Here is a 72,089-nt window from a genome sequence, read left to right as displayed (position 1 = left end):
CTGCTCCTTTCGCTTTCTCTTAGAAACTCTTACTTGTTTTAGAAAAATCATTTATTTTGAAAATTTTCCTCATTTCCTCAGTTTGAGTCCAGGCATACCCGAAGGTACATCCGAATCCCTCAAACCAAGGCTCTAATACCAACTTGTAACATCATAAATTTCAAAACAATTTTTCTTTTGAAAAATTATAATTCTCAGTACGTTTTTCACAAAACATCATTTATTAAAATCACAAAACATAGCTCCATGTTTAATAAAATGGAAATCCAGGATCCTCTTAACTCTTTCTCTGGTGTGTACAATCAAGCCGGTGCCGTCCCGCGATCCATATAAGAAAACCTGAAACACATAACACATAACACGGTAAGAACGAAGCTTAGTGAGTTCCCCAAAATACCACATTCAACACATATTAGCTACTCGAGGCTATAACTATATTTGACCCTCTGGTCAATGTGTCTCAGCGGGACCCTCCAGTCCCATAACTTTGTGGACCCTCTGGTCCTAACTCTGTGGACCTTCCAGTCCTAACTCTGTAAACTCTGAAACATACATAGCATAAATCACATAGAAATAATGCAATGTATCACATAATATAAACAACATACAAAATACTCTGTCTCATAACTCTAATTACCACTCTAGGTAAAGTATAGTGAGAAGACTCACCTCGGATGAAGAACGGCTCCTAAAAACATTGTTGCCACGCACCGGCCTCTAACTCTGTGCCAAACCCACAATTATCTCAATTAGGAACTAAGTCCAACCTCTCTCACTATTTGGATCTAAAGATAGACCACCTACCAGCCCATTAATGCCCTGAACCCATTGGGCCCACCAAGGCCCAATAATAAATGGACCTTCACATGGCCCAAAATCCCAAACAAAAAGGCAAGCCCAATGCATGGGCCCAAAGCACATACATATGATTCTCTGATCCAAGGCTCCAATACATGAAGCTTGAACCCCAGGCCCAACACGTCACTTAGCCCAAAAGCCACAGAGGGGTTACGCGGGGGGTACCTCCTTTAGTACGCTCAGCGTACTCAAGCATGCAAAAATCTGATCAGGGACCTCAGCCTAGAACACGGGGCGTACTAGGATTACGCTGGGCATACTTTCAGTTTTTCTTAAATCAATATCTGAGTCGTAACCCGTTAAGACCTTAACTCAACTCTTGGATCTGGACTTCCTAACATCTCGTACTCCATAAAGTTATCGACTTTAAGCCTTTGCATGGCTGAAGAAGTCACAAGCACACAAAACACTTATTCTCTTTACCCATTAAGCTCTTATCTCATGCATAACTTCGCTACAACACCCAAGATCCTATTTTTATGACATTACACCACTAATAAGCTCAAAAGGGGAGGGTCTTAGTATCTGGAGTTCAAGATCTCACAAGTCTCCACCTTTTTAGGACAAAACCCTAAAATACCCCATTAACATACTTAAAAAAAATAGAGGTAAAGTTTGAAGCTTTATACCTCAAAAAGAAGCTCCCATCTCATATATGCTCAGATCTAGAAGCTTGGACTCCAACTCCTTCTTCTTCAAGGCTTCCACTTCTCCTCAAGAGCACACAAAACTCTCAAAAGCTCTTAAATACACATACAAGCTCCAAGAATGAAGGACTAAGGTTTTAGAGAGTTTGCTCTCTAAGAAAGGTGGCCAGGAATGAGGCCATCTCATTCTTTAAATAGGATCACTTAAAATATTAGGGTTTTCCTTATGTGCCTAGTACGCCTATAGTACCATTTGCTACGCCTAGCGTACTAGGTGGCTCTTTCTTAAGGAACATGCACATTTGTACGCTAAGCGTACGCATATGTATGCCCAGCGTACTTCACTGCCACACTTTTCCACTTAGGGACTCATCTAGCCAAATCTTCAACTTCCATAGCTTCTTTGATATAACTCCAATTCCAAAGATCCTCATACCTACGGAAAGGTGATGAGATGCCTTACGATTCCAGAAACTCGCCACAACCCGAGACTTCCTCATGCCTGGCTGGTGGCCCACAAACCCTAATCATGGACCATCCGAATCAGGATGTTACAGTGTTAAAATTCAATTTTGCTTGGGGGCAAGAAAAAGTCAAGTGTGAGGTATTTTGATATGAGCATATTTACAGGTGGAAAACTAACTCTATTGGAACGTCTAAGAGGTAAGGACTCGTCAATCGAATCAACAAGAGTTTCCTCCTCTGGTTGAGTGCCAGTGTTAGAGGTTCCTTCATCGCTTGATTCTTGAAGCACTTCAAGATCAGTTTTCCTCCCATTGTCCTCTTGGCATATGAGTTCTCTCTCTTGGAAAACCGTTCTCCTCGTAATAAATACAACATTGTCACTCGGTCTATAGAAGAGATATCCAAAGGACTTTTGTGAGTAGTCGATGAAAATACATCGCTCACTACGATATTCGAGCTTTTCGTGAGTCTCTAGTCTGACAAAAGCCTCGCAACCCCACAACTTGATATGTACCAACGAGGGAAACTACCCTGTCCATATCTCGTGAGGTGTTTTGGCAACCTTCTTTGTTGGGACTAGATTAAGTATATAGGCGGCAGTCTCTAAGGCATACCTCCAGAATGAGATAGGTAATGAACCTCAAATCATCATGGAACGAACCATGTCCAAAAAGGTTCGATTGCGCCTCTCAGCCACACCATTCAACTGTGGTGTCCTAGGTGGCGTCATTTGCGAAACAATTCCACATTCCTTAAGATAGTCATGGAACTTGATATTAAGATACTCACCACCTCGATCGGATCATAGCATCTTAATCTTCCTGCCCAGCTGATTCCCCATTTCTTTCTTAAACTCTTTGAACTTTTCAAAGGTTTTTGACTTGTGCTTGATTAAGCAGATATACCCATATCTGCTATAATCAATGGTAAAAGTCACATAAAAGCTGTTTCAATCCCTTATGGTGGATCTAAAGGGTCCACATACATCCGTATGTATGAGATCCAATAAACCCTCACCCTTTTCACAAGTACCGGTGAAGGGTGACTTGGTCGTCTTTCCACGCAAACAAGATTCACATGTGTCATCGGACCTAAGGTCAAATGACTCCAAGACTCCATCCTTTTGGAGTTGGGCTATGTGTTTCTTATTGACATTTCCAAGACGACAATGCCACAAGCATGCTTTGTCCAAACCATTAGACGAATCGATATGTAATACATTATTTCCTTATTTGTCTACAATCATCACAATTTCATATATACTATTACAAGGCAATGCTTCAAAATAGAAAGTACCATTCAAGAAAGCATTAATAGAACCAATTTCATTGTTAAACGAAAATCTAAAACCTTTTTTATACAAACCATGAAAGAAATAATGTTTCATGTTATTTCTGACGAGTAGAAACAATTATTCAACTCTAAACCTAACCCACTACTAAGCACTAAAGAATAAACTCCAGTCTTGGTGACAGGCGATGCTTCCCTATTCCCCATGATCAAGTTCATCTTCCTGCGATCCACATCCCTACTTCTTCTTAGACCCTACAAATCAGAACTAATGTGAAAACCACATCCTGTATCAAGGACCCAAGAAATAGCATGTGATGAGTTGTTAGATTGAATAGTGTAAATACCTACGAAGGTGGGCTTTATCTTCCCATCCTTCATATCTTGCAGATACTTCGGGCAGCTTCATTCCAATGCCCTTTGTCGTGACAGTAGAAGCACTCTGCATCCTTCAGATGGGAAGAGGGAGCAGCGGAACCACCTTTGATCCCACTAGAAGAGGATCCATCATAGGAATTTCCCTTGTTGATCTTAGAAGGAACCTTCCTCTTCATCCCTTTCCCTTGTCCAATTTCCAAGATAGGGGAAGCAACAGTAGGAGTTGATGCAAGAGACTTTCCTTTTAAACTACTTTCACCAGTTCTGAGTAGGCCTTGGAGATTGCTTAAAATGACTTCCTCCTTGTTCATGTGATAAGTCATTCTCAACTGATCATAACAAGTAGGGATGAAAGTGGGTCCAAACCCGGACCGGATGGACCCGGACCCGGAAAACCCGGAACCGGTTAACGGGATTTTGTAGAAACGGAAACCGGACCGGTATATAGGAACCGGTTCCGGTTCGGTTCTGGGTATGGTTCCGAGTAAAGTGGGTCTAGAACCGAAAAACCCAGAAACATCAAAGTGGGTAGATTGGAACCGAATAAAGTGGGTTTAGAACCGGAAAACCCAGGAAAACCGGAATTTTTTGGTAATTACTTACTAATTAGTGGGTTGAACTTTGAAAATTTTCGTATTGATATCCTGAATTTGGGGGACTATAACTCATTGAATGTGAAACCAAAATTAACAAAATTATAGTCTAAAATCATGTACAAACTCTAAAATACACTCTGGAAAAAAACCACATGTCAATCCGAATTTAAATGAATGAGATATGCATGTGTTAACATTTTCGCATAATACAAAGTACCAAAACAAATAGCTGAAAAATTGAAAAAAATTCAGTTTTGATATCTCGACTTCAAAGGACTATAAATCATTGAATGTTAAACCAAAAATGTCAAACTTATAGTCTAAACTCATGTAAAAACTGTAAACTACAAGTTGGAAAAAGCCACATGTCAATCCGAATTCAAACGAATTAGATATGCATGTTTTAAAACATTCACCGACTACAAAAAAACTGAAAAACTAAAAGCTTCCAAGTTTGATATCTCCACTTTGGGGGACTGTAAGTCAATGAATATAAAACTAAAAATGGAAAATTTATAGTCTAAAGTCATGTACAAACTCTAAACTACATGTTGGAAAAACACCACATGTCAATCGGAGTTGAAACGAATGAGATATGCATCTTTTAAATGTTTCACAAAAACCGGTTCCGGTCCTAAAAGTGGTTCCGGTTCCAAACACCGGTTCCGGTTTTTAGACCTGGTTTACCCGGACCCGATGGACCCAAACCCGGATTACCCGGAACCCAGATAAAGCCAATTTTTAAACCCAGAACCGGAACCGGTTCTATATATTCCGGTTCTAACGGTTCTGTTTCCGGTCCGGGTTTCCAGTTCTAAATCTCATCCCTAATAACAAGAAGTCAAAGAGTGTAGGATGATGTTAATAGCCAACTCCTCATCGAATTTGACATTCAACTTCAGCAAACGGTCCACAAATCTCTACATCTTTTGCGGTGGGCGGTGATGGACTCTCCATACTTCATCTTTGTTGTTATCATGGCAGCAATGATCTCGTACCTTTTATGTCGAGCACTTTGATGGTACTTTTCCATCAAGTCTTGGTGCATCTCAAAAGGATAGTAGTCCTCATAGGACTTTTGGAGTTCAGCAGTCATGGTAGCAAGCATGATACACGACACCTTTGTTGTGTCCTTCTCATGAGCCCTATATTCTTCGATTTCCTCAGGAGTAGCAGTGTTTTCGTTGATCTCCTTCAAATCTTTGTCGAGGACATACTCCTTGTCTTCGTAGCAGGTGACCATGCGAATGTTGCGAATTCAATCGTTAAAATTGGATCCATCAAAGATCACCCTCCCACACAATTTCATGAGTGAGAAGGAGCCAGAAGCATTGGAGCTAGCAGCGTTGTTTGAAGTCAACATCTGAAAAGGAAAAGAGGACAAAGTTTAGTTTAGATAAGAATACTTAATATAACACCCAAATGAAATATTAAGGCTAAGACCCAACATAATATTTCACAACTCGAAAGAGTGATGCCGTAATCCAATCGCAAAACATTTGAAAGTAGGTAAATGACGATTTACCAATTTCCACCATGAAAAACGAAAAAGAATATTAGGTTTTGGATGAATTGAAATTCCTAGATTCTTTTGAGATTCATTGAACTTTTCAATGGGCTACCGAGGATCAGAAACAAGGTGTGAAGAACCATGTAAATGTACTTGGCACTCTCGATGTCATTTATCACCTAATCAATGTGTCGGTTAACCACACACGCTCCATTGATCTAAGATAAACATCGAGCTACCCTTCGCCAGCCTTGCTAGTCCCAAATTAGTGTGTCGGTTAACCACACATGATCCACTAACGACTTGGAAAGGCGCAAAGTGTAATTTCATGGAATAGCATCATTTTCACATTTTCCTAAAGTAACTAAGATTAGGAATTTATGAAAGCATTTAGTTACTTTATAAGTCATTAAACTTATTAATGATGAATTAGTTTGTCCTATCCTACCCGTTCGGCTAACGACCCTCCACTAGTCAAGAGTGCGGTGGGTTAGAGCAGATACCCAATAACGGTCATTCTATGGGCCGCTTCCTTAAACACTCCTTATAGACCAGCTTTATGAATGATGCCTACTAACGGTAAGACTGACTTGTCTTATACATATATATAATTATTAATCTTTTAATATTATAATAGCATAAGGGTTGAATTTTAAACTTTTTAAAACTCTAGGGTTTAGAATTTAAATATTTCAAAATTAATACTTTTTAATCAAAATTTAAATTCCAAAACTTGAGGGCAATTTTTGAAACTTTTCAAAATATCTTTTAGATCAAATTAGAAAAACAGTTAAATAATCATATAATTAATCTTTATCTAAAAATTTGACCTAATCCACTTTCTTTCGCAAAGATAATTCAAATCAAATAATTAATTTTATCACATAAACTAGTGATTATCTTATAATTTGATAATTATCCTTTTATTAGATGAAGATAATCATTACCATAATATAAAAAACGAATTTTATCGGTCAAAATAGTTTATGGTAATTATATAGATCTAATTTAGGCTAAAAATCCGAAAATTCTGCCAACAGACCCGCGAACTCGTCGAGTCAGACTTGGACTCGTCGAGTTCATATATGGACTCGTCGAGCCCTACTGCCAGAATACAGATTTTCGACTTTTTCAACTTTGAACAATTAATCTATGCATCATATAATATAGAAAAACGACCTAGGCTCTGATACCACTGATAGGTTTTGAGCATAACATCATTCCTATGGTGCACATGCAACCCTAAAGCTTTGGATCTAGGTTTTCTCATGTAATACATGCAATAATAATCATCCAAATCTATAACCCCAAACTAGCATATTATTTTCGAAATTAACACCTAATACAAGGTTAGATGATTACCTTTCTTTGTAGTTTGCTTAATCTTCAATCTTTGAGAACTTAGCACCTCAAATGTGATGCCTCAAATAGATTACAAACACCAAGAGCAAGTTGGAGGAATATAAGAGAGAGGCTAGGGATACCAAAATTGGCTGGTACTCTTCTAGGGTTCAAGTGGCCGAAAATAGGAGTCCCAAGGGTTCCTTATATAGTTGAGCTGCTAGGGTTTCAGTCAAAACCCTAATCTGATTGCTTAGGCCTTAAGCAGTCCACAAGATCCTTCCAGAAGACCCATATGGACGATTCTATGTGGGCTTCCATATAAATTTCGTTCACCTCCTTCTTTTAGGAGTCCATAGCCTATCTTGCAATTATCTTATAATTATAATATTAGTCCTCTTAGTTTAATTAATCTATTTTGATCACTAAATTAATTCTAGATTAATTTTTGACCAATATTAATTAAATAATATGATTTCTCAATTAATATATTATTCTTATAATATATTAATAAATCACAATTAACCTCTTTCTCCATAATTCATCTAGTCAAATTGTTATGGTGAAGGCAACCCAAAAGGATCATGCTACTATCGGGTCAAGTACATACCAATTATAGTTATGGGCTTAGACACCTAATCCAACATCTTGTTAGGCTATTTCTTGGACAAAATTGTTATGGGCCTTCGTGGGCCAATTGAGAACAGGTTTATGGACCAAGGAAATTATTGGCTTTAGGATAAGGCCCATTGGAAAGGCTTGGGCCCAATTTGGAAAATTAGGTCATAAGTGAGCCATAATTGGGCTTTGATGATTGTGAGATATTGGACCATTGGAATGCCAAGTGTTTGGACTATAATAAATGGTTGGGCCTAAAGGTAAGACCATGTAAAGGTTTGGGTCCAATTTGGAAAATTGGGTCATATGTTGGGCCTTGGTTGATTATTTGGCTTTTGGGCCTTCAAAGTGTGAGTTTGGGCCTTGGTTTTGAATCAAGCTAGATTGGGGGTAAAGTAGTCTTTTTACCTCAAGCATGGACTTATGGTTATGTATTGAAACCCAATTATTAATTGGGTGTTGTTTTGATGTTGACAGTTCGGGAATCTGTCAACCAACAACTGGAGTTTTATCTGCAAGACTTCAGCAGTGCGAGGTGAGTCTCCTCACCATACCAATGGGTCGAAGGCACCACGGACGGCCCTTTATGTGTTATGTGGAAAACTAGTTGAATATGTTTTATGTGGTATGTGATATTCTAGTTGTCTTTGTGATACTTACATGGAAGACCTCGGGGGGTTCCTGAGGCACTAGGGTGTAAGACCTTGGAGGGTTTCCATGGCATCCTTAGTAAAGACCTCGGGGGGGGGGGGGGGGGGGGGGGGTCCCGACGGACTAGGGTGTAAGACCTTGGAAGGTTTCCATGGCATCCTTAGTAAAGACCTCGGGGGTTCCCGAGACACTAGGGTGTAAGACCATGGAGGGTTTCCCTTGCATCCTTAGTTAAGACCATGTGGGGGTTCCCATGGCACCCGGAGTAAGACCCTAGAGGGTTTCCAGGCCATCCTTATATGTTTGTATATCTGATTTATATGGCAGTGGGCTAAGACGATGCGGGGTTCCCATGACACCTAGAGTAAGACCCTGGAGGGTTTCCAGGGCATCCTTATATGTTTGCATGTATTGCTTATGTGATTGATGTGGCTTATGTAACTTATATGGCTGATATGGTTTATGTGATTATGTAGATTGTGTGTGGTATGCTCTGGGGAACTCACTAAGCTTCGTGCTTAGAGTTTTGTTTATGGTTTCAGGTATTAGCGGTTTGGAAAGGAAGGGCCCGACATGATCGCAGCGCACACACTCGTGTTTTCGCTTTATGTGATTTTTGGATGTAACTCTTAAAAACGCTTTTATTAAACAATTTTTTTTGAATGGTTGGATTAAGTAACATTTTTATTTGACTATAATGAAAAATGAAATTTTTACCCACGATTTTTGGGTCATTACAATAAATTTTGCCATATCTGATCGTCTCTTGCAATCATTGCTGAGATCTACAAGAACCCGCTTTGATACCACTTGTTAGGACAAAAAACAAGATGACAAGTGCGGAATCTGAAAAACTATCATGAATCAATCACCATAAAGTTGCAAGTAATTTGGCAAAGTTTTTGTATATCATTGATTTCGAAATTAGACATACGAAAAAACTTTTTAAGGAAAAAGGTTACCTAACAAGCTTGGCTAATGACTATATATATAGGAAAATAAAACATGAGCCAAAAAACTAAAAACCCTAAAAAGACTAAAAAGTCTTCAATAATTAATAGAAATGCCAAATCAGTTTCAATATCTCAAACACTCAACATTTGGATCTGAATTAGATTTGACTTTTGAGGCCATGCATGGAATCTTCGCCTTTTTGCCCTATTTTGGCCTAATAAGAGTTAAAGACATACTGTTGGGTAGCGTTTTGTTATGTATTGCGTCTATTGGGCTCGCTTATTAGTCCAGTTTTGTAACTCCGGTTTGGGCCTGTCCAACCGAGAGCTTGATAGGGTTTAGTATAAATATATATGCTTGCATGCATACTAAAACAAAACGATAGAAAAACGATTATTACAATAGATCAGAGCATTATTTCTTTATCGTTCTTGTAACCCTAAATCCTCTACAGCGGAAGTTCTTTATCGAGCTCTACTGAGGATTGTTGATCTAATCATTCGACACACTTTGATCCATACTTGTGTTATTTGCAGTTTTCGTATTCATCATTTTACCTGTTATAAAGATCTAAACGATCTTCAAGTTAGATTTATAACTTATCAATTGGTATCAGAGCAGGAGGCTGTGTAATTCATACACTTCTTTTCTGTGCAAAAGGTTGCGATTAGGGTTATTCCGCATTTACTGATATTTATTGAGCCGTCATCCCATAATTGACGTAACTCGGTATTTATTTGTTTTGCCCTAATTTAATTCATTACAAGTCTGATCTTTTAAACAGGTTATTCGATCAAGCATGGATGAGTCACAATCAAATCCAATTAATATCTCGAACAGCATCGGATCAATGACGAAGATTTCCATCCTTTACACCCAGGATTATGAAGTCTGGGCTCATCACTTTGAAGACTATGTTATAGGATCTGAGGACAATGGATACCTCATCTGGGAAGGAATAGTATCTGGACCATTCGCTCATTCAGCAACTTCAAGAATTATTAAGACTCAGAAGGAATATAATGATCTTTTGAAAAATGTTAAAGATATTGCTCAAGACGAAAAAGATAAATTTCAGTGCAATATTAAAGCATTGAGATTAATCAGATTCGCTCTTCAATCTGACACTTTCAGGCTGGTGAGTTCATGCACAACTGCTAAAGAAATATGGGATAGGTTGCGAGAGTTATATTCAACGGACGAAGATCTTGAGCATTCCATTCAAACCTTACTCCTATCCGAGTTTGGTGAATTTAAGCAGGGTTCAGAAGAAACTGTAACTCAAACGTTCGATCGCTTCAATCATCTTCTTAGCAAGATGATTAAACATGACATTGAAAGGAAGTTGATTGAAGAAAAGGTCACGTTTTTAAACGGCCTTAGATCTGAGTGGAGAGCTGTAGTGTCCACAGTTAAAGCACATGAGCAATTTAAATCTTATTCTCTGGCAAAACTGGTAGGCATTCTGAAGTCTCAAGAAAAGATCGTGTTACAGGAGAAAAATGTGGTTTCAAGCTTGGGTTCATTAGCCCTTCTGTCCAAAAGCAAAGCTGTGACGGAAGATGAAGACCTCAACCTAGAGGATTATGACCTTACCTCTGAAGACTATGCAATGATGGTGTCAAACCCAAAAAGGTTCATCAAGAAAAGATTCCCCACCAACAAGAATCGAAATTGGCAGGGAAGTTATAGTTCTGAAAAGGTCAGGGAAGAACCAAAGGCGGAAGAACCAAAGAAGGAACCGAAAGTTGAAGGAGATTCGGGAGTGAGCTGCTATTATTGTGGAGGAAAGAACCACTATGCAAAAGATTGTGTCCTCAAGAAGATGGCAGAAAAGGATGATGAAAAAGATGAAGAAGCTTTGTTGCTGAAAAAGCTGGATGAGATCAAGAAGAAGAAATCTACTGCTAACCCTTCTATGAATGCTTTAATTATGCAGGGTTCGGTAGCGGATGATGAGTTCGGTGGCATGGAGGTCTGGTCAACCGACTCTGAAGATGATGAAGTAAGGAAGCCTTCTCATGGAAAGGCTTATGTGGCAAAAGAAGAGAGCAGTGGTGGAAAATGCCTGATGGTGTCCGATGTATCTCAGATGAGGGGATACAACACAGATGGTGGGAATGAAGACGCAAAGGAGCGAGAGGACTTGTACTTCACAGCAAAACCGCTCAGCGTACAGTTCAACGAACTTGATGAATTAATCAAGAAGGTACAATCCGTTTTTATTGCATTCAAAGTCCCACAAAGCTCATATGAAAAAGAATTAAAAAATGTTAATTCAAGAATCTCTCATCTAGACAGCAGTTTAACTCAAACACGAGTCACCAATTCTAACCTAACTGACCAAATAAGCAGGGTATCTTCAAAGAGTGAGGAACGAAGGATGTGGATCGAACTGAAGGAGTCGGAGTTAATCAAAAACAAAGATGAAAACATTTATTTGCAAAGAGACAATTTAAAGCTTTTAAAAACAGAGAAATTTTTTTGTTTGATTGCTAAACGTCTTTATACTAATATCACCCAGCTTCATTTGGATTGTGAAATAGGACAAAAGATTCATCGCATGATTTTACCCTTCCTTGAGTTTAAGGAGGATGAAATTGATGCTGAAGCATATAATTGTGAAAGTGTTATTTCGTCTGAAGATGTTAATCCGACATATATGTATGGACTAGACAAAATCGAATCTTTCATAAAGTCCAAGGACCATAAGGACATGCTTCAAAACCTTTTGGATGAAAATGATAAACTGAAACTGAGGACCGAAACCTTACAAAAATTTGACTCATTGAATGCCAACTTGAGTTCAGAAAATAAAATTGATGTTGAAAATGCATCTGAGCTTAATGAGGAGGACAATATGAGTGAAATTTATGTAGAGGACACAGTTGATTGTTCAGAATTTGTCAAGAGCGAACCCAAAAACCACAAGAATCTCATTTCAGAAAATTCAGTGGAGTTTGCTCGTTTGTCCCAACAAAAGTCCCCGATTCTTGCAGAAAAGGCAGTAGTATACCAAAAGGTAAGAACCACTTCAAATCAGGTGTATAAGGTCACAGAAAAAGCAAAGGCAGATATGTGCCAGAACCTTTGAATAAGCCGGATAGCTTCGATGTGCCAAGTACTAGTGGTACAAAAGATGTTCCTCAAGAAAAAGGAATTCCTGCAAAAGAAGTCACTCCTTTAAGCGAAACATCATCAGTTCAGAGTGAACCAGCTAAAGGAAAACAGAAGCCAAAAGCCAATATCCATCATCAACCGAAGCAGATGAGAAATCAAAAACAGCAAAGGAATCAGAGATACAAGAAGAATCTCTCTGAAAGAAAACAGTTTTGGCAATCTCAAAATGCCTATTTCTCATATCATGACAGGAACTTAAAGTCAGATAAAAGTCCTGTTAAATCACAAGAGAGCAATAACAACCGAAAGAAGAGGTTCGGTTCAGAGAATAACATCAACCGAAAGCAGATGTTCGGTTCAGAGAGTAACATCAACCGAAAGCAGAGGTTCGGTTCAGAGAATAACATCAACCAAAAGCAAAGGTTCGATTCAGAGAACAACATCAACCGAAAGCAAAGGTTCGGTTCAGAGAACAAAAGAGATCAAAATTCTAGGTTCGGTCCCACTAATGATCAAAAGCAAAAGGGTCACCTAGAATCTCAAGTCAAGAAATCATCTCAGTCTAAGTTCTCTCATTCTAACTCTTCTAATTCTTCAAATTCTTCTAATTCTTCTCAACCCCATTCTAAATTCCATTCTGTTCACTCTCAAAAACCTCAATCATCAACTGAACTAAAAGGAAAACTGAAGGTTTCATCAGTTAAACCAGAGTCCAAACCAAAAGCAATGAATCCCAATAAAATTAAGGTTTTCACCATCAAAAAGAAAGATGAAACAACACTAATAAAAAGAACATATCTTGTTGACATCTCTCTTACTATTCTTGTTCCTGTGAAAGGCTCACGAGGACCCAAGAAACTTTGGGTTCCTAAATCCGCTTAATTTTTGCAGGTTATCAGTGATGAGCAGTTTGACGAAGAATGGTACATTGACAGTGGCTGCTCGCGTCACATGACAGGAAGGAAGGAAGAGCTAAGGGAATATAGATCTCTTTCAAACGGTGGAAATGTCAAGTTCGGAAACAACTCCTTTGGCACCATAAAAGGCTATGGAATGATTACAAATGGTGATTTCACGATTAGGAAGGTTGCATACGTGGAAGGACTACAACATAACCTCATCAGTGTATCTCAGCTTGTTGGAGGTACCGGTCTCAAGGTTTCATTTGACGATGAGGGTTCTGAAATAATTGAGAAGAAGACGAAAAGAGTTATTCTCAAATCAGAGTGTAAAGGTGAAATGTTTCCCCTAAACCTCAAACCTATCAAAGGAAACCCAGCTATCTGCCTGTTGTCCAAAGCACAATCTGACGAAAGCTGGTTGTGGCACCGAAGGCTCTCTCATCTCAACTTTAAGGATATCAACAAACTTGTCACTGGAGGTCATGTTCGAGGTCTTCCATTGTTCAAGTACGATAGAGAACATTTGTGTGCTGCATGTGAAATGGGGAAGCAGAGTCATCAAAGTCATCCATCTATAATAAACACTAAAGTTGTTGAACCACTAGAGATACTTCATATTGATTTGTGTGGTCCATCATCTATCGAAAGTATCGGTGGTAGCAAGTACATTCTTGTTATTGTTGATGACTTTTCGCGTTTTACATGGGTGTTCTTTCTGAAGCTTAAATCTGAAGCAACTTACAAGCTAAAGGTGTTCATCAAGCAGGTTGAAGTATAGCTGAAGAAAGTCGTTCGCAACATCAGGAGCGATAATGGACTGGAGTTCAAAAATAAAGAATTCAAATAATCCTGGCAGAAAAAGGAATTAGTCACAACTTCTCAGCTCCCTACACACCTCAACAAAATGGAATTGTCGAAAGACGAAACCGATCTTTGTGTGAAGCGGCCCGAACCATGCTAAGTTTCGCTTCCTTACCTTTATATTTTTGGGCTGATGCTATTTCTGCTGCTTGTATTACACAGAACAGGTCATATCTCACTAAGCGATTCACTCTCACTCCTTATGAGATCATCAACAACAGGAAGCCAAATGTCAAATTCTTCCATGTGTTCGGTTCATGGTGTTTCATCTTCAATTCTAAAGAACACCGCAACAAGTTTGATATCAAAGCCGACGAAGGGATATTTCTGGGCTATTCTCTTACTTCTAAAGCATACAGGGTATTAAACAAGCGCTCGAGGAAAATAAAAGAAACTTATTATGTGACTTTTGACGATAGCTATGTCAAAAAGCTAAAGGCCAACGAAGACACAGCAGGAGAAATCTTTCCTCAAACTGGCCAAGTCACAGCCTCAATCGCAAACCTATTTGAGAAGTTCGTTGAGTTATTTGATGAACCAGAAAAGGCCACTCTCTCAGAAGCCAGCGCAGCTGACAACAGGGTAGATCATTTGAAGCAACTTGTCGAAGATGCTGCAAAGAGAATGAATGAAGGAGGATCAAGTTCTGACGACCCTCCACAACACAATGCTTCAGTTGAGGGGGAGGATCCATCTTCGTCATCACAGCCGAGCTCACATATTGAGGGGGAGATAAGTTCTCAAGCTGCTCCCGAACGCACTTCACCAACCGAAAGTGCCACACCAACCGAAAATGCTTCATCACCCGAAGGTGCATCTACACCCGAAAGCTCAGCACCACCGGAAACCTCTGTAGCTCAAGATACTCAAGAAATACCTGAAAGCTTATCTGTCGAGGGGGAGAATGTAGATATGTCTTACGACTATGAAAGTCAATCCGAACTAGAAGAAATGGTAAACGCTGAATTGGATCCAACCTTTGATCCAAACTACCCTCCTCTCATCAAATGGACCATAGATCATCCTGTCTCCCAGGTTGTTGGTAATGTATCTGAAAAAGTTCTGACCCGATCACAACTCAAGGTAAAACAGACTTCCTTGTTTTCAAAAGTAGAATTATGTATGTTTAACTCCTTCGTCTCAAAAGTTGAACCAAAGACAGTTAACAATGCTCTTGATTACTCCGATTGGGTTCAAGCTATGCAAGACGAACTGAATGAGTTCGAAAGGAACAAAGTTTGGCGACTCATTCCAACTCCTCCAGATGCCTTAGTTGTTGGTCTCAAATGGGTCTTCAGGAACAAAATGGACAAGGAAGGGAACGTGATACGAAACAAAGCACGTCTGGTAGTGAAAGGATACTGTCAGGAGGAAGGAATTGACTATGAAGAGACTTTCGCTCCTGTAGCTAGGCTGGAATCCGTTAGAATATTTCTCGCCTATGCTGCACACAAAAACTTTGAAGTCTACCAAATGGACGTCAAGTGTGCATTTCTCAATGGAGAACTTGAAGAAACAGTGTATGTGGAGCAACCTCCTGGATTCGTAAATGAAAGGTATCCTAATCATTGTTATATTTTGGACAAAGCCGTGTATGGACTGAAACAAGCTCCGAGAGCCTGGTATGAAACGCTAACAAAGTTTTTAAAGATGTCCAAATTCAAACAAGGTTCGGTTGACCCAACCTTCTTTCGTAAGAAGGAAGGTAACCACCTTATGATTGTTCAAATTTACGTCGATGATATCATCTTTGGCTCTACGAATCCCAGCTTAATGGCTGAATTCAGAAAGCTGATGGAGACTAAATTTGAAATGAGCTCAATGGGTCCAATTAACTTTTTCCTTGGTTTAAATATTAGACAGGGACCCGAAGGCATCTTTATTAATCAGGAAGCTTACACAAAGACTCTCCTTGCAAAATTTGGCATGATGGGAGATTCAAAAGTCAAAGTTCCCATGGCGTTCGACACCAAGCTCACTCCATCCTTAGATAAGCCAGCAGTAGATATTACGCTATATCGCCAGATGATCGGTTCACTGATGTATCTTACTGCTAGCAGGCCTGATATCATGTTCTCTGTTTGTTATTGTGCTAGATTTCAGGCGAATCCACGTGAACCTCATATGCTTGTAGTCAAGAACATTCTTCGTTATCTCAAGCGAACTACCTCTTTAGGTCTATGGTATCCATCCAACTCGGGCTTCTTCGTTCAGGCCTACTCAGATGCAGACCTTGGAGGTTGTGGACTAGACAGGAAAAGCACCACTGGCGGCTGCCAATTCCTTGACGGGAAGTTGGTTAGCTGGCAATCAAACAAACAAACGTGTGTGTCTTTGTCTACAGCTGAAGCAGAATACATTGCAGCTGCATCCTGTACATCTCAAGTGATTTGGATCCAAAGTCAACTCCGAGACTATGGACTCAATATGAAAAAGATCCCACTATATTGTGACTCTGAAAGTGCAATTAGGATCTGTCATAACCCAGTGCAACACTCAAAGACTAAGCACATAGCACTGAGGTATCACTTCGTTAAAGATCATGTGGAAGATGGAAACGTTGAAATTCATTTCGTTAGAACCACTGATCAACTGGCTGACGTCTTCACCAAAGCCCTTCCTGAAGCATCATTTAACAAAATTCTACAAGGGCTAGGCATGATGGAATCAGATTCAGTACCACAAATCACCTCTCAAACTCAAAAGTAAGAAGCGAAATAGACCGAACGTTCGGGTTCGGTTTTTGTACTCATGTACCGAAATGAACCGAACGCTTGGGTTCGGTTGGATAATCTGCATTTCGCTCATCAATCAAAGGTGGTTTTCTTGGTTGTAAATTTCATGTATAATTGTTGCTATTACATTTCTTTTATTGTTAAAAGTACTCTCTCTTTGAAAATCCATTTTCTTTGGTAACCGAAATAAACCGAACGTTCGGGTTCCGTTTCTCAATTTTTCTCACCCGAAATAAACCGAACGCTCGGGTTCGGTTTTCCAAATTTTTTCCCATCCGAAATAGACCGAACGCTCGGGTTCGGTTTTTCAAATTCTCACAACCGAAATAGACCGAACGCTCGGGTTCGGTTCCAATGTTTTTTTTACCTTGTTATTTTCTTTCTCAGTCTTATTTTTTTATTTTATTTTTATTTTTATTTTTATTTTTTTACTATTACTTTTCAAAAATTCCAAAAATATTTTTCTTAATATATAATTTCAAAAACTCCAAAAATATTTTGTTCTTTCTTTCTTTTTGACGTTAATTTTATTTGTGTGTCTGTTTATGGGGAAATTGTTGAATTAGTTAAGTGTCCCTAGAAGCATGCTGCTGTATGTGTCCAAAGCCTCATTTGATTCTGAATAATAGCCTTAATGACTCCATATACACAAACCTTGTCTTCCCAATTAGGCTATCACATTTATTCTAATCTAGAGCTACCTAACTCTCTTCTCACAAGAGATAAGAGTTTTCTGCTTAGTCCTATCTTTCAATGCAGAGGTACTTTGCTTTCTTACACCATCTACATTACACTTCTCCATTCCTCTCAGTTCACATATGTAACCCTTGAGACTCTCAGCATTACCATTGAGGTTTATGGTTACCCAATAACTGCGTTCATGATCTTAGTTTCGTGCCACTACGAGCTGAGTGAAACCCAAAATTCAGTACCCAATCTGAATTGACGGTGAACAATTATATTTCTCTAGTTTTCACTAATGAATTGGCGGACATATCTTCATGAAGTCTCAAATTTTTCTTTTGTGTGATTCCTATGAAATTGTTAAAAAACCATAACATTTCTTCCCTTGGGATCCAGTTTTTAATTTTTGTTGAGATTTTATATTTCCCAGCTAATTTAAAATGATTACCAACCTACTTGTTCAACAGACTACACCGGTCTCACAAGTACTTTGTTCACTTTCTATCTTATTTCAAGATTAAGACTGTTGAATCAAAGCAAAAGCCACCCTAAAAAGCTTAATTAAAAGAAGCCTTTCAACACTTCTTAATAAGTGTTTGATCGTTATTCAACGGGAAACCACATTAACACTTTAAGGTCTCTCTTGACTTTGAAGGAAGAGATTCGTGCCCGGGATCATTTGTTTCGTGTCTTTATTGACATCACAATTTTTCCTAAAAAGGATGGCTTTATTTCTTTTCTTTTACACCCTTAGCACGAAAATCTTTGATTTTCCAAAATTCTGGTTCTAATAATTACAGGCTTTTTCATTGGATTGGTGGTTAATTATAAGTTGTGGTCAATTTTTCATCCATGTGGGAGCATTGTTCAAAAGATACCGTTACACTTTAAAGGGATAAGATGAAGAGTTGCTGACTCAGGCGGGAGTCCAATCGATTTGATTTCAAACGGCGTAAAAGGGAACGCGTGCGGATTTGAAACGTCTAATCTCCAAATGACGTCGCAGACGCGTGTGTAAATTTGAAACGGTTCTTCTCCAAATGGCGCAGAAGAGGCCCGTGTGAATCTGAAATGCTTCATATCTAAACGGCGCTTGATGGGAGGCGTGTTCTTAGGGGTCTGACATTCTCTCTCATGCGTGATCATCGGCAACCCCAACTGTCACGCATCAGTCAACTCCGAAAAACCCTTCCATTCTCAATCGAAGATTTGGGAAGATCTTTCTCTCTCCTTACACCCCAGTATAAAAGGCAACATCCTCTACCATTTACCTCTTTACTGCAAGTAACATTCCTAGAGCGCAAGAATTCCCTGAACCTTAACTGTTCATCATCTTCTTCACTTTCTTCAAGCAATGGTAGATTCATCCTCTGTTCACGCCACTTCTCACATACTGCCTATTCGCCCACAACAATGCCTCATCATCGATCTAACCCCTCATGCTTATGATTCCTATATGTTCCCCATTGTCGAGTGTTTGAAGTTTTCGCCGATTGCTCCTGCACTTTCAAGATCTGAATCCGTACCAATGGAGTTCTTGTCGCAGATCTTTGCGACTGCTCACTATGACAAGGTTGTTGACAGAATATTCTTTGATATTCTTCAGCACAAGGCCTCGATCTCAAAGCAAAGATTTTGCTCGTTGTTAGGGTTTGAACCTGATTCCTCGAGGGTTAACCCAGAAACAGTTCCAATGGGGCATTTATTCAACATGTTCTACAACATGGGTTATACGGAGGTGCTTTCTTCCATCGTGAAGTTTAAGAAGTCATGCTTGCCGCCACAGTGGAACGGGATGTTCAGTGTGCTATTCAAAGGGTTATCTGAAAGAAGCTCTGGATCTGACGGGGCCAGTCGCCTTTTCTTGTCAATAATGTATGGTGTCTACAATGGCATCAACATGGATTATGGGTTTGTTCTGTGGCAACAACTCATCCAGAGTCTCTCCTCTACATCCAGGCATTCTGAAATTTCATACGCCAGGTTCTGGACTTTGGTTACGAAATGGGTGATGGACAAGTACAACGTCCCCATTGTCGTCGGTGCTCCGATGTCTTCGATTGGTACATTTCATACCACGAAGATCATCGTCTCAGATGCTTCCAAATTTCCCTTCAATGGTTCCATTACGGAATCTATGTATGCTGACGTTCCAGCTGACAGCCGGATTATCAGGACCTACAAAGAATTCAAGCGTTCTGGTCCGAGGGATCTCACACCGGAGATGTTGAAGTCGATTCATGAAGCCGACAAGCCTGCTCCAAGAGGCAAGAAGGCTGACAAAGGGAAACAGGTGGCAAAAGGGGCTAAAGGCCCTTCTCCTAAGAAGAGGAAACCCACAAAAGCTGCTCAGTCTCCGCAGCATAAGAGGCAAAAAACACAACCCAGGAGAAAGTTGATTATCGCTTCCTCCTCCAGCGAGTCAGAGGGTGAGAGTTCGGATTCTGACGACTCTCCACGAGGCAACACACCACCCAGATCTCCTACCCCTGAGATTCAAATCCCTCCTTCTCCAATTCCCTCTCCTCCTAAAACTATTCCTACTTCCATTCCCACCATAAACCCCTTTACCCACATTCCAAACACTTCAATCCCAATGCCACCACCAATATTCACCGACGCAACCACAACATCCACTGCAGATGTTAGAGCCAACGTATCTGATACGGGGGTTCATACTGATGCAACCGAACCTCCACTATCACCCAAAACCATAAACACAACCGAAACCCAAAAAGCACCCGAACCTACTCCTACACCTACACCCGAAACAACCCAACCCGAACCTACCCATACCACTGTACCACCAGCTTCACCACCACCACCATCTCCCGGTCACGCCTCTGACGGAGACAACACTTTCCTTGGCAGGGAAAACATGACGTTTGATTCGGTCTACTACAGTCCGTTTCAAGTGCAGAGCGATGATGATGATGACGCTCCGGTCACAAAGAAACATCTTAAGGAGCTCCATGACAAGGTCGACTTGCTCATTGCCTCTTCTTCCACGTCTCAATCATCACTCTCTGAAGCTGCTATTCAGAAGATTGTTGATGCTTTCTCAAGGACTCAGCAAGATTCTATCGCTTCTGCAACCTCCGCCATCGATGCCTCAACGAAAGCCTGTCAGGCTGCGACTGAAAAAGTCGATAATCTATTTTCTGATGCCTCTGCCCTGTTAAAGTCTTTCCAGGAGAGTGTTAATGCCACCAAGACTACGTTGGAACCAATTGTTCAACAGTTGGCCACGTCTGTCTCTACTGAGTTGAAGTCTTTTGCTTCACTTCGTCAATCGCTCACAGACGACAACTCAGCCTTCCGTGCTACTATTGACGAGCGTCTCTCAAAGCTCCAAGAAGATTTGGCTGCTGAGAACTCGTTGATGGATGTTTTGGCAAAGAAGACCACTGCCCTGAAGGTCAAGAGTGCTCAACTCTCCTATTCTCAACAGCAGATTGACACTCTTCGGTCCGAACGGGAGGTCATTAAGACGTGTGTTTTGGATGTCCACTCAACCATCTAAAACATCCTCGAAGCCCATGATCCTATCCTTAACCATTCTGTGAGGCGTACCCTTGCAGAGAAGCTCGCTCCTGCCCTAGACCTGTTGAGCAAAATTGAAGGGCTACCCGATTTCGTGTCCATTCCGAAACAAGGGGGAGAAAAGGAGTCTGTATCTCAACCACCTCATTCCTCAAAGGCAACTCACACAACCGAACCTCCTCCTGTAGGCCAAGCCTCCTCCGGTTTGGGTGTGAAAGATAAAGGCAAGAAGCTTACTGAGGAAGAAGAGGAAGAAGACAAAGAAATCATTGCCGACTTGTTGAAGCGTAAAAGTCGACGCAATGAGGCTGATGATAGTGCTCGTGTGGCAAAAGAAGCTGAAGAAGCTGAACGAAAACAGAAGGAAGCCCACAACCTTCTCGAGAGTAGGAAAACTCTTTTTCCTGCTTAGACTCTTGAGAGGATGATAAAGGAAGCAATCGACACTCCGAGCATCTTGTGGCTGGAACCAGTTATTTCTTTTGACTGTTCCAATACTGTCGACTCTCAGTTCGACATGCCACTGACCCGAAAGGTGTTCATCTTTCACGCCTTCTCCAACGTTGCAGAGTTCCCTCATCCTCATCCACAGGTTGATCGGTACTTGATTGATTTCTATCTGAAGGCTGCTCAACCTCAATATCAAACTTGGAGCGCTTAGAAGATCATCAACGTTCGGGTCTTGAAACCTTACACTGAAGGGAAGTTCATTAACGTTCGGTTCAAGGTGCTTAGGGGATCTTCCAAAACCGAACATGCCATTTCTTTAGTAGATCTTCCGAACCTTAATCCCCATGATTGGATTATCCTGCACAACATCCTTCTAACCAACGAAGCTGAATATGGTCCGATCATTGGATGCTGGTGTGCTACATCATGGAAGTTGCACTGATGGATCGGGAGATAGCAAGCGTCTTCAAGAAGAAACCAACAATATCTCCTGTTGGCTCGGCCAGTGAAGGACATAAATGTCTTTTTGCCTTAGCTGATAAACATCTGTACACCACTGCTTGCCTAGAGCATGTGTTGGGGATCATCCACAGATGCAAGGAAAATACAGCGGATGATATCAAGTACTTTGACGACATGATACAATGGTACATTCGGTTTAGACAGACGATCCTTGCGCTTATCTCACGTCTATTTGAAACTATAAAGAAGAAAGTTCCCGCTGCTGGCCCAAGCAAGAAGAAGAAGTAGTCTCGCTCCAATTTGACACAAAAGGGGAGATTGTTGGGTAGCGTTTTGTTATGTATTGCGTCTATTGGGCTTGCTTATTAGTCCAGTTTGGTAACTCCGGTTTGGGCCTGTCCAACCGAGAGCTTGATAGGGTTTAGTATAAATATATATGCTTGCATGCATATTAAAACAAAACGATAGAAAAACGATTATTACGATAGATCAGAGCATTATTTCTTTATCGTTCTTGTAACCCTAAATCCTCTACAGCGGAAGTTCTTTATCGAGCTCTGCTGAGGATTGTTGATCTAATCATTCGACACACTTTGATCCATACTTGTGTTATTTGCAGTTTTCATATTCATCATTTTACATGTTATAAAGATCTAAACGATCTTCAAGTTAGATTTATAACTTATCACATACATTGGACATGCATGTCTAAAAAGCACCAATTTTTATGATGTGGTTGGTGTTGGAGACTCTTTTGGAACTTTTGGACAAGTAAACTTATGGGTTGAGTGATTATTACTTAATCCATGTAGTGTTTTGGACCTTAAAGTTGAGATCTATACACTTTAGAGGGTTCTATTGGATAAAGTTGGAAACTCTATCCATCTAGACCCTATTATGGACTAGATCTGAGTTGGAGACCCTTTATAATTGAAGAAAATGGTAGAATGTGTTAAGCTGCTAAAAACCATGTTACCATGGTGTGGCAAGGCGACCACGGCATGGTGGCAGGACTGGTCGCAACTATTTTGTCGTGTTCAACGTCACGGCGTGGTAAAGGACTGCCACGACGTGGTGGTCAAGCTGAATTGGCTCTTGTTGATTTTTTTGACCGTTTGACCTAGGTTGACCCATGGGTGTATTTTAGGCGTTTTGGATTATGTTGAGAATTGGTCTTTTGATGGTTAGGTGTCGGTTAGAGCGGAGATTTGGAGCCAGGACCTCATCAGCTTTTGTCCAGTTATGAGGTGAGTTTTCCTTCACTGTGCTTACAGGTCGAAGGCACTAAGGTTGGCCCATTGGATTAAATATCTTGTTATGTGAGAGTATGTTATTATGATCTGTATCCTGGTAGATAGTGTTGGATTAGTGTCTAAGTCCATAACTATTTTGGTATGTACTTGACCCGATGGTGCATGGTCCTTTTGGGTTGCCTTCACCAAAGCAACTTGATTGGAGAAATAAATAAAGAGAGAGAGGTTATTATGATTTATTAATATGTTATAAGAATAATATATTAAAGGAGAAATCATATTTGTTTAATTAATATTGGTCAATAATTAATTAAGAGTTAATTTTGTGATCAAGTGTAATTAATTAAACTAGAGGGGCTGAATTGTAATTATGTGGTAGTTACAAAATAAGGTAAGGATTATCTTATATATATGGTGAACGAATTTGAGGTGTAAATCCCTTAGAATTCGAGTATGATAAGGATTCAAGGATTATCTTATTGGTTGCTTGGTGGATAAGCAACTAGATAAGGATAATGACTGAAACCCTATCTCTACGCCTATATAAACACCCCTAGGGTCATGAATTCGTGAATCCCTTCCCAAGAAGTCTTAGAGACGAATTCTAACCTCCCTCCTCTCTCTTTATACCTTCTCCACTTGCTTATGGTGTTTGTAAGCCATTAGAGGAGTGACACTTGTGACTCTCAGCTTTCCAAGGTCAATTCAAGGAGGAATTGGATTGTTATTGCTATATAACAATCAAGGTATGTTCTTAAACCTATTTACATGTGAATTCTGATTTCCATATGCTAGAATTAGGGTTTGTAGTCTTGGATTCAAAGTATGTACAATAGAGGAACCTAGATCCGAGCTTTAGGGTTTGTATGAGCACATAGGATGTCTTATGACTAAAACCCATCAGTGGTATCAGAGCCTTGATTGGTTTCTATTGTATTGATGCTTGATATGTCTAAAAAATTCGTATTTTGGTGTTTTGGAGGCTGGACTCGCCGAGTCCATAGCTGAACTCGCCGAGTCCAAGGTGACTCGACGAGTCCAAGGTGACTCGACGAGTCAGCTCGTCAGATGGAGGGTACTTCGGGATTTCTTGCTGTTTTTGCTTATGGATAGTTACCTTATCATGTTAGATCAATATTAATCCGATTATATGATATATTTGACTATATTTTTGATCTAATTGAAGATATTTATCAATTAATAAGATAATTGTTTCCTTATAAGATAATTGATTAATTATTTTGAGTAATTTGATAAATTGTTTTGCAAGAAATCATTAAATAAATCAAATATGGATAATTATGTGATTAAATGTTAATTTGAATTATTTGTTATTTGATCCTTGTAGTTATGCAAAGTTTCATACTTTGCCCTTTAGGTTTTATAGTTTAAATTTGAACCCAAAAGTTTTGATGTTTTGAAATTTAAATAGTTAAAACCCTAATGTTTTGAAAAAGGTTTCAAAACTTGACCTCAAGTTTTGGAGTTTAAATTTTGATTAAATAGTTTGATTTTGATGTATATTTAAATTCTAAACCCTCATGTTTTGAAATGTTTCAAAACTTGCCCTCAAGTTTTGGAATTTAAAAGTTGATTAAAAGTTAATTAGGAATGTTAAATTCTAAAACCCTAGTTTTGAAAAGTTCAAATACACCCTTATGGTTTTATTAATTAATTAAGGTGTATAATTAAAAGAGATTTAATAAATCCATAAAGGTTTAGGTTAACAAATTAATTGAATTAAAAGTGTAATTGTTAATGTTAACCACATAGTATTTTAAAAGTTATAAAATACACCCTATACTATATATAACATTAAAAGTCTAACATTATATATATATATATATATATATATATATATATATATATATATATATATATATATATATATATATATATATATGTACAACTAAAAGTCAGTCTTACCGTTAGTAGGCCTCATTCACGAAGTTGGTCTATAAGGGGTGTTTAAGGAAATTGCCTATAAAATGGCGATTGAATGGGTATCCACTCTTACCCACCGCACTCTTGACTAGTGGAGGGTTGTTAGCCGAACGGGTAGGATAGGAAGAAACCTTCCATTATAAGTATAATGAAGTATAAAAGTAACTAAATGTTTTCATAAAATTCCCAATCTTAGTTACTTAGGAAAAAGTGAATTGATGCAATTCCATGAAATTACACTTTGTGCCCTCGCGAAGACGTTAGTGGAGCGTGTGTGGTTAATCGGCACACTAAATGGGTCTAAGCAAAGGTAGCAAAGGGTGACTCAATGTTTGTCATAGTTCGGTGGAGCGTGTGTGGTTTACCGGCACATCGAATAGGTGACTGTAACATGTGAGGGCACCATGTAGTTTGCATGGTTATTCACACCTGCTTTGTGATCCTCGGCATCCCAGTCACAAACAAGAGGGGCATATCGAGATTTAAACATGCCATTGAAATGTTCAATGAATCTCAAAGGATCTAGGAGTTTTCATAGATTTAAAACATAAATTTCTTTTTCGTTTTTCATGGTGGAAATTAGTGAATCGTCATTCACTTACCTTCAAATATTCTGCAACTAGATTACGGCATCCCTTTTCTAGGTTGTAGCATATTGTGTTGGGTCCTAGCCTTGGAATTTCATTTGGGTGATCTACCAAGGACTCAATCTATCAACTAACTTGAATTCATTTTTTCTCCCGTTTTGTAGATGTCAAAGTTCGACAACTATGGTCTTCTCAAATCCTGTGGAACAAGCATTCCACATGAAGATGATATTCCACGATTCGGTTGAGGAACAAGAGATCATGCTTCACTTCCTCCTCCTCCTCCAATTATTCTCCCTAACCCACAAGTTCAAAGGCTTGAAAAGTTCAAGATCACTCAAGCCCTTTTGGCAAGTAAACATAAAGAAGGAAAGTCCGTGTGTGCACACGTCCTAGGGATGAAGTCACACATTGATAAGTTAAGAATGTTGGGATCCGTTGTCTGTGAGAAAATGGCTGTTCATTGGGTTCTTCAGTCACTTCCCAACTCATATAATGAGTTCGTAAGAGAGTACTATATGATGAACTACGACGTGACCCTTATAGATCTCACCTATATGCTTATTGCTGCTGAATCTGCAATGATTTGGCGCAATAGAAAAGCAAAGTTGATTGGTGAATCTGCCTTCAAGACCTCTATGGATATAGACAATGACAACGAAAGACATGCTATGATCGAAAAGTTTGATCATAAGAGAAAGGTAATGTCTAAAGTAGTTACATGTCATGCTCCAAAAGAGTTAATTTGCTTTTATTGCCAAGAGAAGGGGCATTGGAGACGAAGCTGCCCCATTTACCTAAGAGATCTAAGAGATGGGAGAGTCGAAACGTATGGCTCTAATATAGGTAAAATCCATTTACTAACTCTTTTAAGCTTCTATTCTAGATTCTTAATACATAATGTAATAAGATTACAATTGATGTTTTGTAGGATCGAAGAAAAGAAAGGGAGCTTAAGGGAAGAAGTGAGCAGAATCTAACCGTGAAGGAATGGATTTCGATCGCGTTTCTCGAAGATTAGATTCTCGAGCTACTACTTAGAGTTAGAATTAGATTGCTAAGAAAGATGTATTAGCATAAGTTTTTCAATGAATTGCAAATTTTTCCGTAATAAAATAAATTTTGATTTTAAATTTTATTTATCCTTGCAATGGCGTGTATGAAAAATTGATGTTAAAATGTTTCTATTATTAGCAATAATGGATTTGGTTCTTATTGTGTTATTTATGGAAAGTTGAGGATTTACCAAATAGGGAGAGTTTCTCATCGCCCAAAGTTTCAATTGGACAGAAATTTGGAATCACGCAACTTGGTTGCACGATGAATGAGAAATTTCATATTTGGAAATTAGACAAATTCATTGACAAAGTGTCAAGTGAAGGACTAAGAGATCGAGCACACAATGTTGCGTGTTGATCAAGTCAACCTTAAGAGTAACAATGATATTCGTCATGATTTACTAAAGGTTTAGTAAATATGATTATACTTACAAGATTAAGTGTAATTTTGAATTGATTAAAGGGTTTAGATCAATAGCAGAACGAATAACAAGAATCAAGTAGGCAGAGAGATACAAGTTTCTCCATTCTAAGAAGAAGGGAGAGTACCTTTTATGCTTTATGATAGGTCTTAATGATTAAGAACCATATCTTAATTGATCCTCTAAGTGAGTCATGGTACAATTGTATGTCCAAGAAGAGGAATCAAAGATTGAAGAAATGGTCAAATCAAGAAGTCAATCATACTTCGTTCCAAAACAAGTCTTAGAGTTAAGATTGTGACAATGAGTGAAAAGTATTAAGAAGGTTTAAAACATTCATTAAATGTGGTAAGTTGTGATGTCTTAGATAAGACAAAGACCAACTAGGACCAATTTAAGAAGAGTTTTGATAAAAGCTACACTAACTCTTGAATATTTGTTTGTCAAGAAATGTTTTGACAAGAGAATCTTATATGTCAAAGAGTCAGTGGGAGTCTTAATGGTCTTGAAAGGTTTCAAGAACAATTCAAATAAACCTTATCAATCATCACTAGCACACGAGTTGAGGTTTACAACCTATCGTGTTGACATTATTTTGATTCTGTGCCAATCCAATCGAGTTAATTATGCATGTGAGTTCTATGAGTTCTCATTTTGAACGCATAAAAGGCAAAGCACCTTAATCAATGAAAGGTACATTGATAAGAAAAGGTGAGCCTCTTAACTACTTGGAAGACATGGTGGGCAGCTGTGCTACCATAAGGCAAGAAATCAAGATTAAGAAAGCTCGGTCCATATGAGTTTGAATTTGTCATAAACTTTGGTTTTAACAAATTCACATGGATAGGAACACATACACCGCTCAAATCTAAGTGTCATAAGATTTACTCCTTCATGAAAATGATTGTGAAGAAATGCTTTCACTAAGAGAGATTTTAAGAAGATGGTGATTGTAAAATTGCATTCTCAAATTCAATCATGGTTACGGCATCCCTTTCCATAATTTGAATTGTGAGGTTTGGCAATTAGTCTTAATTATTTAGACACACATATGAACTATCGAAGGCAAAGGTGTATAAGTTCAAGAAGCATTGATAAAGGATTATCAAAGCACTAAGTATTAGAAACATGAACTTAAGAAATTCAATAAGTATTGTTTTCTGAAAGTTAAGATGTTTATGAATACATGTCGAAGCTAGTGGGAGCATAAGTGTTATGTTTTATAATAATCATCAAGATAGTGGGAGCATAAAAGTTATGATTGTATGATTATTAAGGAAAGTATTGCAAGGTTAGCAATATTAATTATAGAAAACATGATTTATACCTTGCAAAGTCGTAAGGGTTATAAAGTTGTTTTGCTATAATTAAGGGAGAGAATATTACGCTTCATTTCAAATCTAAAGGTTTAGGTTGAGAAATGTTAATAAGATTTAGTCAAAGGTACATAGTGTGTTCTTAAAATTTCGATTATGATTATGGCATCCCTCTTCACAATTCGAATTTTGAGAACATAGCAAATAAAACATTATGCGCCGTGTCCCATACGTTTCGGGTATAGGATCGATTGCAAATGCTTTAATGTTTGACCATTCTAAAATTTTCCAAATGTCGAGCACATTTAGAGGGAAAAAGGACTAGAATCGGTTTAGACTAAAATAATTAAACAACTATCAAAGGACAATCCAAGTTCGACGAGGATTGGTCGCTTGTGAGTAGTTGGAAGTATAGTATTGGAAAATATGGAAATGTTTCCATATTGGATGGACCATATCGACATCATCACGAATAGATAAGATTCTATTAAGAATGAGTTGTCATATGGAACATATGGAAGTGTGTCCATATTGGGAATTGAATATTGAGAAATCTATGACTATATTAGAAACTTCTATGCAAAAGGATGTTCAAAGAATGTACTTTGAGTGAGAGACATCACGTCTATGGAATTGTCTTGTAACAATCTCCGATAGAGGACTTTGTAATATCATTGGCAATAGTCTTTGCGACTTTGGTGCAGTGACATTACGAAAGGATAGTTGCATAGAATGTTAGAATCTAGCATATTCTATAAGTAGCAAGAATTTGATATTCTTTGACTTATGAAAAACGGATTTGGAGTTGTGAAATGAGAAGGATTGGAAATGTGTTCAATGTGATCTATTTCACAAAGTAAGAACCATAGGTAAACATTGTGTGCATGCTAGGAGCATGGGACAAGTGTTGGAATTCAAGTAAGAAGTTGATTAACTGAAACGACAAATAATGAGTAATCGATATGGTGATAAATAAAAGGTGTTTTATTTATACTAAAAGGTTTGAGGCCATATGGGATTAGTATTATTCTTGTGTTTCACTTTGCATGTTTTGACTTCCAGAATAATTGAGTTTATTAAGAATAATCGAATTATTCGAACGGGCCGCAGTCGTTCATATGTTGGAAGTTGATATGAATGAAGACTGTCGTGAATTGGTGTGTGGATTGTCTAAAGAGCATTAGACATAAGCAAATGTTTGCTGCAACGTTCATGAGTGCTTATGAATATGATTTGAGCATTGGATTAAACCCACGCTCACTTGGATCACTCCATGAAATTGTATCACGAGTGATTGGTGAAACGATAACATCTTATATTCTTGAAACCGAGATGTGTGAGTTGTATCTTGCAAATCGTTTGCACACTGATAATATGTAAACGCACCAGTAACTTGGTGTTATAAAACATATTGTTGTGTGTAATTTGGTGCGTGAGTGCAAGCGAGCATTGTATCAAAGTTTATCCGTTCCTTTTATTCAAAGTAGGATAAAAGCGATATCTTTGGGCCCCTCGATGGTTTAGTGATGACAAACGTAAATGATCGGTCAGGCTAGGGCTAATTTGATTTGTTCAATTAGTCAGTCGTCATAAATCGGGAATCGAGATATAGTACAAAGAGAATGATTTGAAATCATATCTCATATGATATCTAGAATGGAGGAATATATGATCCCTTATCTAAGGACACGCGTATTTGATATGATCAGAGTTGACAGCGGCTTTGGAAAGCTACGATTGCAGATCGGGATCTGAAGTCATACGCATAATAGTTATTAGACTTATCCAAGTGGGAGACTGTTGGATTAGTGTCTAAGTCCATAACTATTTTGGTATGTACTTGACCCGATGGTGCATGGTCCTTTTGGGTTGCCTTCACCAAAGCAACTTGATTGGAGAAATATATAAAGAGAGAGAGGTTATTATGATTTATTAATATGTTATAAGAATAATATATTAAAGGAGAAATCATATTTGTTTAATTAATATTGGTCAATAATTAATTAAGAGTTAATTTTGTGATCAAGTGTAATTAATTAAACTAGAGGGGATGAATTGTAATTATGTGGTAGTTACAAAATAAGGTAAGGATTATCTTATATATATATGGTGAACGAATTTGAGGTGTAAATCCCTTAGAATTCGAGTATGATAAGGATTCAAGGATTATCTTATTAGTTGCTTGGTGGATAAGCAACTAGATAAGGATAATGACTGAAACCCTATCTCTACGCCTATATAAACACCCCTAGGGTCATGAATTCGTGAATCCCTTCCCAAGAAGTCTTAGAGACGAATTCTAACCTCCCTCCTCTCTCTTTATACCTTCTCCACTTGCTTATGGTGTTTGTAAGCCATTAGAGGAGTGACACTTGTGACTCTCAGCTTTCCAAGGTCAATTCAAGGAGGAATTGGATTGTTATTGCTATATAACAATCAAGGTATGTTCTTAAACCTATTTACATGTGAATTCTGATTTCCATATGCTAGAATTAGGGTTTGTAGTCTTGGATTCAAAGTATGTACAATAGAGGAACCTAGATCCGAGCTTTAGGGTTTGTATGAGCACATAGGATGTCTTATGACCAAAACCCATCAGATAGGATGATGCTATGATTAGTGATTTATAGATCTGCTTGACTGTCTATAGACTGATTATATATTTATCTGTTATATGTCCACATATTTGGTTGGTGATTGAGGCTTTACTGCTTTGTGTGTGAGCCAATAGGTCGGGGGAATTCCAACCCTATGGTAGATTGCGCCCGAGGGTATTCCATCTCGAGGATGACAGGACTCGTTGTATATTGGCATTCCAACCCGGAGGTTGAAGTCCACGGCCCAAAGTTGATCCATTTAATGCCCATAATTCCCAAAATAGGAATCTTCTCGAAACCAGATGTTATAACATTGCCATTTCCGAAAATATACAAGTAAATTAGGTAGATTGACAACACCATTCTTCATATAACATGTATTTCATATATTTAATTATTGATAGGCTATACCTTCTGAGGTCCACACTTCAGCATCCTCCTTCCAAACAGAAAATGTCATATGTGTATAAGAGGTTATTTCTTTTCAAAGTCTCGTTGCATAATCTATTAGGATTATCTTCATGTGATGCTAAACGGTAGTTATATGTTTATGTTTATATATTATTACATTTGAAATCCTAGTGTTACGTCATGTCAAAGAAAACATGAATGAACATCATTATCGTTATATTTTGTTCATCTAAAAATAATGTATACATGACACAAATAATATTATAGGTCTTTATAATATAACACATGATAAGGAAGCACACACTTGCCCGTTTACCATGGCCGATATTCTCAATCCATTCATGTTGACTTTGAATTATATTTAAACCTAACCACATTCTCTTCGAAATCAAACAACATATACAGTTTGAATGCTTCCCAAAACAACTTCCCACAATTCGATTTTTCTCACTCCCAGATTTCAAATTTATAACCAATTTTCGACAATAAAGCTCGTGATATGTATTTGGGAAAATGTTTAATGATCATGCCAATGGAATGAACCATATTAGATATGATGGAAGATTTCACAACCTCCCATTGTAGCCCCTCGGTCCCATGAAAAACTAGGATCACAATCTCCATTCTCTACTTTGCTCACCTTGTATGGTAGGGGCAAGATTTTATTGTTTATGTTCATGGAAACCGTTTAGAACATGTTGCTTAAGTATTTCCATTTAAGGGAGGAATATGTTATGAAAATCAAATGTCACATGCATTTTAGAAACGTCTAAATCTACATTGAGTTGGATCATCAATTAAAATCAATATTAATCGAACCAAAATTGCAAACTAGTGTTGAATTAAAAAATGAATATTACTATGTAATCCACATCGACCAGATTATCTTTCTTGATATGGATAATTATTCTAAGATTTTTTTTAGATTTTAACAATATATAAGGAAGGTGGAAACATTAAATTATTGATTTTGTATCTATGGTGTTTGAAATAAAGTTGTTAAAACTTTAACACATATGCTAGTAAAAACTTGAAGTCCAGAATGAGATTATGAAGCATCAATCTATAGTATCATACTGAAACACTTTATGTCCAATCTTTGTCAGATATGTGATACGTGACATCTGAAACATTCTTTCCTAAATATCATAGTTTGAAATAGTTTAATACCATCAATTCAAAAACTATACTCTAGGTGGGAATGAAGGATATGTAGCATATGTCTTACCAATCATTTTAATGGCATCTTGCATTCTTGCCACCGTCTAACTGTCGTTTAGGGATATAGTAGTAGATACATTAGTCTTAAACCTTAACTGTCGTTTAGGTATATAGTTGTGGATACTATAAAACCCTGTTCCGGATAGTTTCCAAATGCGGGGCTATAACCCGAAGGTTGGTTATCGCAAGGCTTAATGCCTTTGGGAAAGAGAGAGGTATATCCCTTTGGTTGTGGGTAATGTATATTAGTTTTTCTTCGGCCACGATGTGGCGATAGATTTTGGGTTGTGGGAGTTTAATGACTCACCACGGCGTGGTGATTTTTCCACGACGTGGTGGCGGCTGTTCGAGAAAACCCTAAAGTTTAAGGTTTGAGCCCTGTTTAAACTCCTTAATATCTCATAACCTCCCTCACATCAACCTCCATCTCTCCAAATTGTCCCTCAGAAACCCTAGATCCCTTGTGTGAGTTGTTGGCCTCAAAGTGTGTGTGTGTGCTTGGTGCTTGTGAAGGAAGAAGGTGGTGGAAGATCTTATTAGGAGTCCGAAGCAACATAGTTTCAGGAGTTTATCTTCCTCAAGCATCTCAAGAAGGTATGAAGTCTTCATCTTGATGAAGTAGTTGATAGATCTATGGATTTTGCCCACTTTTTTGTATGTCTTATTGTTTTGGAAGGTTGGATCTCATAATGCTTGCAGCTTTATAAATCTGCAGGCCATTTGGAGCATTTGGCTCTTTGGATCTGAATTAGATTTAAGTTTTGATGCTATGCATGGAATCTTGGCCTTTTTAACTTAATTTGACCTAATAAGAGTTCAAGACATGCATTGGCCATGCATGTCTGAAAAGCACCGATTTTTATGATGTTTTGGGTGTTAGAAACACTTCTAGAGCCTTTGGACAAGTAACCTTAATGAATGAGTGAGTATTGCTTAAGCCATGTAGTGTTTTGGGCCTTAAAGTTGAGATCCATACAACTTGGAGGGTTCTATTGGATAAAGTTGGAAACTTTATCCATTTAGACCCTATTATGGATCAGATTTGAGTTGGAGACCCTTTAGAATCGAAGAAAATGGTTGAATGCAATAAGCTGTTGAAAATCCAGTTACCACGGCGTGATAAGGCCACCATGATGTGGTGGCAGGGGCTAGTCGCGACTATTTTTTTCGTATTCGATGCTACGACGTGGTAAAGGGATACCACGATGTGGAGGTCAACTGAGTTGACTATTCTTAACTTTTTGACTGTTTGACCCAGTTTAACCCAAGGGGGGAGGGGTATTTTAGATTATGTTGAGAATTGGTCTTTTGATTGTTAGGTGTCGGTTAGAGCTGAGATTTGGAGTCGGGGCCTCACAGCTATTGTTCAGATTCAGAGGTGAGTCTCCTCACTGTACTCGTGGGTCGAAGGCACCAATGCTGACCTACTAGGTTTTGTTATATTAGATGTCTTTGTGACTCTTGCATGGTATGTTGGGCTAGGCCCATTTGTATGTTGGGCTAGGTCCATGGAACAGGAAGGGCTAGGCCCATTGCATGTTATGTTGGTGCTAATTGTATTTGTGATTTTTGTATTTGTGTGATCAGGCTAGGCCCAATGGTTTGGCAGGGCTAGGCCCATTATGGTGGGTTGGGCCCAATGTGAGGGCTATGTCTAATGGTATGTATGATATGTGGTATTTTGAGGAACTCACTAAGTTGTATGCTTATGATTTTTATGGTTATGGTTTTAAGTATTTCCGGTTCGAAAAGGAAATGTTCGGCTTAATCGCAAAGCATCTCCATGTTCTGCATTATGATGATTTTGGGATTGTACTATAATAACTATTTTCTTATAAAATACTTTTGAATATTTAGAAAAAGAATAATGAATGTTTGCTTTAAAGATAATTAATGTTTTGATTGAGTTAAAAATAAAATTTTTACTTTATAATTTTTAGAACGTTAAAGATACATTAGTCTTAATGGTTTGTTGATACAGTTTTCTTTTAACTCATAATAAAACATTTTAAACACAAGGACTAATTTTACAAACGCCCAAAATTTAATTCATTTTCTACCTTCCACATAAAGTTTTATATTTTTGTGAATTAACCCAAAATGTTATTGCAACAATTACGGGACAAAGCGACAACATTACGGCGTGAGTTGGCCACGTGAGCATCTCCTCTTGCTTTAACATATCCACTGACTCCTAGTGGTAGCTACACAGTTTCCATCACGTGACTCTCCCCGCAATTCAAGGTATATCATCCACCTCTTATTTGCCTTTTCTTTTTTTATAGATCTAAAGCGAAAAAAAAAGTTTCATAAACAAAAATTAGCATCACCTTTATAAGAGGTGATACAAAATATGAAATATGTATTTTCTAAATAGGAACAAGTTTTGGTCATTATCTTTGCATAACGAGAGCAAGAAACCAATGAATTGATACTCTAAACCATTCAAGGTCGACGATGTATGGTTAAAGGGACATTGATATAAAAAAATTCTAACATAAACGTACATTGACATAAGAAAAGATAATGAATAAACAATTAACATAATTTTATTGATATGTTAAGATGTTTGTTATTATACAAACTATTATTGTATGTTGTTATCATATGTTTTAATTTAATAAAATCAGGAGTATGGCTTTATAGATAATTAATTAATGTAATTATAAATGATGCTTATTAAATTATGCTACCTAAAGAAAGAGAAAGTATTTATTAACTGATCCCTAAGAGGATTGCTTCTGCAGCATTTCCATGTTACATGGAACTTTCGCATTTCCTTTTTCTATTATTATTTTAATCGTATCAAATAAATTGGAAAACTAATTTAGAGAAACATATAATTAATTCTATATTATATACACAAGAACTTTGTAAATGAAAAAACTGGTATAACACCCATATACTATATAGATAGATTTAAAAAAAGTTAAATCTCAATATGTAAATACTAAAAAAAAAAAAATTAAAGTAAAACTTCGAAATAAATAGACGTATTCAAATAATGAACAAATAGGATAAAAAAAAATCACTAATGAAAAGATCATCCAGAATATCAATAATTGTCTTGTCATGATTTAAACCATCAACATTTCCTTCTCTTATACCTAATAGATTTTTGTTAAACCGGAAAGCTAATATACTCCTAAGCTAACACGTAACTCCACCTAGATCTGCGATGTGACTTGAACCCTCGACATCAAAGAGGCGACACTACCTGATATTGGGCTAGAAGCCTGATTTTTAAATTTCTTGTTTCTTCAATATCAGATGTTTGAACACTTAACCTCATGTTTTTCGTTAATCTTAGAACTTTTTATTTTGACAAGATGTAGGAATAACTTAATGAAGCATCCACAATGTCTTGTCTTTTTCTGTTAAAAACTTGTATATTATACAGATTGATTTAAAAAAGAAATATTAAAAACTAAGGATTAACAAATTTTAAAATGATATATTTCAGTAGGATTTAACTGAAATAAAGAATTATTAGTCATTTAAAAAAATTGTTGAAGTGTTAACCATAGTTTGCAATAACTTTAACCAAATCAATCTATTTTTTTAACGGTTGGTTAGTAGTTAAAAGATAATATCACCAAGTTAGTAAAATTATTCAATGCCCGAAATAAAACTTGGGACCTCCAATCTAAGATGCAAAAACTTTACTAACGGCTAGTCACACATTGGCAACCAAATCACTTTAGTAATCATGAAATGAGGAATTAGTAAGTACCTTTAATAAAAACAAATCGTTGAAACATCAACGATAGTTTGTTATAACTTAAACTAAATCACATTTGTAATCATGAAATTAAAAATGGTGATTTCACTTCTCATACAATCTTCATATGGTGAAAACTATGCTTACGTTTTTATATCAACTATGAAATGTTCTCATATCACATAAATATTTAACCTTTTTACCTTATAAATGAAATTGACACTAATTGTAAAAATTAAAATTAAATGATCTGTTATTGGTTATTATGGACCAAATTATAATATCGTGGGATGTTTGGAACCATTGCACAATCATGAAGAAGTGAGGAAACATGTTGAGATTAAAAAGATCCACAAACTTGTATAAACAGTCAAAATGCACGGAAACTCATTTTTTTGCTACAAAATTAATATAAATGACGCAACCAATATTAATTATGTCTTATTTGGTAAAAGATCTACAAATACAAAAGTATATTTGAGATGTCTCCTATAATAACTCAATCCTAACTTTTGGACTTTTGATTTGTTGGATTGAAATTACATGTAATTAGAATAGGGTAATTTTGAAGAATTGATGGATACTTTTAAATAATAAAATCTTTTTAACTTATAAATGTGTCAAATAATCTACTTTTCACTTTTTCACTTTCAAACTGAAACTTAATAAATGTTGTCTAAAATACAAAACTTAATAAAGTAATCTTGTAGATATGAATTATAAACCAAAAAATACATCAAAATATGTGTTTTCTATATTTTTCCAATAATTAGTCTTTTAACATGTAATGTTAGAAAACACACACACACATACACACACACACACACACACATATATATATATATATATATATATATATATATATATATATATATATATATATATATGGCTAGATTAATGTATTTCTTATATTTATTGTGTACTAGAATGCGCAAATATGAATTTAGTAAAACTTAAATAATTATTTGATTAAATAAAGATGGATATTAAATGATTTACATAATTGTATGTATATTAAATGATATCCATAATTATGGAAACTAATTAAATTCGTCATTAATGTCAGCAATAAAATTCTTTCAGAATAAATTCGTATCTAGGTTTCTATATATAGATCCGTACTTTGTTTTAGGACACACTCACTTAAAGTACAATAAAGTTGCATGAAATATGAAGAACGGAAGTGTATTCTACTAGAATACACTCTCATTCTACTAGAATACAATCTCATTCTTCTAGATACGAATTTATTCCAAAAGAATATTGTTGATGACATTAATGATGAATTTAATTAATTTCCAGAAAAAAGAATAATAATTATGGAAATCATTTAATATCTATCTTTTTTTGATTAAATAATAATTTAATTTTTACTAAATTCTTATTGGTGCATTTAAGCACACAATAGATGTGAGAAACATTTGAACTTACATCTCTCTCTCTCTCTCTCTCTCTATATATATATATATATATATATATATATATATATATATATATATATATATTAGCCTTAATTATTGCTATTTAGAACTAAAAGGTACTTATAATGCTTAAATTTAGATTTTAAAAGTATAATTGTTACTAGAGAGGAAAGGAAGCAAAAAGATTGGAGTTGGAGCTGGATTGCAAAAAACGGAAAAGATGTTGAAGAGGCCCATTACGCCCAACTTAATGGTTGTACGCCCATGTACTCTGGAATTGTCGAGTACGCTTAGCGTAATGTAACGCCCGTAGATCAAGGCTAGTCAATTTAGAGACGATAAGCGTCAAAAATGACTTTTTGATGAAATATTATTTAGAATGAGTGATCTTAACTAAGTTATAGTATATTTTACAAGGATTCCGTACATATAAAGAACGCCGAAATCCGAGTTATAACGAAGAAGTTATGATATGTTGAAGTTTCGCGACAAAACCGGCACGACGTCGAATGACGTAAAATACGAATTTAAGATAGAACAATATCTAGGCTTAGTAATCTAAACAAAAGTTGAAGAGTTCGTTAAACCGAGAGCGTGCATAAAAAGAACGCTCAAATCTGACTTCGTATGAGGAAGTTATGATTTTCTGAAGTTTCGACTTAGCAGTATGCAGTCCGAATACTCGATTTGAGATCGAGGGGTTTTTAGCCGAAACAATCTAAACAAGAATCGAAGATCTCGTTAATAGTAGTGAAACGATAAAAATATAGGCGAAAACGGACGTCGGATGAAGAAGTTATGAATTTATAACGGAGTTTTCCTGTCCCGGCCTACTAAAAATAATATATAAGTAATATATTTATAATATATTAAAAATAAAGTCAAGATTAGCCAACGGAATCTAAACGAGAGTTGTAGATCATAATCTCACCTACGCGTCGATATAAAGAACGTCGAAAACGGAGTTCGTATGCGAAAGTTATGAATTTCTGAAGTTCGGGGCGCGAAACCCCAAAACTGTCAGATACCACGATATGGCAAGCAGTGCCACGACGTGGCAAGTCTTCTGACACCTCCTGAAGTCCCCCAGACGCAACTTTCGATGACGCATGCAGTGACGACCAAGCCCACGACGTGGAAAAACGTGTCACGACGTGGGAAGGGCAAATTTTGCCCTATAAAGAGATTTGAAGGGCCAGCCGTTTAGGGTTGCTATTTTCTCTCCTCTCTCTCCCGTTCTACCTCAATTGACGTGTAAAAAAGTACCCCCAAAGCCCCGATATCATCCCGAGACCCGAAGCGAGTCCCGAAGCCCGAAGATCCCGAGAAGAAAAGAGTTTCTGAGTCGAAGCTCTGCCTGCGAGAAGCCCGGTTTTGTGAAGATCTTCCAGATCTACCGAAGAATACTACTTTTAAAAGCCGTAGTGCTGTCCGATCATCTTCTGATCAAGTGAGTGTGTGGTTACTTTCTTCTAACACATAAATATAAGCTTTAGCTAGTACACAGAAGTGTATACCATGATTCTTCTGTCTATCAATAACTGCATGCATTGCGCGGTGGATGTGAAGATGTAGACCATTATCTCGGCAATAATGAGCCAAGCTAGTATTTGCAGTGAATCCCCCTGTTAGGTAGTCATGCATTACGATAGGAACTCCCAATTCTATGGCAAATATATCCCTTTTCATCATTTCTTCGCATGTAAATTGTATATGTATTTTATATCTACAAATGTGCCGGGTGGAACATGGGTAGATGAAATAGCAGCGACTATGAGACGTAGTGCCTATTGAGTAAAGCCTTGGTAACGATGCGACTTCGTGCCTATTGAGTAAGCTTTGGTGACGATGCGACTTCGTGCCTATTTGATAAACCTTGGTGACGATGTGACTTCGTGCCTATTGAGTAAACCTTGGAGACTATGTAACTTAGTGCTTATTGATAAACCTTGGTGACGATGTGACTTCGTGCCTATTGTATAAACCTTGGTGACTATGGAGTTAGCGCCTGATAACTATGGATTTAGTATATGATAGATAAACTTTGGCAGCAATGGACTTCGTGCCAATTCCTTAGGAATGAATGAATGAAGGATAGTGGATTCTTAGGGTAAACCCTTGAGAAAATAAAGTAGATATGGGGATGGGTATTTGGGTTGATTGTTTGATAATTTAATATAATAAATGTATTATTGTGGGTTGAAAACCCTATATGCTCACCAGGCTCCCAAGCCTGACCCACTCAGTTTTCTTTGCATTACAGGTAATGGCACAAGGGTATAAGTTGGTGGACTTGACGCGAGATTTTGGATTATAGATCAATAGTTATAAATAACTGTTGTAAGGTCTATTTTATATTGTTTATGCTCTTGGTCTGTATCGGAAAATGACATCTCGAGATTTTGTTATTTAATGAAAATAGATTTCTTTAAGAAATGCTTTGATAAATTTTATTTTATCATATTTTATTTTGGGAACAAATTCCGCAACTCTTTTAATCAAAGGATTACTCTGATTTTATAAAAACAAAGCATAAACAAATCGATATTTTCTGGCCGTGAAATTGGGGATGTCACACGTAATGAGTCGTATGCCCAATGTGCTGGGCTAGGTGTCCGGATCCAGATGGCGATTATTTTCTTAGTACACCTCGCATAAACCGACTTACACCCAGCGTACGTAAGTCAATTCAAAAACTGTAATTGTGATTTTTAGCCAAATTAAGGGGAGAACTCGATTTTTATTGAACATTGGTCGACAAGTAAACTTCCTTCTGCGGTTTTGAGAGTCTAAAAGGAGGACGGAAGGCCGTTAAGCTGATAGGAGTGAAGATCTGAAGGATTAGGGAGTAGATTCATGCCAGATTAGCATTCCACTTTGATTCTATTATGTGTTATTTTCTGATTTGGGTCTTATAACCTTTTACTTTGTGTTTATGATTGAATGAATCTTTAAGTTTATGGTTTAATTGCTATTTAGGTTGTTTGCACTATTTAATTTATTTTGTCAAGTTTGATTGAAAGATCCGTATGTGTTAGAGATTTTTACTTTATTCCATATTGCTGAATTAATAGAGTTGAGATGACCATTTTAACTGTGTTAATTTGAATCATAGTTGTCAATGACCATTGGTGATTATGACTAGAGTTGGAAAAAAACCTAGGGTTAGGAAATAAAGTGGTGAACTTTAATGTGTGTGCATCAGTAGATGATTATTTTGTGCATAATTTAACTCTTATGACCATTAGGGTTAAATAAAATCAAATCTTGCTTAATACAAACTAAATACTGATTTTGCATGATTGTTTGTTCACTTGATCAATGAATTAATAGTTGTGTTGAAATCAAAGGATTAGTAGTCATGACCATGATGTTAGTTATATTAAAAATCGATGAATAATGAATAAATATCCGTTGTATTAGTAGTTAACCATAGTAACGTTTAGTATGCCTTGCGTACAAAACCGAGGATCGCAACTACAACTTATTAGCATAACATGTACATCTAACATACATTTAGAGAACGCCACATGTTCGTCAAGCAATAGTGATTCCAGAACTGACCCACACTTAGCACGCCCACGTACTTAGGCCATACGCTCAGTGTAAATCATGGACACATGTTATATTGTTCTTCCTTATTTCTTTCCACTTTCACTTCTTTTCCAAAACACGTTGTAACGTCTTGTACTCAATGAAAGCTTCGATTTTTCTTCTTTCTTTGTTGAATTCTACATTAAATTATGATTGTTGTGAACCCTTTTGCTTAAATTTGTGTGTAATTTCATGTAGTTCACTGCATTGTGAGAGATTAGAAATCTAGGGTTTATACCATTCTTGATTTAGGGTCGATTTTTCATGCAATTGGTACTACATAATACTTAAATGGAGTGATTAAGACCCTAAGAACTAAATCTTTGGACTGATTTTGGCCTAAAATCGATGAACACCCCTGCGAATTGCGCCTCTTGGCATACTCCCAATGTACGCAGGACGTACGCCCAACATACATTGGTGTGTCCAACACTCTATTTTTTTTCTTTAAATTGTTTAATGTTGTTTCGGTGGTGGCTGTTTTGTGCTTAATTTTTGCAGATTTTGGCTAGAGGAAATCAAAGAAGAAACCAACCTCCCGAGGAAATAACCAATCACCGCCTTTTGCAATTCCCACAATCTTTGAACGAAGGAAATCATGCTAGATATCAAGAAAGACTCAATTTATTGCTCACCAAAGAAATAGATACCACGTCATCATTCAATTGGGGATTGGCATCCCAAACTAGACTTGATGAATTAATCCGGAATTTTTTTTTTTGCAATACACCCACTTGGACGCGAGTGGAGTGCCTTTGTTTGTGTGCCGAGGTTGGGACAGATTGTTCAAGATACAGGAACTTGTTTGTCGGGTATTTTTGTTGGAGTTTTATTCTATAGTTTCCTATGATCCTAGGAAGGCCCCTGATGATAGGACAACCTTTTCCTTTTGACTTGGTGGAGTAAGTAGGGAGTATAGTGCAATTAAGCTTGTCGTGAGAGTGGGGATTTATACTATGAATGATACGAGGAGTGTCCACTTCCCGACATTCCTTGCTGATTGTGTTATGGGATAGCCTATTGATTACAACGAAAATACATTTTGGGCTGAGATTATAGGAGGAGTGTATATATCGTCAACCGCAAGAGGAAGCATGATTCACTCCACCACTTATAGATTATTGCATTGCTTGATCTCCATTTCTCTCACACATCACAAGAATAGTGAAAGAGTGCCTTCTTCTGATTTGTTCTTCCTATGGATGCTTGTTACAACAGGGAGGCACCTGAACCTCCCAATTTCTTTAGTTACTAATAGGGGAGGAGAGTCAGGGGGTTTCGATAGAATAGCCCAATTTGTGGTGGGCACTTCATCACATGTTTGGATAGATCTTATTCATTATTGACGAGAGATATCACGAGATCGATGGTGTTTTATGACGCGATGTAGATGACTTTCCAGCTGTTGGAGTTGATGAGAGTACTTAAACATGGTGAGAATGGTATTTTATGGATACGACCAGATGATGTGGCTCACGAGGAGGGTGTAGTTGAGCCAAAGCCTGAGAGACAAGGGAGACGTAGACCTGATCCACAAGGAGCCCAACAGGGACCATGGCCGGAGATCGATATTGTTCACCAATATCAGCGTATGGATGTTCCATATCATCATATGGATGACCGATTTGATTACGTGGAGACTAGGCAGCTGTGGTTTGAGGGGGCTTTGATTGGATTCTTTGCTTCACATGGTTATCATCATCCAATTTCCTTTCCTCCACCATATGTATAGAGAGGGTGATGGAGCAGGGCCATCTGGGACGCATCATCGGACGACAACGATGATGAGTGACCGGGTTATCATTTTTAGTTTATTTTTGTTTTATTGGACTTAGTTTTATTTTTATTTTGGTGTGTATTTATCTTGTTTAAATTAGGATGTTTTATTTATTTTTGGTTTATGTAATTTTGTTTTCCATGTTGATGCTCTTTGATCTTTTAAATTTTTGCAGAATTTTCGCCCGTAGAAAGTTGGCAATAAGTTCAATCGCTAGGATCAACTGTTGTTTTATCACAAGAGAAAAAGTTGTATGAAAGCTTGAAGTTGAAAATAGAAAGCCACCACTTCCAATAAGTGTGGGGTGTGCGTCGCTTTAGTGATGGATTATTTTTTTTGGAAGAGTGGTGTTTCTATCTATACATTGATTCCTGTGACATGGAAGAGCTGTTCCCACGACATGGAGTTTTATTTTGACGCAAAGCAGAAGTATCATCCTGGCTGACACGACATAGTTGAAACTTTCCTATGTCGTGGGGGAGCTTTTTATCGCGAGACGAAGCTGCCATTCTAGACACCACAATGTGGTTAACACTTACCACGTCGTGGTTATGCTATTATTCTCAATTTAGTGTTTTCCTCATTTGGCAACACAACGTGGTCGACACTTTCCCACGTCATGGTCTCTATACATTGCATTAGTTTGCAATCATTTGCACCACATTTTAGAAGTCGATGTTCTAGGTTTTATTTTCTGGCACATTCAGAAGCATCAATTTCAGTTTCTAGTCTTCTAACAATTTTTTGGAGCAACTTTTAGCAGCCCCATTCGATCTCACAGCTTCTACCCTAGGGGATTTTGTTCTTTTTTCTCCCTTTTTAACAGCTTCTATGTGCTTAAATAGTTTTATGCATACAATGAGGACATTCTATGAAATAAGTGTAGGGCCGGGGGTCGAAAAATGAATTTATGTTTAAATTGGAAAATTAAAAAATGTTAGATCAGGAAAATCTAAAATTTTATAAACTTAAAAAATGGTTTAATATGAAATCTAGTGAATTTTAAACACATAAAATGCAAATATTGTGTGGGATGATCCGATGCGAGCTCAACATTTACCAGAACCAATATATGTTATAGTGTATTTGTGACTTCCCATTCCTAGTGAAAAGTCATGAGATATGAAAGGTAATATGGTAGTTTGTATGATATTATAAGTTTTGTAGCATATACCTGAAATCTATTCAGGAAAGTTTATGTAGTCATTGCATTTAGACTCATGCCTCTAACAAATAAAGGTTGTGTAACACCCTGACTCTCAGGTATAAACTTTACAGCCTTATATTCATTTTGAAATGTATACTCGACGAGTTGGATGCTCTGACTCGTTGAGTACGAACAAACTTGGTCGCGTGTCTTAAGTGACAAAGTCAACGAGTTGAAGGACACAACTCGATGTGTTAGAGCTGGAGGATGAAACCCAAATTTTCAGGGTTTTGCACCCTATTTTAAGGTTCATTAGCCTCCTTATAGTCCCCCTTGAGCTCAGAAACCCTAAATCGTATTTACTCTCCATATTTGTATGTTATTAAGTTTGTAAGGTGGACTTTGGTGAGAAGACCTTGAAGCCCAAGGAGCTTGGAGCAAGGAGAAATTGTGGATCCGAATTCTACTCCATCTGAGCATCACTTTGAAGGTAACAAATCGTTACCTTGGCTCTCTCTTAGCTAGATCTCTTCATGCACGGGTTTAGAGCCCTTTCTAGTGTATTGTTGTAGTATTTCCGGAGTTGGGGCAAGATTTGAGGTTGCAACTTCAGATCTGGACTCCTTTAGCCCCTTATTGTCACAAAGTTGTAGTCTTTGTAAAGCTGTGGCCTTCCCCTTCCCTTAAACTTCTTCTTTAGCCTAGTTTTGACTCTTAAGGCCTTTCATGCACGTAAAGTTTGCAACTTTATATGGTAACTAGGCCCTAGGAGGCTAGATCTATCAATTGGATCTTTGGAGTAGCTTAAAATCATCTAGACAAGAAATGGATTGCATGAACTCGACGAGTCGGATAAGCCAACTCGACGAGTTGGGAAGGGTTTTCACGTTCTTTAGTTTCTGCATGGACTCGACGAGTCAGTAAGAGGACTCTACGAGTCAGTTAGGGTTTCACGACTTCTCGAGTTATGGAAGGACTCGACGAGTCAGTGAGCTGCACTCGACGAGTTGGGTCATCATGGACTGTTGACCTTGACCGTTGACTTTGACTATGACCAAGGCTTGACCAAGTTTGAATTACGGGGGACATTTTGGGTGATTTGGGAATTTATGGAAAAGGGTCATTGGTAGGTGTATGTGTTGAATTTGGAGCTGCAATTGGTGGAGTTTGACTTTATCACTTCGAGCTACTTGTGAGGTGAGTTGTCCTCACTATACTAATAGGGTCGAAGGCACTAGTGTCGACCCTTTACAAATTTGTATATGGTTTAGCATGATATGCTTATTGATTTATATCCTGGTAGTTAGGATGGTGATATGCTTAGTGACCTTGTTAGGTCGGTATCCTTGTATATAAGATGATGCTATGTTAGTGACTGGTTAGGTCTATATCATGGTTATAAGATGTTGCTATGATTAGTGATCTGTTAGATCAGTTTGATTGTTATATATGCTAGTGTATGATATTTATGAGCACATGTTTGTTTGATTGGAGGTTGGGTTGAGGCGGTCATGCTTTGTGCTGAAGGCCAACATACCCAGGGTGGTCTAGATAAACTGAAGGCCCTGCTAAGGGGTTCAGTCAGGCCTATGGCCCGGCGAGCAGTCCGAATAGGCTGTAGGCCCTACGAGGCGGTCTAGACGTGCCGAAGGCTCGGAGAGCGGTCCAGATAGGCTGAAGTCCTGCGAGGAGGTCCAGTCAGGTTGAAGGCTCATTGTGCATTTTGTTTGCTTATATGTTATTGATATGTTTTATGGTGTTGGTATTTTGGGGTAACTCACTAAGCCTTCGAGCTTACATTTATCGATTATTTTTTAAGGTACTTCTAATGATCACGTGAAGGTGAATGCGAGATCATACAGCTCCTCATATTTCATGATTTTATGATTTGATTATGGGATACTCTGATATTATACTATTTTGAAAAAAAGTTTTGAAATAATCACTCACCACTAGAAAAATAGCCTTTTACGACGTGCAATTAATGACGCACACTGATAGAGGACGCGCATTTGCGCGTGCCCTAAAAATTAATGTTAGTTTTCCAAAATTTGAAGGATAGATAACACTCATTTTTGTGTACCATAAAATTAGTGTCAGAAAAAAAATATGGAGGGCACGTACAAAAAAATGTGCGTCGTGTAACTGTGTCGCTTTATATTTTTTTTTAAGGAAACACGCGTTTTAGGGGGGAAAATAAAACCCAAAAAATTAACCCCCCCCCCCCCCCCCCCCCCCCCGCCTATTCATCCCAAAAATTCCACGCCTCTTCAAATTAGGGCCTTCGTCTTCATCCATAGCTTCCTCAATTCCTCGATCCATCACCTCCACCAAAAACCTAATTCTCAGTTCCAACAAGTTCTTACACTCTTAATTCGATCCTAATGAGCTGGGGATTTAGGGTTCTTACCTCCCAGTTATCAATTTGAGCCGATGATTTAGGGTTCATAAATCCGACCCTAATTTTTTCTATCTCACTCTCGTATTTCCATCTCATCCCTCTCGCCTGGTTCAAAACACGTAAGGGGCAACGAGGGGTTGTTGTCTAAGACGCTACAGGTGGAGGTGCAGGAGAAGACGTAAAGGGAGATGGAGTTTAACTCGGGCGGCAGCGGAGGTGCACGAAGCGGTGGGAATGACGTGGAGCTGTTGTCTAAGACGTTACAAGTGGAGCATAAGCTGTTTTACTTTGATCTCAAGGAGAATCCACTCGGTCGTTACCTGAAGATTTCGGAGAAGACGTCGGTGACAAGGTCCACCATAATCGTACCTTTCAATGGAATCTCTTGGTTCTTTAATATCTTCAACTACTACGTCACTTCTAATGACCAAGATATTTCTAGCAAGGAACTTCAGCTTGATAGCAAGGCAATTTATTATATTACACATTACACATACTATACATACACTTTCATATTTATTATTCTGCAAAATGTGGATTGACTTTCTTAGTTTCTTCAACAATTATCATAGATTTTTCTTTCAAATAACCTTCATATCTGTCCAATTACCTTTCTGATTAGGGTTCTTTCTTCAAGTGTTTTACTTTGACATTGGGGAAAACAGGAGGGGTCAGTTTCTCAAGGCACGCAGTTGTGTAATTATGGTTTCAGTATGCTTAAAAACGTGGAAGCTTGTAGGTTTTTCTGTTTGTGCCTGTATAATCATGTAGGAATCACTTGTGTGTACTTGTATTGCAATATGAATATACCTAAAGAGAATGAAATAATGTTTGTTCAGATTGCTAATCTTCACTAGGGGTATATTTGTCCGAAAAAGATCCTATTTTGATGCCATCACAAGATTCACGGCTGTCTGTGGGTACTATTAGACGTGAGGTTGGGAGTAAAGTCTGGGTTTATGATAAATTGCATAAGAAAAGACGCCAAGTAACTCTGAGAGTAGCTACTGATACACGAGATCGCAGGAAGACAGAGATCTCATCCTTCATCAACTTCATCCATCAGAAGGATGCACATATTGCTATGAAAGTGGTAGAACAGATGCTTTATTATAAAGCGCCTATCTATACTGTTCACAACAACTTTATAAGTTCCACCAGGCGCAAGGCAAATGATTTTGCTCAAGGCTCAAGGCATAAAGGCTCTTATTCCTTCTGCATTGGTCTCGGAGGGCCCTCGCTCTAAAGGGTTGATGGCAGCTATCCTGCTCTGTCAGAGATAATTGGAATGGAAAAATCAATATCACTAAAAGAAAATGGGTATAAAAACTTATTAGATACCATGGACCGCGGTATCTAATAAGTTCTACCTACTATTGGATTTGAACCAATGACTCCCGCCGTATGAAAGCAATACTCTAACCGCGGTCTTTGCGACAACCGTGTGAATCACTACACTACTTGACTTGATTCACACAGTTGTCGCCGGTTGACACAAGGTGTTTTATATACACCGTATTCCTTTTGTATTCGTAAGAACTTTTCTGGAATTTAACTAGAGGTTAACGTAAATGAACCATAACTATGTAGCCCTATTCCTAATAGATTTACCCCAAAATAGCATATCCAAATTATAAGAAAGCCTAGAGTCGCCACAATTGCGGAATTTGCCCCCTGAAAATTTTTATTTGTTCGAATATGCAAATAAATTGCGAGTTGCAGTTGAACAAATTCAAGAGACCCCTCTTGTGATCAAATCGACTTCTTGTGAGAACTTTTTTTTTAATTTATTTAATCACCATTTTTTTATCATCTTGTTTTGTATTTGAAATTATTTTTTATTTAATGTAAATTAATTGTATTTATGAATGGTTAAACATGACAGTTGGTTCTGAGCAAAGGAAGGTGGGACCCAGTGAGCTTCAGGGAGTGAGGAAGAATGTGGTTTCAGAGTCATCTTCACGACCAGGATCATCTTCTCATGTATCCTTTTCCATTTCCAGGCCTTTATCAAATTATAATAATAGGATGCAACCTGTCATCTTTAATTTAATTTTTTAGTAGAGTTAGGAACTAACTCTGTTTTTTTTTACTTGTAGATTGCTCCTGTTATTCATGAATGGACATATGATGCAATGTGCCATGATTTACTTGAAATGGATGGAAATAAATATGTTCACGTGGTTAGTATAGTGTACATTGTTTATTATTATAAAATCTTGTTAGTGAATTTTTTTATATTATTATTGTATTATACGTCAAGTAATTATACTGCTTAGGTTTCAAGCAAAACAGGTGATGTTTATGAAAGGAAAGAAGTCCTTTTAGAGGATCATGATCCAGTATGGCTGGAGCTCCGACATTCCCATATAGCAGATGTATGTCTTTTTTAGATTTTTTATTTATTTGGATTTGGTTTTTAATAAAATATATAATTATATAGCTTTTGATCAATGGTTCATTGTCAGGCTAGTGAACGCTTGCATGACAAGATGACAAATTTTGTGTCCAGAAATAAAGTTGCTCAGATGCATGGCAGGTCTGTTTGTTTGTTTTTTCTAGTATGAATGAGACCAAAAGACCATTTTACCCTTACAATTCAACAAACATTTGTAATATTCATGAAATTTAACATGAATATTATGAGAATAAATTACCATGTAAATTGTTGTTGTATACATAAGGTCTGTTTTTTTCTTTCTAGAATGAATAAAGTGTCTGAATGAGACTAAATGACCATTTTACCCTTTTAATTCAACAAACATTCATAATTGTTTTTGTAGAGATGGTGGGGAGATGTCTACTCGTGACTTGCAAAAGATGGTTCAAGCATTGCCACAATATAAGGAACAAATGGACAAAGTATCCCTCCATGTTGATGTAAGTCTCTAGGGTATTTGTTTGTTTTTTTTAAATAAATAAATAAATAAATCCAGGTTTATGTTGATATAATGGTCAACTATGTATGATATTAGTTTGATTGAAACAGCTTGCTGGAAAGATTAATGGTATTATCAGGAAGATGGGGCTTAGAGACGTGGGGCAATTAGAGCAAGACATTGTCTTTGGAGATGCAGGAACAAAAGATATCATTAAGTTTCTCAAAGAACAAGTGAGCAAACAGCATGAATTAATAATTTATTATATGCATTCCACATGTCATGTCCATAATTGTAATGTTGTATGTTGTTGCTTCATGCAGGATGCAATAGATGAACAAAAGATCCGATTATTAATGATATATGTAGCAACTCATCCCAAGGAATTTGAGACTAATAAACTTGCAAAGATATTGGAGGTGAGGATCTTTTTTTTCTTTCTATTACAACATTGTATTTTTGTTATCAAGGCATTGTAGTTTGTAAAATATACCCAATAACATCATTTTTTTAATATTCAATTAGCAGATTTGCTTCCTGAAGATATGAAGGCAATTTACAATATGAGATTTCTGGAGTCAGCACCAGATAGTATGAACAACTCAAACAGTGGCTTCCCACTAAAATTTGACAAGGTGTAATTATACTTGTTGATTATAATCATATCATCCTACTTTAATGTTTGAACATGTTTGACCAGTCAATCTGTTTCTCTTCAGAAGAGGCGTGGTCTTAGAAAAGATCGTCCTGCTGAAGAAGCGGCTTGGCAGTTATCACGCTTTATCTATCTTGAATAAAAAACCTGATCTATGGATCTAATCTAAAAGCTCATGTTCAAGATAAAAATGGTATCCAAGCAGAACTTGAAGAAGAAATAAAATTCCAGAAAGATTTGAATAATAATTTGAGTATAGAATTGAATAAAACTCAAGAATCAAATCTTGAGCTAGTTTCTATCCTCCAGGAACTGGACAAACAAATAGAACAACAGAAATTGGAGAAAAATAGTATCGAGGCATCAGAACAATCAGTAGTTGATGAAGACAATGTAGAAGAGCATACATGGGTAGAAGTGTCAAGAATCACAACAAAAGACAACTTTAGACTTGAGCTTGAACTGTAGAAATTTCAGGAATCACAAGAAAAGTTGAAAATCCCATGAGAGGTATGATTATGAAACAGAGAAATTAACTTTTAACTTTTAACTATTAATCTTAATTCTTAAATCTTAATCTCTTAATTAAGGTTATTATCTAGTTTTATTAGCTGGTCTGTCTTCACCCTGTTCATAATTATGCTATTATTGCATATGACCCTTTTGCCCTTGGAGCCACTGGTGCCTTAGTTGTACGAGCTGTTGTACTTCTTCCTTGTAGGCAAATTTACATAATCTTATTGGTGGCCATTTTTCCAATGAAAAATGATCGTAACACTTATGGAGAATTGTGTGTAAACTTGTATGAGTTCTGATCATAGCACTTATGGAGAGTACTGTTTATATATCTTTCACACCACACATCTCTCTGAACACAGTATAATCTATTTTTGTATCTTTTTTTCCTCTCCTCCTAAATCTTGCACAATGAATCAAAAACCCTATCTTTATATAATTTAAAAATTCAAATCTTTTGATTTCCTTTTCTTGAATATACGAGTCTAAATAGCATGGTAGCAGATCAAATGAATTCTTGTTGTTGTTCACTTAGCTGCACTAGAGATGGAACAAGTGATGCCCCTGCTCTACATGAGGTAATAATTACAGCTCTTTCATGATTAATTTAATTATTTTTGCTATATTTTTATGATTTCTATTTTTTGAAATTGAAATTGTAGGATGATATTGGTCTTGCTATGGGCATCCAAGGAACTAAAGTTGCAAAAGAAAGTAGTGATATCGTAATCTTGGAAGATAATTTCGCTTCCATTGTAAAGGTCTGATATCTTCTGTTTCTAGGCTTTATGTTGGTATAGAAAACGCTTCAAAAGTATTATTATTATTATTATTATTATTATTATCATTATTATTTGAGATTAATGTGTTTCTTCGGCATGCAAACGTACAAAAATTTATTCAGTTCCAACTCGCTGTAAATGTGGTTGCCCTTGTGATTAATGTTGTGGCAACTGTTTCTTTAGGGGATGTCCCCCTTAATGTAGTGCAAGTCTCTTTTTCTCTCAATCTTGTCAAAATATCAAAGATCAATAATAATATGATAAAGGCAACTTACTTTGTATCATTGTACTTTGATTGAGATAAACCAAAGAAATTTAATATATGAATATTTCTTTTCTCGACAGTGTTGCTCATTTATTGGAGTCACGTGGAATGATTGATGAAGCTTTAGCAGTTGCTACAGATCCTGATTATAGATTTGAACTAGCTATTCAGCTTGGTAAACTAGAGATTGTGAAGGTAAGCAAAAGATATTCCAATACTTGACTTTATGAATTATAATTAATAATAACATTTGTTTGTGTATATAGGATATCGCATTAGTAGCACAAAGTGAGTCGAAATGGAAGTAGTTGGGTGAATTAGCAATGTCTACTGGACTGGTATGTGTCATTTTCAATATATTTATTTTTGGTTTTAGATAAATAAATCTAAAATAATAATAATTTATAAAACATTGCAGTTGGAAATGGCTAAATTGCAATGTAGCTACAAGACCATCTACTAAAGCAAGGTTGGTGTAAGAGTTGATGACGAGAACATTGTTCTAAGACCTTTAGTGAGTTATGATGATGTCCCTTAATAGCAATGTAGTATTAGGTTATATAGTTAGGGATGATTATTTGTATTTGACATGTTAGTGCAATGAATTATCTTTCTTATTTATTGTATTTTATTTTGTATTTTGTATGACATTAACTTTTGTGCAATGGATTGTATTTTTTGTAAATGGTATTTTATTTTCTATTATAAGACATGAAATGAAAATTTAATTTGAAAATTAGTAAATCTATAAATAATTTTTTAAAAAAAATATAAAAATTACGATACGTAAAAATGTGTGTCATCTTCATTTATGACATGGCCTTTTTTGACAAAGACTTTATTGATACACATTGCGTGTCATAAATGCGCGTCGTCTCTAGAGGACGCGGAAAAGCACGTCGTCTCTCGTTATGACATGGCCTTCCTTGACACGCATTTGCGTGTCATTTGAGCGTTTTACGACGCGCAATGAGCGTCGTAAAAGGCTGTTTTTCTAGTAGTGACTTGTTTTGAAATGTTTTAAAAAGTTTGAATTTGGCATGTTACAAGTTGGTATCAGAGCCTTGGTTTGAGTGAATTGGAGGAAACAGTCGTGTGTCTCTAGTCTGAAACTAAGGACAAGATTTTAAAACTATTTTCTTTAAATGTTTTCAGAATAATATAGGAGGATGCAAGTGTACGATCAGTCGGAGCTCGCGGATAGACCCCAAAATACCTTACAGATTAACTGATTATGTGATATGATAGAACAACATGCTAGTACTAGGCTAGGGATTTTTAGGGATTGCATGATAGAATTTCCTGCTTGTATTATGCCTGATAGCCTAAGCTTTTTCCGTATATGAAATTGACATCGTTACTGTAGTTGCTTAGTGTATGCATCAAGTCCGTACATAATTAAGATCTTATAGCCTGAGAATGTTTGGTTTAGCCTTATTTCTTGTTCGTTTTTTTATGAATGGCTTAGGGTAGGATCGCGTATTTGAAAGTCTATAGGATCCAACGTTATGTATGGTTAGCATACACGAGTGTTGCAGGGTTGGTGGAAGCTTCATGGATGGGTTGTTTAGGATGAGTCCGCTAGTATGAGATATTTAGCCTTCCTCTGGGAGTCAGGATTGAGTGTATGTCATACTTACGTATAGTTTTAGGGCATTGTGATGATACTTTAGACAAATATGGGTAGGCGTAGAAGGTGGTATGGGCCCATACTAATAAAAGCATAGGACCTATACGCGTAGCAAGGAAGTCACAATCCCTAGGGTTTTGTTGGAGGTTGGTTCCCGGATTGTTATATGGAATATCTGATATTTTCCTGGTATATTTTTTTAGCATGGTGGTTAATCGATGATTTGTGACTCGATCCAGGTCAGGAACAGGAGACGACGGACAGGAGGCACCTACAGTGCCCGAGACTATCGGCCAAATGGGGCCGGATGAGGTGGACGCCAGGATCCGGGAAATCCTACATGATGAGGTGGCTGCGATGTTATGGGCTCAGTTACTAGAGATGTTTGGTTCTATCAAGACCATCATGGTGGAGTATTTCAACGATCGTTATACAACCCTCACTGAGGCGGCTGCCACAACAGCCATAATGGCTGTAACGGCGGCAGGGGTAAGAGCCAATCGAGATTTTTAGTATCGAGACTTTGACAACACAAAGCCCCTTACTTTTGATGGGACTCAGGACCCCATCAAATCCATTAGGTGGATATCTAACGTGGAGGGGTGTTTCTTCACGTGTTCATGTCCTACTGACTAGAAGGTCAGATGTGCCCTGAACCTATTGAGGTCTGCAGCAAAATAACCAGATCGTATTCTGATGATCAGAGAGCCGCATTTACTAGGGAGCAGTTCTGGGATATGTTCCACGCTCACTACATTCCACGGGTCGAGCAGGAGCGGTTAGCTCAAGAGTTTCTGGATTTGATACAGGATGGTGAGACGGTGACGAAGATCACCCGCATGTTCAGGGAGAGAGCAATGTTCTGCCCGGAGTTTGCTTCTGAGCAGGCTCAGATGACACGTTATCTGAGCATGCTCAAGACTGACATCCGTCAGTTTGTTGCTACTCAACGATGTGATACCTTGCTGGAGTTACAGGAGGCCGCTAGGCAACATCAGTTGGAGATTGAGCTGTAGTTGAGGGAGTAGCGGCAAGTCCCGGCATTGTCACAGCCAACGCCGAAGCGGTCTAAGACCGCTGATTCCAAGTCAGGGGGACAGCAGGGCCACACTTGTGGCAAGCGCGGAAAGGGTCACTCGTGGGTTTGCAAATTCAGCAGCTCATGCCGCAAATATAGCAGGGAGGGGCATTATGCGAAGGATTGTCGCCAAACAGCCCCGACTCAGGATATGAGGATATGCTACCATTCTCATCAGGCGGTCACGTGAAGACCAACTGTCCACAACTCGCGACCAGGTCGACGCAGGCTCCAGCACCGACTACATTGAGGATTACCGACGGGAGTCAGGGTCGAGCAGCGCCCCCGAGGGCTCAGGGACACACATTCTAGCTTACAGCAGTAGAGGCCAGGGCAGTGCCAAACGTGGTTGCTGGTATGTTTATATCCCTTATTTTACTGATTATATCTGTCTTATGCTTATATGTTGTGCCTGTGATTAGGTACATTTTTAGTGAACTCTTTACCTGCCCTAGTATTATCTGACTAAGAGGCGAGTCGGTCGTTTGTTTCTATGATATTCAGTAGGGAGTTCGGGTTGCCAGTGGGAGAACTAGAGCGTCCGTTGCAAGTCTCTATCGCCAACGAACACGGAGTCTCCACTTGTTCAGTTTTATCGGGGATGCATGTTAGAGATCTTCAAAGTATCTTTTCCGATCGACTTGATTCTGATTCCCATGGGAGATGTGTGTGTGATCGTGGGTATGGATTGGATCAGTCACTTTAGTGCTATGATTGACTGTAAGGGTCAGCAGGTGGTTGTTCGAACCCCAAGTGGGGGAGAACTGATTGTCTACGGAGAGGGCACCAGATGGGATCAGGGTTTTGTTTGGCTATCAGGGCTCGACGATATACTCCGCATGGGTTTGCGGGTTACCAGAGGATTTGCCCGGAGTACCTCTGGAGAGTCAGGTTGAGTTTAGGATCGACCTAGTGCCAGGTGCGGCCCATATCGCCAAGGCGTCGTACAGGTTGGCACCACCAGAGATGCAGGAGCTGTCATCACAGCTACAGGAAATGCTGGGCAAGCAGATCATTCGTCCAAACAGTTCTCCATGGGGAGCATCAATTCTCTTCGTCAGGAAGAAGGATGGTTCACACCGAATGTGCATGGATTACCGAGAGTTAAACAAGTTGACCATGAAGAACCGCTATCTACTCCCGAGGGTAGATGATCTTTTCGATCAATTGCAGGGAGCATCTTGGTTCTCCAATATAGAACTGAGGTCCGGGTACCAACAGGTCAGGTTAGGGAGGAGTGTCTTAGGTGCATTTTATGCACCCATTTTGTAGCTTTGTTTCATAAAAGTGCATTGCATATAGGCTTAAACTCATTCATTTCGCATGTTTTTCGGGATTTTTCATGAGACAGTTTCATTTCACACATTTTTGTGATATTCCAGGGACTTTTGGAGGTCGAATCTAGTTGGAGGAGGTAAATGAGAGTTGCAGACAAAATTTCAGGACTTGCGGAGCACCGAGGGGCAAGATATCAAAGAAACGAAGATTTTGGCTTTACAAAGATTTCTACGGCCGTGTAAATGGAAGCCTTGTGTTTACGCGGGCCTTATAAATGTAGATTTCTGCGCATTGTACTTTTGTGTTTACGCGGGCCGCGTAAACGAAAGTGTTAATTTACGCGGGCCGTGTAAACGTAAATGTGGGTTTTAAAGCAGCTTTTCACCATTTAAAAGGGGGAACCGATTTTTTCTTTAGAGGGTCAACTTTTGGAGAAGAGAAGGCGATTTTCTTGAGGATTTTGGAGTTGATTAACACTTGGGAACATTTGATTTCATTTTGTAAGAACTTTAATTTCATTTTCTAGATTTGTGATCTTGTTCTAGTCATGAGTGGCTAGAACCCTAGTTTCACCAACTTCATGTCTTGACTTTTTAGTTGTGATTTCAATCATGTGATTTGATGTTTGCTTCCAATTCCTACCTAGTGAATTTGATTTTGTTTCAATTTAATGTTTGATTTTCAATTTAATGTTTGATTCTAATTGTGATTCTTATTGGCCATTTAAATTAGGGTTAGGCCATTCAAGTTATCTAATTGCAAAAAATCCGTAATTGTTTTGTGAATTGGACTAAGTAGAAAACACTAAATTGATTTCAATTGAATGAATTTAGTGTAAATCTTATTTACATACTCTTACACTCCCGAGCTTGTGAGGAGTATTGGGTGTTGTTGGGAACATTCACATAAATCTTGTTTCAACTTTTTGATTTCTATCTAAGAGCTTGGTTAGACTTAAATTAGAAGGTTAGGTTATTTCCAAAGAGCTTGTTTTGAATTTGACAACTTGGTGAATGGGAAGTGTTAGAACTTGTTAACACTTTCAAGTACCAACTTAGGTGGAATTGAGTAGATATCATTTCATCCTTGGAATCATATTGTTAAATTGTCTTTGCATAGAGTTGGAGTTCTCATAAATCCTAAATTTGTTTCATTTAATTGATCATTTAGTTATTGCTTTATCCTCTTGTTTAAATAATTGCATACCAAAACCCCATTTATGTGACCATTATTGTGTCTTCCGCAAAAAGGTATAAATATTTGTTTCGTGTCTCTGTGGATCGACCCTGCTTACCTTGTATTACATTTTTAGTGCAAAGTAGTAGTGTTTTTGCAGTCATTTTGTACCCCTTTATTTGTTGGGTTTGACACGCCTAACAAATTGGCGCCGTTGCCGGGGATACGGTGTTACTAATTGTTTATGCCAAACATTTTGTGAGCAGGTACATCTAAAAAAACCAACAAAAAAATGTCATGGAAATGAACACTCCTTACATTAAAGACCAAATTTCTGAGTTATCCCAGTTAGTTATGATGATCAAAAATGACCGAAGTGTGCAGCCCCAACCTATTCCTTATGATCTTTGCACTCAAGATGGACTACATACCAACATGTGTCCATATTTACAACGAGAATGGGATAAAATAAAAGAAATGGGAAGCTACTACTGGCCAAACCAATGGATTTATGATCAACCACAACATGATCAATGGTGGGACAACAACCAAGCTTGGGGAAACAAGCAATACCAAAACCCATACCAAGCTTGGGGAAATGACCAATACCAACAAACTCCATAGTTCCAACAACCATATCCTCCACCTCCTCAACAACCTAAAATGTCGAGCATGTCCTTGGAAGCCATTATGAAAAGCATAGCCACTACTACCCAAATCTTCCAAGAAACAACCAAAGCTAGCCTCAAAATCTTAGAACAACAAATTGCACAACTTACTTAATATGTGAGTATGATAGAAGCTAAAGGAAAATTACCATCAAAAACTGAAGAAGGTCCTATCCATACTGTTTCTACCATTACATTGAACGATGGGAAAATTTTTGATGACCCAAGATTGCAATTTGAAGACGAGGAAGAACAGGAAGCAGTAGAAGTGGAGAAGGATGTCAATGAAGCTATAGAGGAGGTGTTGGAGGTTGACAAAAGAGAGGCTGAGTCACCCATTACCAATGAGAAACTCATTTCACTAGTAAGCCAAAAACAAAAGTCGGAAACGATAAATCTGCCAAACCCTTCAAAGTATATGTATCTCAAGAAGGAGGACACCCAACCGGTTACCAACTCGACCATCCTATCAAAGAAGGAAAAATTGATAACCTTACTAAACAAGTACAAGAAAGGGGTCGGTTGGACGATTGTTTTCATTAAGGGTCTAAGTCCAGTATGGTTCCCACACAAAAAGAAAGTCAAGTACAAGATGAATGTTCCATTGAAGGAAGTGGAGAAAAAGTTTGATCCATTGGAGAGCCCCCACATACTTAGATTGATGCATATTCAGGGGCCATGTCGAGCCAACAACTTTAAAAATGGGTGGCTAACTGGGAGGCAACCCACGAGTATCTTTTTTTCCTTTCTTTTAAAACTTTTTAGTCTTCGGTAAATTTCAAAATTTTAATGTCCCAAATGGTTTTAAGCTTGTTCTTTATGCCTAGAAAACGAATCTCGGGCTCCAAAAATATTTCACGGATAGCTTGCGGAGGATGAAGAGGAGGTTCTCACCACAATTGCAAGGCTCCAAGAACGATTTGGTAAATTCTTTCCATATCTTTAATCGTTCATATTTTGCTTAAAAATTCAACTAATGTGCATTTGTGACTTTTATTTTGGACCCATTCCCAACCCGGCTACCATCCTCCACCAACCCCCGATAATTAGATGGTTTATCTCTCTCCAAGCATCAAGGACGATGCTATATTTTAAGCTTGGGGAGGGGCATCCATCCATGCATAGATCCCATTGCATGTAGGTTGCAGTTGTGTATAGACCGCATAATTATTTCTTCTTTTTCATTTTTATTTTTATTTTTATTTTGCTCTCATTTTCTGCATATTAAATTTTTCAAAAACTAAAAAGATTTTCTTTCTATTCTATTTTTAATATTTTTTGCATTTTGCATTTGAATTTTTAATATTTTAGTTTTTGAAAAAGATATTTTTTTCTTTGTTTATTTTGATCCAATCCCAAACAACCGAATCTTCTCAAAACAGTTGAGCAGGTAAGTGAGTCGTATGCCTTGAAATTAGACTTGCTCTTTTTATTGAAAATCTTAAAGCAAGCTAATTGCACACGAACATACCTCCCGAAGCTATTTGTGTAAAACAGAAAATGAAAAGTTTGTCAACACCGGAGCATAACGAAAGGTACGAGTCGATCTTTGGGACGAATGACTGGTCTTATGAATAGTAAGTACTCAATTGAACTTAAAATGTCAAATTCAAAAAAAAAATCAGTGTCCCTAGCCTTCCAACGCTCTTAAAAGTCCTTTCTACTCTTTCCCTTTTATATACCCTGCTTGGGGACATAGTTTCTAACTATACTTATGGGTCTTTGTGTGTTGACTCAGTCCCCCGAAAAGATGTCTAGAAGCCTCTCACGGTAATAGACTGTGAGATCTCCCACAATAGAAAAGTCTAGGACGAAAAATATAAAGAAATAGACCAAGTAAATAAATTGACAAGAGTGTTATATGTTATCCTAGCTTTAAAAAAACTATTAAGTTAATTTGTGACCTTTGGGATTCGAATGAGTAAACTCCGAGGGGTGTTCCACACTTAATTGCCTAAAGCTGAATCGTTTGGGACTGATTGGGTAGAAAGTTCGTTAAACAGTTTCCATAGAAAGTCATGAACTTAATAATAACAAATATATATATATATATATATATATATATATATATATATATATATATATATATATATATATATATATATATATATAATCAAATAAAACTAATCTGTGGCCTTTGAGGTTTGGGCAAGTAAACCCAAGGGATCTTTTTAAATCTAGCACACTAAGTTCATCTGGTCTGGATGTCTTGGTTGGAAGCTCGTTACATGGATTTGAAAGAAAGCCATGAGCTTTATTTGTAGGAAAATATAATTAGATAGTTTGTATATATTTGTGTTTATAGTTTAATTGAATAATATGTTTAGGAAAAATGCTTGGCTGCCAAAAGATTCCCTTGGACTTGGACTTGAACTTATTACATTGGGACGGACTGTTAATTACTTTGACTAGTGTAAGTGGTTTGAAATTTGTAACCAATCTGGGTAAATTTTAGGGAATTTTTAGAAAAGATTTTTCAGAAAAGATTGTTGTTGATCAACAAATAGTTGGAGTCGGTCATTGTCACATTTTTGTAAAACAAAAAAAAATGATTGAGCATGTTTTGTCACATACATTTCCATGAGAGTAAGACCATAATTTGTTCCATGAATTGACTTGATGTTTTCAAAGGTGAACAAGTGTTGTGATCTTTGATTCTGTTGAGTTGCATTAAGGAGTGGCCAAAGTCTTATTTCTATTGTTATATAATATTTTGAGACTGATGCCAAGTTGACTCAAGGTACGACAGGTACATTCTCAACTATGCTACAAAAATGAGGTTAATCGGGTTGGATCTCTTTCATGCTTGTTATGGTTATTGCATTAACTTTCAAAAGTTTGAATTTTGATTTTTATTTATTTTCTTTTCTTTTATTTTCTTTGATCTAAATTTTTCTTGTTCTTTCTTGGGGACAATAAATTTTCAAGCTTGGAGAGATTTGTTTGGTGCATTTTATACACCCATTTTGTAGCTTTATTTCATAAAAGTGCATTGCATATAGGCTTAAATTCATGCATTTTGCATGTTTTTCGGGATTTTTCATGAGACAATTTCATTTCACACATTTTTATGATATTTCAGGGACTTTTGGCGATAGGATCTTCTTGGAGGAGGTAAATAAGAGTTACAAACAAAATTTCGGGACTTGCGGAGCACCAAGGAACAAGATATCAAAGAAATGAAGATTTTGGCTTTACATAGATTTACACGGTCATGTAAATGGAAACCTTGTGTTTACGCGGGTTGTTGGGTCAAAATATGGTTTATACTTTACTTTTCTAGGCAGTTGTATTTTTTTTGTAATATTTGTGAATTTATGGTCTAGTTTACGGCCGTAAACACCTTATAGCCATAAACTCATTTACGGCCCATGTGTTATCCGGCCCATATTCCAAGTATAAATAGAGGTGTTAGGGTGAGGAGTAGATATTGATGAACTAGAAGGAGTTTACGGCCAGAGAGAACAAGGAGCATATGTGTGTGAATCTTTTGTATCTGGAACTTTCATTCATATCAATACATACAAAGATTCATATTATTCTTCTTCTCCTTCTCTTCTATTTGATCTGACATCATCCGTTTGATTGGGATTCCACTCCATCAAACGGATATGATTGATACACAGGCAGATTAGGGACTTACAATTGGTATCAGAGCCAAGTTGTATCAGTCAATTTTGTCAGATTTGGGGAATTATTTGATCTTATTTTCGAAATATTTTTGCGTTTTTTGATAGATCTCGCAAAAATAAAGGGGGTTTGTTCTTCGTGTTTTTCATAAAAAAGGGTTTCTGATCGAGTTTTGGAGCTTTAAAGTCGAAAAATCGCTGTTTTTCACGTAATCGTTGAAGGGTTTTCGGCCGGAGCTTACTGCCGGAAACAGTTCACGGCCGGCGGCGGGGTTCGCGTTTACGGCTAGGGTGCACCGGAGCTTACAGCCGATCGGAGTTCTCGGCCGGAAATAAATCACGGCTTGGTGGATTGCGACTCGGCGTATGCGGCTCCGTTTGTGGCTTGAAAATCGGCTGAACAGCAGCAAGCAGCAACAGACTTTAATTAAAAAAGGGGCGCCATTTTGATGGTGCTGGGTTTCGAACCCACACCCTCAAAATCTTCAAGTCTGCGCCTTAACCAACTCAACTAGACGATTCCTTGTTCTTTTCCTCCGAAGTTTAAAATATAACCCGTCTTTTTTGCTTCAAGTTTCGCATTTTTTTACACTTTCAGCCCAAAATTCAATTCATTTTAATTTTAAATTCCTTTTCATCCAAAATAAAAAAATTAAAATAAATTAATAAATAAATTAATTAATTAATATTAATAATAATAAAATATTTAAAAAATATATATTTTTTAACTTTTATTTTTGATTTTTTATTTAAAATTTTGATTTTCAGGTTTGACCTTTGACTTTTTCGTTTAACTTTTAAATTTTAGAATTTAGCTTTTCGGTTTGACTTTCAAGTTTGACTTTTTCAAGTTTGACCTTTTCAAGTTTGACTTTTTCAAGTTTGACCTTTTCAAGTTTGACTTTTGAGTTTGACTTTTTAAATTTGACTTTTAAGGTTGACTTTTGAGGTTTATAATCAAAGGGTTTGACTTTTAAGTTTGATTTTGGCTCTTAGTTGTGCTTTTTAACTGATTTTAAGGTCTACGAGGGAGTTGAAACATGAAAGAGAGTCGTCAAGATATGTTAAGACAAAATTTCAACTTTTTCGATTTTATCCCTGGAGAAACCCTTGAAACTCAGTTGCAGCGATTTACTACACTCACTACTGAGATGAATATAGTCGGGATCTTCTTGACTAAGTCCGAGATAAACAAAAAGCTGCTAAATTCACTTCCGAAATCGTGGGATATGAATGTGGCTATCATCAAGAAGACAAAGATCTCAATCATCTTAGTCTTGTTGATGTAATTCAAGAACTTGATGCTTTGAAGTGTAGAGAAACAATGAGTTCTGAAAACATTTCGGTCACTAAAGTTACATGTACTCCAGCTTGTGAAGCCACGATTAAATTTCTTCGGGAACAAATTGAATTATTTAAAAAAGAAGTTGAGGACCTGAGATATGAAGGATATCAACTCAGGAAAGGACAGAAACCCCTGAAGGCTGAGTTAGAAGCAAAAACCAAGGACTTCAGGAAATTTCAGGAAGAGTATAGCAACAAGTGTGAAAATTATGATTATGTAAAGAGACAACTTGCTGCTGTAACTGAAGAACTTGACGCTTTAAAAATTAAGTGTGGAAAAACTAATGTTAGCTTCAAAAATTATACTGCATCAAGTCAGACAGTCGAGTCCTTATATGAAACCCAGTTAAAATTCAAAGAAAATCAAAACAAGGGTCTAGGGTATGATAGTGTACCTCCTCCTTATAATCATAACTACACATCCATCCCTATGACACAGGACGAAACTGACAGGGAGCCACATCTTCGATATGGAAAACAAGCTGGATTTGTGTCAGGAGGAGTTATTAATGTTGAAAATACTGATGTTTCTGTTACATGTGCAGGTAAAGTAGCGGAGGATGAGAACAAGGAGAGTTCTTCTGAACAAACAAACAACCACTTGAACTCTAAATTTGTTGCTTCTAATCAACCTGTTGTTGGTAAATACAGGCCACCATTTCAAGCTAAACAGAGTGCCTGTTGCAACTGTGCATGTGGGAAAAATAAGAGACAAGGAAAGGATACGCCACCAGGGGCAGGAAGAAACAACTTCACAGTGAAGAAAAAGACATCTTTTCACTGTGGAACACCTGGACACATTGCCAGAAATTGTCCAAATCGCGCATATGTTCCCTATTATGCACAAGGCTGGCAAAATGCGCCAAGAGGGAGATACTCCAAAAGATGCCCCTCGAGATCACGATCAGACATTGACGACTGGAATGCCAAGAAGGCCAAGAATGTAACTCCCAAGGCCAAGCATCTGAATCCAAAGGGCAAGAAGGGAATGTCATCCAACAAACCCAATCCAAGAGATGATCCAGTAAAACAAAGACCAGTTAGGTCAAAGTCATCTCAACAGCCGACATCAAGATCAAAAGCAAGCACTGAGCCACCCATCAGATCGAAAAAGAAATGGGTTAAAACCAACTACAAATGGGTTCCGAAGGCTCAATCTCCCAAATCTTCTAACGATTCTAATATTTCTATATCTTCTGTTTGTGATAAACAGGAGATGTCATGGGAGAAAATACCTTGTGTTGATGACAAAGGTTGACCTAGTTTCAAAATGGACTGGGTTCCAAAGACCAACTGATCCCGCTCTGTGCTGGAGCAGCTGTGGAGGCATATCATCAGACTTCGGTTTGTTGGTAATGGTTGTTCCAGCCACATGATAGGAGACATCTCTTAACTATACAGCACTCAGAACATTATTTGAGAGTATGTGTCCTTTGCGGGAAAGGAAGAAAGGAAGAGATCACTCATGGGGATAGTACTTAACGATATGAAGAATTTTCGGATCTGTTCTGAGGTTATGCTTGCTGTTCTCAGACCTTCTGAATGCAGATTCAATCGGTGAATTACGGTTTGTGTTTTCTTCTCTATACTCCTGAGTTTTTCTTAAGCTGATTCACTTTAAAGGCTAATTTTTGTTTTAGGATAGTTTAAATTTGCGCATTTATTTTCGTTTCTCTCATATGCACAAATTTAGGGGGAGAAATAAAAACAAAACAAAAAATTAGAAAATTTTAAAAAAAAATCCAAAAACATTAGAAAATCAAAAAATCAAAAAAAAATATGTTGGTTATGAAAAGTGCTTGCAGGAGATGTTTGGGGAAATGATATTATCAAGTGATAACAGGCAACCTGAGTCTGCGTAACGTACCCAAAGTTGAAGGGTCTATGCTTTGGTTTGATGCATCGGTAGGCACGAAAAATTTTAAAATGGACATGACTAGGCAGAGTTGAACTTAGGAAATTTATAGACTTGACAAATTTTGACCTAGTTAGATACGTTCAGCCTGACAATACGACGCTCGGATAGGTTGAGCAGGGAGATATATATGGGAATCTACTCATCACATTAAATGAACCCGTACTTGGAACCGTGTTTTAACTTTTCCTCGATGTGCGGATTCTGTCCTTAATTCCGGTTGGATGGGGCGGCTGGTAAATTCCGATAAATTAGGTCTGTAGAATATCATTTTCTTTCTTTCCATCTATTAGTCATATGTTGTCTCCTTTGCGTGACTTTAAATCCGACCTGGTACACAACATATGCAACTCTATTTCTCTGGAGTTTATATATGTGAAATACTTCTTATCTGTTAGCCATATGTTGTCTCCTCTGCGTGACTTCTAATCCGACCTGGTACACAGCATATGTAACCTTCTACTTATCAACCCTTCTGAAGTAATAAGTAATAGAATTCTGAATCTATCCTCTCTCTGAATGGTTGTCTGCTCACCCGGTGTAAGGAGTACTCTGGAAGTTCTTGATGGTTGGGGTATATCAGGAAGCAGGAAACACGTTCTAGTACACTTAAAATTGAACACATACAGATTGTCTATAGATCTCGCTGCTCAATTTAGGTGGACCACAATATCCCTGGTCGTCGTCAGATGAATGGTCCTTAAGATATAGTATCTAGGAACTTAGGATCAGATATAATATCTAGGAACTTAAGTTCACCTGTCTTGTAACAAATAGTATGTCCTAAATTTGTCACAATTTTTCGTGTTTAAGTGGACAACAATACCGACGATCGACCAGACAAAGATGTGAATATGAAAGGTACCGACAAGTGGATTAAGGCTGTGTAAAAACTTTGATCCCAAATCACTCTTAAAGTTAGATATCATTTTTATTTTTGTTAAGTTTGTTCATAGTATTCTTCTAATTTAAATAAAAGGGGAGAATTAAAAATTAAAAATTATGAAAATAAAAAAAATAATAATAAAAAAAATCAGAAAAAATTCAAAAAATCAGAAAATTTAAAAATCCAAAAATAGTGTTATTTCTGTTTTATTTCTTATTCAGAAAAATCAAAAATCCAAAAATATTTTTGTTTCTGTTTTAATTTGTGTGCTAAGTTTTCTTTTAGTTTTGTTTTGTATTGAAAAGTGATTTCAGGTATAGATAAGACTCATGGAGTTTGTGTTGAAGATTTCTGAGCCAAAGCCTCGTCTGTAAGCATCGAAGAATTCGCATTCGAAGGAGCAAGAAATGAAGATTATTCTTTCAACATTCAACCCTTCAACCCCAGATGCAAGGTGAAGCTGCAATTGAAGATTATGTGACGGATTGCATTGAAGCCTCCTCAATCAGTCTGCTGCTATCTTTCTACCTGCCGACTTTGGTCCGACAGTCAAGATGGCAACCACTCTGAAAACGGCTGTTCGTGCAGCTAAGAATGTGGAGGCCCAGCAGAAGGAAAAGGGTCTGGAAAGAATTGATGTTGGTGAAAAGAGGAAGTTCGATGGAACTTTAGGGTCCAACAAGAAAAACAAGTTCTCGAAGTCTGGTTCGAGGGGAAGTGGAGGTGAAGCGAAATGGTGCGACAAATGTAAGAAGAAGCATCATGGAAAATGTGAGGTGGCGAACACATGCTACAAGTGTGGAAAGCCATGGCACTATGCCAATGAGTGTACCCTCACAAAGAAAGTTTGCCATGGTTGTGGTGAGGAGGGTCATATGTCGAGGGACTGTCCGAAGAAGAAGGAGGCAGCTAGACCCAACATTCCGCCAAAGCCAAAGGCGAGAGCATTCCAGATGACGCTGGAAGCTGCTAAAGATGAAGCTGATGTCGCTTCAGGTACCTTTCTCGTTAACGAATTGCCTGCCCAAATTTTATTTGATTCTGGAGCCAACTACTCCTTTATATCGCATGAATTTGGTAGAAAGCTAGCTTTGCCTGTTGTTAGACTAGATAATGCCTTATTAGTCGAAGTTGCTAGTGGCAAGTTTGTACCTGTTAGCTATCGCATGAAAAACATCTTAATTGATTTGAATGGGAATAAGTTCCATGAGGAATTATTGCCTATCGAACTTAATGGTTTCGACATCGTATTGGGAATGGATTGGCTTAGCGCCAACGACGCCGAAATCTTATGCAAGAAGAAAATAGTCAAAGTAAACCCGCTTGGGAAAGATTCGTTTATGGTGTATGGAGATAAACGCAGAGTGAATTCTGGAATCATTTCATTGATGAAAGCCAGAAAATGTTTGACCAAGGGGTGTACATCATATTTAGCATTCGTGATTGATGCTAAGAAGGAAAAGAAGGTGATGCAGAATATTCCAGTGGTGTGTGATTATCCGGAAGTATTTCCCGAAGATCTTCCTGGATTACCACTAGATCGACAAGTGGAATTCCGTATTGACTTGTTGCCAGGAACGACGCCAATTGCAAAAGCACCTTATCGATTAGCATCGACGAAGATGAAGGAGCTAATGATGCAACTTCAGGAGTTATTGGACAAAGGTTTCATTAGACCTAGTTCATCACCCTGGGGAGCTCCGGTGTTATTCGTGAAGAAGAAAGATGGAAGTATGAGAATGTGCATTGATTACAGAGAGCTGAACAAGGCAACAATAAAGAATAGATATTTGTTGCCAAGGATTGATGACCTGTTTGATCAATTGCAAGGTTCGAGCTATTTCTCGAAGATCGATCTTAGGTCAGGATATCATCAGCTAAAAGTAAGAGAGCAAGATATCGAGAAGACTGCATTCAGAACACGATATGGACACTACGAGTTCTTGGTTATGTCGTTTGGACTAACCAATGCTCCGGCAGCGTTCATGGATTTGATGAATAGGGTTTGCAATCCTTTCCTTGATAAATCTGTGATATTGTTCATAGACGACATTCTGATTTACTCGAAAAGCCAGGAGGAGCATGGCAGACACTTGCGAGAAGTGTTAGAAGTTTTGAAGCAGGAGAAGCTGTATGCAAAGTTCTCCAAATGTGATTTTTGGATTCGTGAAGTCCAATTCTTGGGTCACGTGGTCAATCAAGAAGGGATAATGGTTGATCCAACAAAGATTGAAGCTGTAACGAAGTGGGAACAACCGAAAAGTCCCACGGAGATTCGAAGCTTTTTAGGATTAGCCGGATATTACCGAAGGTTTATCCAAGGATTTTCTTCGATTGCTACTCCGTTGACAGCTTTGACCCACAAAGTAGCTACTTATTCTTGGAGTGAGAAGCATAAGGAAGCATTCGAGAAGCTAAAGGAGAAGCTATGCGAGGCACCGATACTTTCTCTACCCGATGGAGTTGAAGACTTCGCTGTTTATATCGATGCGTCTGGGGTTGGATTGGGTTGTGTTTTGACCCAAAGAGAAAAGGTGATAGCATATGCGTCTCGACAGCTGAAAGAGCATGAAAAGAACTACCCGACTCATGATTTGGAGTTGGCAGCGGTAGTTTTCGCTCTGAAAATATGGAGGCATTACCTCTATGGCACGAAGTGCAAACTTTTCATTGATCATAAGAGTCTCCAATATCTCTTTAATCAGAAAGAATTGAATATGAGGCAACGACGCTGGCTAGAATTACTTAAAGACTACGACTGCGAGATACTTTACCACCCCGGTAAAGCTAATGTTGTTGCTGATGCTCTCAGTCGGAAAGTCAATCTTGAAAGGAAAAGGCCAAGAGCGTTGAGAATTGAAGTTGTCTCGACTATTTTGGAAAGTATAAAGAAAGCTCAGAGCGAAGCTGCTGAGAAGAATGACCGAAGGGAGGAACGTTTGGGAAAAACGTTGGTGTTCGGTGTAAACAGTCATGGACTGAAGGTGTTCCAAGATCGGATTTGGATACCTAAGACAGGAGGAGTCAGAGATCTTCTGATGGAAGAAGCTCACAAGACCATGTACTCGATTCATCCGGGTAGCACTAAAATGTATAGGGACCTGAAACCCTACTACTGGTGGCCGACAATGAAGCTTGATGTTGCAAAGTATGTTGCCGAGTGTGTGACTTGTGCGAGAGTCAAGACACAACATCAGAAACCGTACGGGAGTTTAGAACCTTTTGCCTGTGCCTATGGGTAAGTGGGAAGACATTGCTATGGATTTTGTCATTAAACTGCCCAGAACAAAGAATGGTCACGACATGATTTGGGTGGTCGTTGATCGATTCACTAAGAGTGCGCATTTCATAGCGGCCAAGGAGAAATGGTCTATGGAGAAGCTTGCGAATTCTTACGTGAAGGAAATTGTGAGGCTTCACGGTGTTCCGTTAACGATTGTGTCGGATCGTGATAGCCGTTTCACATCGAGGTTTTGGAAAAGTCTACAAGAGGAATTGGGTACCAAGTTGTGTTTAAGTACAGCTTACCATCCGCAGACTGATGGTCAGAGCGAACGAACGATACAAACACTTGAAGATATGTTGAGAGCATGTACTCTGGAATTCCTAGGTAATTGGGATGAACATTTACCATTGGTAGAATTTTCCTATAATAATAGTTTCCACTCGAGCATTAAGATGGCACCTTACCAAGCTTTGTATGGACAGAAGTGTCGTATGCCGTCTTGTTGGCTTGAGGCTGGGGAAAAGCAGTTTATGGGACCGGAGATGGTTCATCAAACTGCTGAAAAGTTGAAAATAATTAGGGAAAGAATGTTAGCAGCTCAGGATCGTCAAAAGAGCTATGCTGACAAGAAGCGAAGACCGATAACTTTTGAGGTTGGGGATTCGGTTTTGCTTAAAGTCTCGCCGTGGAAGGGACTTATAAGATTTGGTAAAAGGGGAAAGTTGAGTCCAAGGTTTATTGGACCGTTTAAAGTTCTTCAGAGGATTGGGAACCAAGCTTACAAGCTCGAATTACCAGAAGAACTGAATGGAATTCATAACACTTTTCATGTGTGTTATTTGAGGAAGTTCACGGGAGAAGTTCCCGACATAATTCCAATCTCTGAATTGAGAATTGATGAGAACAAAAGGTTGATTGAGGAACCAGAGGCAATTGTTGACCGAAAGACTAAGAAATTGCGACGCAAGATGGTTGGGTTAGTGCTTGTCCGATGGAAACACACGAATGGGCCGAATCTCACCTGGGAGACGGAGAGTGACATGATGGGTCGCTATCCGCATTTGTTTGTTGATGTGTGATTCCGGGGACGGAATCATTCTAAGGTGGAGAGAATTGTAACGCCTGTGTTTCCGGGCTTTCCATTTTTAGCAATGTAATAGTCTAGGTTAACCTTTGTAACCCATTTTGAAATAATAAGAATGTATTATTTGAGTATTATGTGTTTTGTGCTTAATTGCTTAATTATGTGGTCTGATTAATTAAGAATAAAAATAAGCGTCAAAATTTAAGTGTAAAATAAACTTAATATCTTTGGTTAATGTTGTAGTAGTTGAAACGAGGTTTTCGAATATATATAGAACGCCCAAATCTGACTTCGTATGAGGAAGTTATGATTTATCGAAGTTTCGACTTAGCGGTGTGCAGCCTGAAATACTCGATTTGAGATCGAGCGGTTTTTAGCCAAAGCAATCTAAATGAGAATCGAAGATCTCATTGTTGGTATCGAAGCGATAAAAAGTTAGGCGAGAACGGACGTCAAACGAAGAAGTTATGAATTTATAACGAAGTTTTTCTGTCGGGGCCTATTAAAAATAAATAATAAAAATAAATTCAAAATTAGCCGACGGAGTCTAAACGAAAGTTGTAGAGCGTAGTCTCACCTTCGCGTGGATATAAAGAACGTCGAAAACGGAGTTCGTATGAAGAAGATATGAATTTCCGAAGTTTATTAATTAATTTGTATTTATTTTTAATCAAAAATCCGGCATTATCCGAAGCCGAGTCACCAGTCCGATCCGACGTACGCCCCGCGTACTCCGAAGAGTGTCGACACTTCGGATGACGCATGCAGTGACGATTTCGGAAGCAGTACGCGCTGCGTACTGCAGTACGTCCCGCGTACTCCGAGGCTCCAGCCTCTATAAAAGGGATCCGAAGGCAGCCGGCTATTTTGCCAATTCCTTCTCTTCTCTCTCCCGCTTTGCATCGTTTTGCGTGCCAGAAATACCCCGAAGCCCCGGTATTATTCTCTAGCCCCGAGGCAAGTCCCGAGATCCCGAAGATCCCGAAAAGTGCGGTTCCCGAGCCAAAGCTCTGCCCGCGAGAAGTTCGATTTTTGTGGAGATCTTCCAGATCTGCTGTGGATTACTACTTCTGCAAGTCGTAGTGCTATCCGATCATCTTCTGATCAAGTGAGTGTATACTACCTTTTGTAAACACGATAATAATACAAGTGCGGTTTGAGTGTATTAAGTAAATTGTGGTTTATATGTGTGAGGGTATAGTTACTTTCTTCTAACGAGTAACTATGAAGTATTTTATATGATATACTTGTTATGTGTATATTTTGTGAGTGTATGCGTGAATGGATATTCACTTTATTCTATCTCATAGATCTGAATTGTTTTCTATGGAATACGTGTTATGTGGTATGCCTCATCTGTTATCCGGAATATATATTGAATGAAAATGATATACAGGTTTTAAACTATGTATGAAAATATATATTTTTGTCTACTAATATGTTGGGTAGAACATGGGTAGATAGTTGGTGTGTAATAAACAGATGAGAGGCCTCGATGTTTTTGTTGCTGTTGATCTAGTTATTCAGCGGAGTATGGATAACGACCACGGACTCCTTCTAGACAGTCCAGTGGAATGCTAGCAGGTTCATAACCTGTAGGTGTTGTGAACGATGTGTTCACCGGTGTACTCTATCCCCCTCATGGTTGCCTTTAGGATATCTATTGTTGAGGAAACCCCTTCGCAGTGATGTCCGTCCCGATGAAAATCCTAGATTAGGTCCCTTGAGATAGATGTTGTTTTAGGGACGTAAAGTGAGGATAACGGGAATGGGTAATCGGGATAGTGATTGGTTGGTGAAATTAAATATAACTTATTTATTGTGGGTTGAAAACCCTATATGCTCACCAAGCTCCCAAGCCTGACCCACTCAGTTTTATTTGTATTACAGGAAGTGGCACAAGGGCGTAAGATGGATGGATCATCTTGTTGTTTTGTTTACAAGTCTGTATATGTATATATTTGTTGAATGACTTGTAATGTTATCGTTTATGCTTTATGGTCTGTATCGGAACATGACATCCCGAGTTTTGATTATATAATGAAATGCATCTCTTGATGAAATGCTTTGATAAATATTATTTTATCATGTTTTGTTTTAGGAACAAATTCCGCAACTCTTGCAAATCAAAAGGATTTACTCT

The 72,089-nt window shown here is 37.8% G+C and overlaps 1 protein-coding gene across 1 annotated transcript; it reads left to right on the top strand.

Annotated features, from left to right (window-relative positions):
- Nucleotides 1-48,813: 48,813 nt before the first annotated feature.
- LOC128134122 (protein transport Sec1a-like) lies at nt 48,814-50,937 on the top strand. The gene is made up of 9 exons (XM_052771565.1): nt 48,814-48,918; nt 49,035-49,118; nt 49,215-49,313; nt 49,404-49,474; nt 49,719-49,815; nt 49,925-50,047; nt 50,138-50,267; nt 50,343-50,405; nt 50,642-50,937. The coding sequence occupies exons 1-9, from the start codon at nt 48,814-48,816 to the stop codon at nt 50,935-50,937; spliced, it is 1,068 nt and encodes a 355-aa protein (XP_052627525.1).
- Nucleotides 50,938-72,089: the final 21,152 nt, after the last annotated feature.

Source organism: Lactuca sativa, chromosome 5 (assembly GCF_002870075.4).
Source record: "Lactuca sativa cultivar Salinas chromosome 5, Lsat_Salinas_v11, whole genome shotgun sequence".
Taxonomy (NCBI): domain Eukaryota; kingdom Viridiplantae; phylum Streptophyta; class Magnoliopsida; order Asterales; family Asteraceae; genus Lactuca; species Lactuca sativa.
This window is presented reverse-complemented; position numbering and strand designations above follow the sequence as displayed.

What these genes read in the sequence shown, in the direction of transcription:
- LOC128134122 (XM_052771565.1), top strand. Translation starts at nt 48,814, where the DNA reads ATGACAGTTGGTTCTGAGCAAAGGAAGGTGGGACCCAGTGAGCTTCAG. An exon ending in GACCAGGATCATCTTCTCAT is followed by an intron (nt 48,919 to 49,034) that starts GTATCCTTTTCC and finishes TTTTACTTGTAG; the next exon opens with ATTGCTCCTGTTATTCATGA. An exon ending in GTTGCTCAGATGCATGGCAG is followed by an intron (nt 49,475 to 49,718) that starts GTCTGTTTGTTT and finishes TTGTTTTTGTAG; the next exon opens with AGATGGTGGGGAGATGTCTA.